The 72,089-nt window shown below is 32.1% G+C and overlaps 4 protein-coding genes and 1 long non-coding RNA gene across 7 annotated transcripts in view; 2 read left to right on the top strand and 3 right to left on the bottom strand.

Moving 5' to 3' along the window:
- Positions 1-288: 288 nt before the first annotated feature.
- LOC127714218 (N(4)-(Beta-N-acetylglucosaminyl)-L-asparaginase-like) lies at positions 289-18,833 on the bottom strand. 2 transcript variants are annotated; one of them, XM_052220241.1, is made up of 8 exons: positions 18,574-18,833; positions 15,417-15,573; positions 14,260-14,372; positions 13,148-13,260; positions 11,116-11,315; positions 3,069-3,176; positions 2,052-2,185; positions 289-421 (listed from the first exon to the last, which is right to left on the bottom strand). In XM_052220241.1, exons 1-8 carry the CDS (start codon positions 18,701-18,703, stop codon positions 324-326), a joined length of 1,053 nt encoding a protein of 350 aa, XP_052076201.1. In that variant the 5' UTR covers positions 18,704-18,833; the 3' UTR covers positions 289-323. The 2 variants fall into 2 exon arrangements, with proteins under 2 accessions (XP_052076201.1, XP_052076200.1); XM_052220240.1 differs by lacking the exon at positions 2,052-2,185 and adding an exon at positions 2,220-2,353 and having other exon boundaries at positions 18,574-18,828.
- A 45-nt stretch (positions 18,834-18,878) lies between these two features.
- On the top strand, positions 18,879-28,778 carry LOC127714219 (N(4)-(Beta-N-acetylglucosaminyl)-L-asparaginase-like). 2 transcript variants are annotated; one of them, XM_052220242.1, is made up of 8 exons: positions 18,881-19,020; positions 21,599-21,755; positions 22,747-22,859; positions 24,650-24,762; positions 25,649-25,842; positions 26,206-26,313; positions 26,921-27,054; positions 27,446-28,778. In XM_052220242.1, exons 1-8 carry the CDS (start codon positions 18,918-18,920, stop codon positions 27,535-27,537), a joined length of 1,014 nt encoding a protein of 337 aa, XP_052076202.1. In that variant the 5' UTR covers positions 18,881-18,917; the 3' UTR covers positions 27,538-28,778. The 2 variants fall into 2 exon arrangements, with proteins under 2 accessions (XP_052076203.1, XP_052076202.1); XM_052220243.1 differs by lacking the exon at positions 27,446-28,778 and having other exon boundaries at positions 18,879-19,020; positions 26,837-27,049.
- A 3,202-nt stretch (positions 28,779-31,980) lies between these two features.
- LOC127716694 (N(4)-(Beta-N-acetylglucosaminyl)-L-asparaginase-like) lies at positions 31,981-41,091 on the top strand. The gene is made up of 8 exons (XM_052222927.1): positions 31,981-33,100; positions 33,985-34,141; positions 34,429-34,541; positions 35,351-35,466; positions 36,398-36,579; positions 37,760-37,867; positions 39,324-39,457; positions 40,543-41,091. Exons 1-8 carry the CDS (start codon positions 33,001-33,003, stop codon positions 40,632-40,634), a joined length of 1,002 nt encoding a protein of 333 aa, XP_052078887.1. The 5' UTR covers positions 31,981-33,000; the 3' UTR covers positions 40,635-41,091.
- On the bottom strand, positions 36,422-38,276 carry LOC127716696 (uncharacterized). Its single transcript, XR_007989082.1, has 3 exons — positions 38,206-38,276; positions 37,332-37,410; positions 36,422-36,512 (listed from the first exon to the last, which is right to left on the bottom strand). It is a non-coding gene; the product is annotated as an uncharacterized LOC127716696 (long non-coding RNA).
- An 11,738-nt stretch (positions 41,092-52,829) lies between the features above and the next one.
- The window catches only part of LOC127716693 (uncharacterized), a 19,893-nt gene continuing 633 nt past the window's right edge, over positions 52,830-72,089 (bottom strand). Inside the window, exon 2 of the mRNA XM_052222926.1 lies at positions 52,830-54,977. Coding sequence (XP_052078886.1) covers positions 52,839-54,806 — 1,968 coding nt within the window. The 5' untranslated portion in view covers positions 54,807-54,977 and the 3' untranslated portion in view covers positions 52,830-52,838. The remainder of the gene's footprint in view (positions 54,978-72,089) is intronic.

Consider the following 72,089-nt stretch of genomic DNA (forward strand, 5'->3'; position numbering starts at 1 on the left):
ATTGTGATTTCAGAAAATGATGCAAGTTTTAATTTTTGCAAAACCTATCCCCTGGCAATTTACCAATATGAAAGAACTGGTTATTTGATGGCTGGAACTGTTCTTGAGATTTGATCTTATCCAAAGTGTTACATGGATACAAGCTAAGGTTCAATTAGATCTTGTCACCAACCACTGAGCCAGTAGAAATAATTCCTTATTTGAATAACCCTTGAGTGGTCCAAATGTTCAACATAGGTTCATTAACTTTATGTTTTAAATATGTTGAAATAAAAAAGTAAACAAGAATTGTATAAAAGTATATAATATTAATCTGAAGATATCTAATTTACAAGACATTCTACACTTTTTAAAGTAACAGTTTTTAAAACTGGATTTATCACAGAATAATGAAATACTGGAAAACCATAACAAGCTGCACCTGAATAAGAAAAAATAATAAATATTTATCACTACCTGCTAGATATTGTTAAATTGGAAGAGAAAATTTCTTTAAAAAAAACAAGGTTCAGAGTTTATGTCAATATTACAGCAACAAAACAACAAAAGACATTTACAGGTCAATATTTCTTATAAAAAATATCTTAACAAATACAGGAAAAATAGTAAATGTATAAAGTAATAAAAGTATATATTGGTTATTTATCAGAAGTAAAGGATGGTAAAGTTTTTGTCAACTATAACTTTTCATATTGTTATTTTTCTCATAGTGCTAAGGAAAAACAATTCATTTTCTCTGCAGGTTTAACATGCACCTACTGAAGAATGCTACAATAAAAATTTCATGATTTAAAATAGTTTTTTGTAATTTAATCTTAATATGTTAGATAACATGAATGAATAAAATTAAACTAATGAATTTTTTAAAGACAATTTTAAAAATTCAATAGAAATGTTCATTTAAGGTGGTGACTGGGTGAAGGGAGATAACTCTCCAAATCAGTAATGCATTTGTAACAGACAGTTTTATCAATGCTTTTAGGCATTCATGTGAAACAGAATCAAAATAATCTGTGTTAGTTAGAAGCTTAGAATATATTTATGAAAATGGTTGACACAAACTTCATAATCACTTGTAAGAGTTATGTCCCTTAACCTAGATCTAGTTCCTGTATACTATATTTATACAATAGGTGTGAAATAAAAATCAATCACCAGAGTCGGATGGTAATTTGTTTTATTACACTGCACTTGTTTCATAACCTTTCATTAATAAAGCAGTTGCCTAAAAGTTTTCACAAGTTGATTGGTTTTAACTCTGGCTTCATTGATTGACTGATTGATTGTTGTTTGCTTATTGTCCAATGGCATATTGTGAAAGAGCCAAGCCTATTGTATAAACACAGTAAAAGTTGTGGTATTTTACTTGAACATTGCAAAAGTTTCAAATTTGCAATATTTCTACTGAAATACTGGTATCCATAAGGCAAACTAAAGAACTAAGAATATTAAGGTGAGTGCTTTTTCATCAAGACATTTGCAGGATGATATATTGTGCATGGTGAAACATTACAGCATCTGATAACTTGAAGTCATGATTATAGTGCAGGGAAACCACAGTTTTTAGATCAGTAATTCTTAAAAACATGAAATAATTTGCTAAAGTAAACCTCATAACAATTGATATAACCATGCGTTGTACACTTCATAAAAAGTTTTAAAGGTTTGCTAACAGTTTACTTGGTATCCACTTTTTGTGTTTAGTTGCAGATGTATTCTTTATGTTACAATTAGAAGAATCCATACTATAAAATTTTAAACCCCTGAAAGGTTGTCTTTATCTTTGACATACAAAACCTTATGCTACTGAAGATTTAAAAAAAAGTTTCATTGATTTCAACTCACTGATTTGCTTTATGAGGTCACTGATGAGTCTTTTGTAGACAAAGCGTGTTTGGCGTTAAAAGTAATAAGCCTGGTGTCTATAATGAGTTTTTTTTTTAGGAAGAATTGCCAATGGAATATGAGATGGAAAACAACATGATAAATAAGCAAAGGATGTAATTTATACATTGTGGCTGTCTAAAGGGGGATCAAAGATATTCACCTACCATACTCTCCATGATGTGTAACAGCCACCACGGCTCCAACAAAATTAAGATAATAATTAGTAATTCGTGCCATCACTGACTGTGTAGCAGTAGTTGGATCATTACCCATACCCATACTGTTCACAGCCATATATCTATAAATAGACATGATGCAATGTATTAACTCACCATATGTTCCTTTACTATCTATAGCTATTAAAGCTCCAGAAAACTTTGGATAATATTTAGCTATCATCTGGATTGTAAGTTTAGTGATTATTCCTGGAGGTACACCAGCTTCCATCTGATTAACTGCTAAGAATCTAAAATAAGAATGCTGTTAAAATAATGGCATAATTAACTTAATACTGAGTATTGCATTGAAAAGATCTATGTAAGGACATTGGCCATTTTAATCAAGCATAATACTATATTTTTATGGGTATTGTGATAATAGTGGTGTATAATGTTTGAAAAGTATGTTTTTAATTTAGATATCAAATTTGGGGTTTATGATAAACCTTTTGTATTTCCCTTCATCAGGTATCATCTGCAAAAAAATATTTGTTATGAACTTTAAGTTATAGTATCTCAAAGCATACGTTAATTGGAACCTAACATTTCATTTTTTCTATGATATTTTTATCATTTTAAACAACATTCTATCTGATGGCCAGCATTATGACTGTACAAATAACTATTTGATTTGATGATAATGGAATTTAAGAAATTAACAGTCCAATCAATATTAACAAGGAATTACTTACAGCAATTTTAGTTATGCTATATTTGGGGCGACTCTTATTTACAAAAAAATAATATTTATAAAATCACAAAAAAATATGTAAACAAAACAAGGCACAAAATTTCAATGAATACAATAGAACACTATGTATACAGTAATCCTAATATAATTTTAATAAAGTTTTAATTTGTAACTGCTGTTGTCAATATTTTTTTTTCTTGCATTGTTTAATGAAAACTTGAGACATTCATTTCTTTTTATCGCTTTTTTTAGAAGTTATTAAGCATACTTACGAAGGTAAAAATCTCATCATAACATCCCCGTCTCCAGTAGCAACAGCTCCACCTACACCATTCATGGCATATGCCCCTGCTCCCATGATAGGGGAATCACCAACTCTTCTATAAATAGAAATGTTAAGTCTTCAAAGTTTTCTGCATTTCTTCATTTTACATTTTATGCCCCACCTCTGATAGTAGTAGGGGCATTATGCTTTCTGGTCTGTGCGTCTGTTCGCTCGTTCGTTTGTCCGTCCCTCTGTCCGTCCGTCCTTCTGTCCCGCTTCAGGTTAAAGTTTTTGGTCAAGTCAGGTTAAAGTTTTTGGTCAAGGTAGGTTTTGCTGAAGTTGAAGTCCAATCAACTTGAAACTTAGTACACATGTTCCCTATGATATGATCTTTCTAATTTTAATGCCAAATTAGAGTTTTTACCCCAATTTCACGGTCCACTGAACATAGAAAATGATAGTGCGAGTGGGGCATCCGTGTACTATGGACACATTCTTGTTTGTATATATTTATGTCCTTGGACCAAAATTTAAGAAGTTTAAAGAGAGGTTTTACTATCATTTAAGCTTAACTGTGTTTTGAAATAGGTATCCATCCTTTTTACCAGTAAGTATCATTTCATTTATTAATCAAGTTCTGAGAATGGTTATAGCATATCAGTGATTTACTGCATTCTGTAGCATACTAGATGACTTCCTGACCAACTCCATTATGGAAAATGGAGAAACTTCACGTCAGACAGTAATATTAGATTAATAAAAGGTAATCAAATCTGACAGAAAGAAATGTCAAAGGAAAATTAGGACATGTAAGGTTATAACATGTCAGAATTTATGTTTCTAACACGAACATGTGCATGATGTAAAATTCAAACAGATCTCATCAATAAAAAAACAGACGAGAATGACATCCCCTCAACCAATCAATGCTCAAAATTGTAAAATTAATACACTTCAGAGACTGGTATTGCCCTTTTGTTTCCCTTTCAAATTCATGTTTTTTTTGTTTAATTACGTTTGTGCTAAACAGGTCAAATTTATCATCATTTACTTCATTTATCCCTAAAAATTGTTGATAATTCATAATTTTGAGTATCAACAACAAACCTTGAAGATTGGCCTACATAAAAATTTATTGTATTGTGGATTCATTTATTTTTGTGGATACTATTAGTTATCTTGGTGTAATCAGGGGTGTACAAAATTTTACACCGTTGTTGAAAATTCATACACCCTGAGGAGCAGCCGAATGGGTGTATGAATTTTCAACAACGGTGTAAAATTCCGTACACCCCTGATTACACCAAGATAACGAATTTATTTCTTATGAACAATTCCTTTACTCATTTTTAAACCGGGATGTAAAAATTGAAAAATGCTAATGAAAAATTTCCAGTGTTACATTTTTTCAACGTCAATGTTCCTGCACATTGTCAAATACTTATTTTCTTTATTTTGGGGATTCAAAAAAAAAAATTTGTTCTTTTGAATTTTCAGGGAAAATTTTTTTTCAATTTTTTTACAAATTTTTGTCCTCAAATTTATTTATTTTTCATTTCATATATAATTTTTTTTTTTTTTACATTTTATTTTTTTTGTTTTATTTATTTTGTTTTTTGACATTTTATCTATTTTTGTTTTATATTTTTTATATTAATTTTTTTTTCTTTATTTTGGCAATTTTTTTTATTTTTTTATTTTTTGGCAAAATTTTATTTATCCCAGCTAGGGTGAACAAGGGTGGGGTGTTATTTACACCGGGGTAATTAACCAATCAGATCGCAGTATTTTTGCTGCATAAGAAATAAAGTTTTTTGTAGATTGAGAACAATTGTATTTTCATGGATATTAGATTTCATGGATTTGGCAATGTCTGCATACAAGCCTATAAAAAATTTGAAATTTGTTGAACATTTGAATTCATGGTTTATCTATACCCATGAAACCCACGAGATTTGATATCCCACTTATATTAAAACACACTTGTGACGTAAATCTATTGTTATAACTCTCCATTATTTTCCAGGAATGGAGAGTTATTTCTTATTGTCCCGTCTTTAATTAGGCGTATGAAATACCCTGAGGAAAAATCTTTCTGACTAATACCTAGACTTTGTAACCGATGACAACAATTTACCTAGAAGACTTGCCACAAGTACATTTGATATTTATATTTGTCCCCTCTAACATTGTTTCCTATCAAAATGCAGTAGTTTTACTTAAAACCCCCTTTTGAATTAATGTTCCATATTACTGCGTATTTTTATAGGAAAAGTGAAAGAGAAGAAAATAAAAATAAAATATGTACTTGTAAGAAGTAATTACAAACATCAAACAAGAAATACATCTGCACTTGTGTTCGTTGTATCGGTGTTAAGGGGACATGACGACTGAAACTAAAAAAAAGAATATAAGAGCACTGCATATTTATTACTATACTCAGACATTTCCATCATCAAAACACAACACTGACTGAAATATTACACTTCACTTCATGGAAATATTCAATGTAATTGACAAATTGCCATTAGATTTGGATATTTTGAACTTTCCGGAATCATCGTTTTCACTATCGGTTCGTCCTTGGATAACGGAATTGATTTTCCTTTTCTGTTTTTCATTTGTTCTTTTGTAATTTCTTACAGCATTCGATCTATGACCCGTGACCTCGCATATTAATTGCTCATCTACGCCAGCGTCGTACATCCTAGTTGCGGCAGAAGCTCGAAGCGAGTGGTTAGTGCGGTAACCACCTATACCTGCTTCCTGACAAATGCTAGCTACAATGTTAGCGAGGCTATGTCTACCAATTGGTTGATCAGCATACCAAATGTTTCCGTTTGGAATTTTCAAAGGTCTCAAGTACAACGCATCGGCTTTCCTTGGAAACGGTGGACAGTGAGAAGCATATAATTCAAACAAATTCCCAATGCACCTAGCTTGGTTTTCTGTATTTTGATATGCCACCACAGATTTTCTTTTAACATTTTTATGCTTGATACCTCCTTGGTCTGCCTTTGATTTTGCTTCAGTATAAATCAAACACTTTAAACCATTTTTTTCATTTATTTGAAACTGTGATGAATTTCCCCCTTTAAAATCTCTGTGTTCCTGGCCACCTCTTAATGACAGGCCTCTACAATAACTTTTTTTTCAACTTGTCCAGTAGGACAAGTACATACCAAAACTTACTTGTCCGAATGAAATTGTAACTTGTCCGAATGAAATTGTAACTTGTCCAAAAAAAATCTTAATAATAACCTTTTTTGCATTTTAAGTTGATTCAAGGAACAAAATGAATTAAAAACAATAGAACAGAATTTGATTTATATCTTTTGAAATACTTTTCAAAAATTTGAGTGGAGAACAACTGAATCTAGTCGTGTCACAGGACTTAGGTTCTAGTTTTCAACAATGCCAAAGTCTCATCAGACTCTGCACATGAGGCACCGTCTGATAGGCCTGTCAATGTCCACTCATTGGATTTGTATCCTGGTTTTTTAAGTTGAAAAAAGTTTATTTAAATGCAATCAATAAAAAAAAAGAAGATGAGATATGATTGCCAATGAGACAACTCTCTGCAAGAGATCAAATGACACAGAAATTAACAACTATAGGTCACCGTATTGCAAGTATTGTTTTTTTCTACATATGATCAAATATGATTTTGTGAATTTTATGGTAAATAATTTCTTCATTTTTATGTAAAAAATATTTTTGTTAAAAATATTACGGTATGAATGGTATTTATTATAAAGCAACAGAATAAGGTCGGAAAACGAGGTACTGATTTGTCTTGGTCCCGAAATATCTCCTGTCTCCTAGTTGCCAAACTGTCTATTAATCATGTCTATTAAATATGTCTCCTACGGTGCCAAACTGTCTATAAACTTGGAGCGGAATCGTTTCCGAGCTGGTGATGAACTGTCTTGTAAAGTTACTTTATCTACAAAGCCCATCGCTGATTCTGATCAGTCAGACTGGTTTCCGAGAATAGTATGCCTTTTACCTGTTAAAAAGTACCTGACAAGGAACCAGTTTTAAATTATCGATTGCAAGTAAACGTGTCAAATTAATACTTGTTTTCATCTTCTTTTCTTGTTTTTGTTACTTTGTTCATCAAAGTTGGATTAAATTTATTTTCTGTATAATAATTCAACTTGTCCTGTCGGACAAGCTTGATATAGCTTTTACTTGTCCGACCTTTTTTTCCTCTGGTACCGGACAATCGGACAAGCGGTATTGTCGAGCCCTGTAATGCAAAGTTTAAACCTATTAAATAAACTAACGTATTCAATAAATGACGAGGGTTATCAGATCCTAATGAACCGCTTGCCCATAACTTTTATTCCTCCTCCAAAGAAATTTCTTCGGCCTGTTTTTTAGGAACACGAACTTCTGCTCGTAATTTCATTACATTATCTAGGGAATTTTTTATCTGAATAAAGCTAGAATCAGATAGAAACTTATGATTATATCCAAGTGTATCCATGTATAACTGTAAACAAATAACTAGAGAATAAAGCGTATCTGGTGGATATTCAGTTCCATCAGTTTTTCGAACTTCACAAATAAAGCGGGAAATGGAATAATTCAATTCATCAAGCGACATTTCAGCCAGATCTACGCAAATTGGACTAAGTCCCACATTTGGATCATTCGCCCTAATATTTCTGGTAGATTTCCATTGTTTGAATAAGGTCGTTGCCCACTTGATTTTGCTCATGGTACTGTCAGCAAACCTACAATATTAAGAAACAATAATAAATATTCAAGCAAACACGCAGCAAAAATACATATCTACTCTATATTTCAATAATATTAATCGAATATTGCAGTTATGAGAGAGAAAGATCAGTAAAGAGAGTTGAATTTATAAAAGAGTATGATTAGGGTAGACGTTAACGAGACAGCAACCTAACGATATAAAAAAAAGGTCTGTGAAGGTCAGCATACACGACTAAAAAACAAATGTCTATAAAACGAATATTTTCAAATAATGTATGAATAAAGGGAGACGTGGAGTATACATCAATGAGACAACAACCCAACGATACAATATAAAGGATATCTAGATAGGGGACAACATATACAGTTTTCAACAATAAACAGCTTCATATCGTCCCGAGTTTAAAAAAGTTATTAACTTAACACAAACTGTCAAAGATCTGACAATACGAAATTCCTAAAAAAAAAATACACAAAAAAACCAAGAATATAGGACATGCAAATATATGATTGTTTTATGTAACTAGTTATATCTAACTATAGAATTATACATTGCTCCCAAATAACTCCTGATATAGAAATATAGTATTTAACCGTATTTTGTATGTCCGGCTGTAATCAAGTATCAAATGGAAATTAAATTCCGAACCTTAATCTTACTATCCATATCTGTAAATTCGTTGGTTAAAAACTTAAATAAACACTGTTTGTGTTTTACCATGACGTATTGTATAATATAAGTTCTTTTTTGTGCACAAGTAAGAAAAAAAACCAGTATAAATAAGAAGGCGATATTGGTCAAACTTTTGTTTAGTACGACTGTGACAAAATACCGAAAAAAACTTGACGGCTGGTCGAATCTTTTGTGAGAAGTTATTTGCTAATTTCTAAATATCAAACTAAAATATTTATTTATATAATATATCAATACAGACAAGGGAAATTATGAAAACTTCCTTATTTTTTTTTGATGTACAGATGAACGAGAAGACTTTATCACGGCATACAACTGATCCTTATCATTTTGTATGAGACCTTTATGATGTAATCATGCACAAAGGAAGACTGCTTTACATTTTGCTTTTATTGCTTCATTTCCAGAGTTAAATGGGTCCTGTTATATATTTCTTAGTTAACTAAGTATAATCGAAAAAATATCAACATGATATTTGACTGACTGTTGATTGCTTAACGTCCAGTGGCAACTATTTCATAACCTAAATGATGACAAAGCACGCACAATGCCTCATGATTTAGAATTACTGTTTATTTTGTGTTTTGAACAAAACGTCAGTTTATATATATATATATATCAAACATAAGTTACTTACTACTTTGATTCAGGGCTCGACAATAACGCTTGTCCGATTGTCCGGTACCAGAGGAAAAAAAGGTCGGACAAGTAAAAGCTATATCAAGCTTGTCCGACGGGACAAGTTGAATTATTATACAGAAAATAAATTTAATCCAACTTTGATGAACAAAGTAATTATAAACAAAAAACAAGAAAAGAAGATGAAAACAAGTATTAATTTGACACGTTTACTTGCAATCGATAATTTAAAACTGGTTCCTTGTCAGGTACTTTTTAACAGGTAAAAGGCATACTATTCTCGGAAACCAGTCTGACTGATCAGAATCAGGATGGGCTTTGTAGATAAAGTAACTTTACAAGACAGTTCGTCACCAGCTCGGAAACGATTCCGCTACAAGTTTATAGACAGTTTGGCACCGTAGGAGACATATTTAATAGATATTAATAGACAGTTTGGCAACTAGGAGACAGGAGATATTTCGGGACCAAGACAAATCAGTACCTCGTTTTCCGACCTTATTCTGTTGCTTTATAATAAATACCATTCATACCGTAATTTTTTTAACAAAAATATTTTTTACATAAAAATGAAGAAATTATTTACCATAAAATTCACAAAATCATATTTGATCATATGTAGAAAAAAACAATACTTGCAATACGGTGACCTATAGTTGTTAATTTCTGTGTCATTTGATCTCTTGCAGAGAGTTGTCTCATTGGCAATCATATCTCATCTTCTTTTTTTTTTATTGATTGCATTTAAATAAACTTTTTTCAACTTAAAAAACCAGGATACAAATCCAATGAGTGGACATTGACAGGCCTATCAGACGGTGCCTCATGTGCAGAGTCTGATGAGACTTTAGCATCGTTGAAAACTAGAACCTAAGTCCTGTGACACGACTAGATTCAGTTGTTCTCCACTCAAATTTTTGAAAAGTATTTCAAAAGATATAAATCAAATTCTGTTCTATTGTTTTTAATTCATTTTGTTCCTTGAATCAACTTAAAATGCAAAAAAGGTTATTATTAAGATTTTTTTTGGACAAGTTACAATTTCATTCGGACAAGTAAGTTTTGGTATGTACTTGTCCTACTGGACAAGTTGAAAAAAAAGTTATTGTAGAGGCCTGTGATTGCATATCTTCGATTTCTTTATCTGTCTTTGGCTCGTGAAATCTTGAAGTTGATGGTTGATGACTTTTACTTTCAATTTTTGAGACATTTATAAGTAATTCATCGTCAGACTGTGTTAATTTCGGATTGGAAAAACCTTCGTCTTCAGAAATATCAGAACATGCAACTGAATATGTTTCACTAGTAGTAGTAATATCATATCCCAAGAAAAAATTACATAAATCCAAGTTATCATCATTGGTTTCTTGTGAAAATGTGTTTTGCGTAAGAAAAATTTCCTCACCGTCCGAACGTGACATAATCCAAACTTGGACACTAGCTACTATGGACTTTCTTGTTAAAATCAACCCAATTTAAAGCAACTGTTGTAAAAAGAACTCACTAGTGAGTTTATAACTACTCACATAGTTAAGTAAATTCTTTTAAATTTTAAAAGGTTCAGTGAAGGGAATGGTCAAGTGATCAATAATTTATATATTTTATTGTAATACAAAAATTACAAATATTGTAGTGTGTTTGTTATTTTTTAAGTGTGTTTTAAGTGATAGAATGTCCAAATAACTGTCCATTCCTTATTACTGTGGAATCATTATGTTATAGAGAAAGTCCAAATAACTGTCCATTCCTGGGAAATAATGGAGCGGAGGCCCGAAGGGCCGACGCCCATTATTTCCCAGGAATGGACAGTTATTTGGACTTTCTCTATAACATAATGATTCCACAGTAATATTGTCATTTTGGTTTCCCATTATGTTTTCAGTCTTGATTATAATACTGCATCTATAACTACCTTAGTTAAATACAAAGGCAGTGAGTTGTGTCCTGTCAATAACTCTTAGATATCTCTGATCTAATTATAGCCCAAACTCACCCAGGTATTTTATGATTGAGTCCATTAGTTGTTGTACCAGCGGTGATGTTACCATGTTCATCAATCACTACCATACCAATTGTATCGTGATTTCTTCTATCAATATTTTTGTTTCCTCTGTATTCAGTTTGCTGTAAACTTTCTAATACTGACTTAGGTTTGTATGGACCACAATTTTTTGTTGGATCTGGTGTTACATTCTACAAAAGGATATCATATATCATAATACATTTTAACTTCTTGTGCATGTATAATGCAATGTTTATTTGTATAACAATATGGACATACAATGTAATAGAAAAGTCAATACTTTTATTAAATGTTTAAGAGTTGAATTTTCTAAATATCTACTGGTTCCAAACAAAAATTGTATTATATCTGTACTGAATAATAAATTCAATAAATCAATAATTTTTTTTATCGCTATTTTGTGCATTTTTCCTTTGATCTTTTTTTGGTAATAATTTTTCATATCATGCTACTCTCTTGAGATGGAAAATTATCGTCAGAAACTAAGGGCGCACGTGGTCAATATAAACATCAACGACGTCATATGCAAAATAGCGATAAACAGATTATCAATGGTATTTCAAACTGGAGGATGTTTCTCAGACACATCTCATCTCAGGGCTGTCGCCCTTCAATGAGATTGTTGCTGAGAAACACCCTCTCGTTTGAAAAACCATCGATAATCTATAATTAACACACTCAGATCTTTTAAGCTATCTCCAAACATAAATGTTAAATCATAACAAGGGAGATAAGTGCATGCAATCATGATGATTTGTGACAGGCGTGAAAAAGGAAGATACGCATAGGCAATCATGATGATTTGTGTGCAGGAGTTAACAAGGGGGGATAAGCATAGGCAAACATGATGATTTGTGACAGGAGTGAGCAAGGGAAATAAGCACAGGCAAGCAGGATGATTTTTGTACAGGAGTTAACAAGGGGAATAAGCATAGGCAAGCAGGATGATTTTTGTACAGGAGTGAACAAGGGGAATAAGCGTAGGCAAGCATGTTGATTTGTGTAAGGAGTGAACAAGGGAGATAAGCATATGCAGCATGATGATTTGTGTACAGGAGTGAGCAAGGAAAATAAGCACATGCAAGCATGATGAATTGTGTACAGGGGTGAACAAGGGAAATAAGCACAGGCAAGCATGATGATTTGTGTACAGGAGTATGCAAGGGAAATAAGCATAGGCAAGCATGATGATTTGTGTACAGGTATGCACAAGTGAGATAAGCACATGCATGCATGATGATATGTGTACAAGAGTGAACAAGGAAAATAGGGATAGGCAAGCAGGAAGATTTGTGTGCAGGGATGCACAAGGGGGATAAGCACATGCAAGCATGACAATAAGTGTACATGGGGTGAACAAGGAAAATAAGGATAGGCAAGCAGGATGGTTTGTGTACAATTATTTCAAAGTAATTCAAAGCTGTATTTGAGTGTGAGTTTACGATAAAATCATCTTCTTATGTTCAAATAATGTGAAATGACAACATCTATAAGGGAGATAATTCATTTATTTAATTTAATTGCCAACCATTCATGAAATATAAAAGACTTGAAATGAATCTTTTCAGTTTCTATTATTTTTCCTTTAAATATTCAATTAAATTATTAAAATGATTGAAAAGTCATGAATATTATTATTTTTTCTTTTGATGGTTCATTATTCCACTTGTTATCTGTTTATTGTTTGTAAAATCATTTTCTGTTGAACGGTATTACATTTCAATTAAAGAAATTAAGGAATCACTCAGATATCATGTTTTCAACAGTTTTGCAGTGGACCAAAAATTTTTTTTCACTTATTTTTATTTACCATTGTCAATTGAGGAAAACAATGATCAATAAAAGTATTAAGTATGCTAATGTATATACTAAGATGAAAAGAACGACAAGGGAAATTAAAAAAAAAGCAACAAAATAAGACCATACTGGAGAAAAAAGCCTGTATGGAAATAAACAAGATGTGAAGTATCAGTTGTATATAAATAGTATATAAATACTGTACAGTCCTGTAGTTGGGTTGACAATTCTTTGCCTTCCAATCTTTCCACATGGTAACAGAACTATCTGATGACAGGTTTGTTTCTTTAAATCCCATCTCTACTGCAAACTGTGTTGCTGTAATTAAAAGTATTGTGTCCATTTGAACAAATATTCAAACCTCTCATAATATACATAGTTAAATACTGAAAGTATGAGTTCTCAAACTGGTGTCTGTAAAGTTGCATTGCTCAAATGATTGTCCTAATCACTTTAAAGTTGAAAAATAACTATATATTCCAATGCCCATATTTTAAGTCTATGTGTATATGTTTGTTGTGGTCAGTTAAGTCTTTTACTTCTACATCTCTCAGTTATTTCATATTACTAATTTATAAAATTGAGAATGGAAATGGGGAATATGTCAAAGAGACAACAACCCGACCAAAGAGCAGACAACAGCCATAGGCCACCAATGGGTCTTCAACGCAGCGAGAAAATCCCGCACCTGGAGGTGGTCCTCAGCTGGCCCCTATATAAAATTGTGTACTAGTTCAGTAAAAATGGATGTCGCACTAAACTCTTTATGTATATTTTATTATTTTTGTCATTGATAATCAATCTATCTTTAGGATCTGGATGTGTGTTGCTATAAATACTTTTTTTGTCATTACAGGTACAAACTTGATGCTGATGTAAAATAATTTGTTTTAATGATAATTAATTTTGATTTTAAATATCCAGTTTATAAAATTTAATTGTATTAAAACTAATTTGCATCTCCCTTCAGCATAATAAAAATAAAGGAGATGTGGTATGATTGACAATGAGACAACTATCCCTAGATCAAAAGACAAGAGTAAAGTGTAGAGAGAATGTATAACATAACAAATACAAGTAGGTAATTCCAAAACACACATAAATAACAGCACATGTTGATGATTCATAGCCTTATTATAATGATTTTCTCTTTCACAGCTGTTCTCCTGAGGCATTTTAACCTGACATTTTTTGGTAAAAATACTAATGTTAGAAATACAGAACTATAGAGCACTGCTTTCTATGTGATTTTGTGAAAAGCATCAGTTTGCTATCTCTAAATCAAGAAATATAGTTTACACAACAATCTACACAGACCTAATTCTCCCACCAATAATGTCTGTTCTGTATAGTCCATCACAGCTCTGGCTACTGCTATTGCTGTTGGTATACGTCTTAAACAACCTACAGCTCCTACATCAAATGTCTGTCTGAAATACAATGCATTATAATCGTTAACTGTCAATGCATCCACCTAATACACGTTACAGATCTTGATTCACATTGTGAGAAAATGAAATATATTAAGCATATAGCACATGCACAACAAACCAGTATCATTGGACACATCACCCATGCGATCTACACCCACTGATATACATTTACTAACATAGCAATTATCCCACTAAAACACTTGTCAATGATTCAAATTGTAATTTTATATGATGTTTTCTATATAAATTAATAGGCAGATATTTTTCATTTAAATTTTATAAACCACCTTAAACTTGCAGAGAGGTGCAAACTTTAGCTTCCCTGAAGGTCTCAAGAACACAAAAGGCAATGTTATTATGCATTAGGTTGTGTCTAGTGCACGTAGAGATTTAGTTTCATGATTTTTGTCATGAAAAGAAATTCCCTTTTTTCTCGATTTCATTTTAAAAGTAATTGCAAACATGCATATCAAACATACATTCAGTTTATATGTCATGTTTTTCGTAAATAATTTGATTACACTATTGTGTGTGTCATGTTTTTGGTGATTATTAGGATTTCACTACTGTGACTACTTGTGTGTGTCATATTTTTGGTAAAAATAGAATACACCACTGAGTGTGTCATGTTTTTGGTAAATAAATGTAATAGGATAACCCTACTGAGTGTGTCATGGTTTTGGTAAACAATAGAATACACTTCTGAGTGAGTCATGTTTTTGGTAAATAATAGAATTACACTACTGGGTGTGTCAGGGTTTTGGTAAACAATAGGGTTACACCTGTACTGTGTGTGCCATGTTTTGACTCTGGACAATGACACATTTTTGTCTATAATCTTAAGCTGTCAAATATACCTTAAACAATAGACAGTTTTTATTTCAAACATCATCATGTTTAATTGTCAGTTATTACACAATTACATTTTACTTTAAAGTAGAAGCATTAACACTAAAAGCTTTATCAAAGTTTATGGTAAGAATAAAATAAAAGAAGAAATTCACAGTCACTGAGGTCATCAATTAGAAGAAAGTATTTTACCCATTCATGACCATAGCATCAAGAGTAGTTTCCCCATTCTCATCAGGACTACCTCCAGGACCAACTGATCCATCACAACGTTCAATCTCACACACTGAACATCCGTCTACCAACGCATCATAAATAGACCCCTTCTTATTCACAAGTGTGTTCCAAGCTGTAAATAGATAATTTTCCTACAAAATGATTTGCCCAAGGGTATTTAAAGTATAATGTTAATTTTACCAATGAACAATATAATGTTTAGATATGCTAGAGTGCTGTAATGTTTTTTTTATCACATATAAAGCATTTATATATGACTATTTTTACCAATATGAAATGACTAGCGGCTAACATGCCAAACCAACAAAACATTCTGATACACCAATATCAAACCCATCTGAATAATAATTACATTGACAGTTTGTTCATGTATTACCTCTAACTGACATGACAAATATTAAAAAACTCCAAACATTTAAAAAAAAATCAAGATTGAAAATCGGAAGCAGGACAAATCGTCCCACTGGCAAATCACCCCACACCAAATCGCCCAATTTTTTCACCAACTCGCCCCAAACTGGTTTACCAACTCGCCCCACTTTTTTAAAAATCGCCCCACTTGTGAAAAGGGTAAAATTCCGTTAATTTTTCTCTTGCCAACTTGCCCCACTTAATGAAAAAAGGTAAAATCTAGATGAATAATTTTTTTATTCATAAGTGGGGCTAGTTGGTAGTCTTTAATTCTGTACATACTTTTATTTATCAGTGGGGTGAGTTGGCAGACATATATTCAACGGCATTACTTCCTTTTTCATAAGTGGAGCGAGTTGGCATGACTCAATTCATCAGGATTTTTCTATTTTTCACAAGTGGGGCTAGTTGGCATTCAATTCGCAGAAATACTGATACTCACTTCTTTCTGCTTTATTTCAACAAAAAGAAAAGAACTACAAAAACATGTTTATCTAAGGTTTTTATAGGTATTGATTTTATTTATAAGTGGGGCAGGAACATAGATATACAACGGGATTGCATCTTTTTTGGGCGAATTGGCATTACTGAATTCATCGTGGTTTATCTATTTGTCATGAGTGGGGCGAGTTGGCAGACCTTATTTCAGCGGGATTTTAACCCTTTTCATAAGTGGGGCAAGTTATCTAACCTATTTGTGATAGCCTGTTATTTTATATATTTTGTATATTTTTATATTCTTAGTACTTGATATTGATATATATTTGAATAAAGTTATATTGTTAGCTTATTAATTACATTTTGTATTTAAGGATTATCATTGTGTATTATTCTATTTTAACTTATTGACATGGACTATTGACGGACGAACTCTCATCTCATGTTTTGGTTAAGACTGATTTCACTGTAGTTAGTACTTTATTTTCACGGTTGATTTGAGCGCTATCGTGCATTTCTTCTATTGGACAGTACTTTTGGTGGTTTAATTCCTTTGTTCTAGATCTTATGGGAACACATCTTGTGGTCAACACCTGTATATATTTACCTGTCTGCAATTTAACAACTTAAAGAAATTAATATCTTAAATAACAATTCTGTGATTGGAAAGTTTCTTATATAAGGTCAGTATTATTCTCTCTTTATTAATTTTGCAATAACTGTCCAATAGTTCATATTTTACACGTATGAATGTTTAGATTGAATGTTGAGAACGAGTGTTAAATTTTATAACAAAAGAGATCATAAATGTATTTAAAACATAAGAAGAGTAGAATTTTACGATCAGATATAATACTTCATTAACCTATTTAAATCTGGTATAATAATTTGGAGATAAAACTTTACGTAAAAAAATTGAATGAATGCACTAATCGAGCGGACCGGTATGAATGTTGTAATTTTTAAAGGTTAATCGAATTAAAGTAAATATATCTTAGAGCTAAAAATAGATATCTAGGTTTAATATTGATTTTTATAGTAAACATGAGTTTGTACTATAAACAATAAATAATGCTTAACAAAGATTTATAATAATCATTTTTTTTATACAGATATATATAAACCTTGCCAAAGATGTAGTATTTGATATCTAATGGTTAATATGGAAATGTGCCACTTGCACGATATGTGAGGTAAGCTAAGTGTATTTGTATTCTTGTTTCGCTTAGCTTTAGTTTTTAATATTTGCTTTGCTATATTGTTACTTTTTGTGCTTATTTGCTTTTTGATTTAACCAAGCACGCAGCTTACATTTTTGTGTAGTTTATGTTACCAACACAAGTAATATTTATAATAGACATTGGTATGAGACAGCATATGAGAACATGTACTATAATATCTAAGTCTAATTGGTATAACTGTAACTGAGACAAGTAATGGCTATTGTATCCACAGTATATATTTTTGTGACTAGATACATAAGTATGCAGCTAAATAAGTTTGCATGATAATGAATTACGAACATTAGTTTTAATTATTACTTAGTAAACAGATTTATCTATCTGTCACTTATAAGTACATTTATATTTTACAGGGCTGTATTTACATATTCATATAGTTACTTCGTTTTCGTCTGAGAAATAAAAGTTACAGAACCCTAGATTGCAGTTATTTCTTTTATTACTAAAAGCCTGAGGAAAACCGGCTTTTACATATTTTCAATGGGAAATTTACCCTTTTTCATAAGTGGGGCGAGTTGGTAAACAAGAGTGGGGCGATTTTTAGAAAGTGGGGCGAGTTGGTGAAAAAGTGGGGCAATTAGGTGTGGGGCGATTTGCCAGTGGGGCGATTTGTCATGGATTCTGAAAATCCATCTGACATGTTTTTGCACTTAAAGTACTGTATACTCCTAAAGATTAATATAGTGAAAGTATAAAATAAAATCCTTGATACATTGTAGAACCCAACATGGTGACAAAGGGGAAATAACTCTTGCTCAAATTGAGGCAACCAAAAATTATTTAATACTCCGAATTTCTTTTATCATTCATATCATATACAAACGTAAATAAATAAGGTAGCATAAAGTATCATTGAATGCATCATTGTTCAAAGCATATAGGTTCAAAAGAAAATATTACATTACAAACATAATACATGTAGTTTATTAGAAAGTTGCAATTTCTAAATCGATAAATTATAATTATTCTGTCCCATTGTAAATGTTTAAAGAGTCAATATCTCTGTAATAAATTTTACAAACCAGCTGATGTAGCATTTGTAAAAGGCCATGTATTTATCACTACAGGTAATAATCCAGTCTGCGAAGAACAACTTAACGGATAAAAAACAAAAATTGCAAAAAGTAATACTGAAATGCAGGGCGCAGACATCTTTTCGTCATGTGACAATAATCTTGACAGTCTAAGTACAAAAGTTGTATTTGTAACATGAAAATCTAAAAGCAGTACATTCCATTGAAATTGTTTACATAGAATTCAATGTTTTAGAATCAAACAAGTTTTTAACGATGTTTATATATATGCATATAATCTGTCGATCATGGTATCATGTGACAGCCATGTGACCATTTTGTAAATAAACAAAATGATTAGTGTTATCGTCACCCTTTCTTTGATTATCAACGTCAGTTCACAATATTTACCTATTGTTATCAACACCTGGTTTGTTTCCAACGCTACCAATGCAGGTTTGTAAACTTTAACTGTTAAATATCGCTTTTTTTAAGTGTGGACACATAAACATGTCTATAAAGAATCATTTGATGGCCGCGAATTGTATGTTGCTTGCTTAATGTCCAGTGGCAATTAATTAAAAGTAAAATACCAAAAATACCGAATCCCAAGGGAAATTCAAAAGGAAAGTCCTTTATAAAATGGCAAAATCAAAAGCTCAAACACATCCAACGATATTAATGGTGTTTGCTGTAACCGATGATCTATTGTTCCTAGCACAAACCTATTGTTGAAGGAAGCAAAGTCTTTTATTTGATTAATAGAGTCTCGAAGGGAACATGCGGGAAGCAGAGGCAGTGGTTATTCATTGCTGTTGGTAAGATGATAGAGACAACAGTCTATGGAAGATGCATAGTAGCATTATGATCTGATTTTCAGTCGTTTTCATGGCATGTTGCAAGATAAACTACTGGAAATTCAATTTTACACTACATTGTGAAGAAAAGAATTTATTTCTTATTGGCGCCCATGCAATAAAAGTCCGTTTATATCATAAGACATTGAGTTTTACATGTCAATGTGCTTTGCGTAGATACAAGATACGTAAAACACACGAAATTCTTTGGGTTCGTAATATTTGATTAAACGTAACGTTGTGTCTTATATCAAGAAATTATATAAGTTGTAGTTGATAAGAAAATATGCCGAAATTTCGTAAATTTTTATGAATTTTAAAGATATAAGTTTTCGGCAAAAATGAAGTAGTATATTATATATATCAAAGGATCTGAAAACATTTCACACGGTATTGCATAACCAGTTGAAGCGTTGTGTCATATACCAAGGAAATCCTACTCTACTCTGCAGAGTCTAGCAGTAGCGGAATAGGCCGAGTTTTGTCGATGATGCTAAGGTATGCCAAGCAGTTGCTGATGATGATAGATGCTTGTTTAACGTCCCATGGCAAATTAAATGCATATTCAGTACGAGATAATGGTAATGTGATATGAATATAAACTCATGCTTTGTACTAGACCAACACCTGGGCAGGATTTTTTAAACGTACTGGTTCACAAGATAACAGTCCACACTCCGCAGGAAGACATGCCATCCTACCCGGACACATTATTTTGACTTCGAGCCGACCCGTCTTTGCTCTTAGTCCTAAATGCCGCATGCTTAGCGGACCGAGAAGCAGCAAATACCAATTTTCAAGCCTTTGGTTTGACCCGGCCGGGTTTTGAACACTTGACCTCACGCACTCAGGTCGAGCGCGCTACCTCGAGACCACTGAGGTGGTTTTGCTGATAAAATGCAACAGAAATGTGTTACGGATGGACAGATTCTTAGGCTAACTACTATACTACCGCCTTCATAGAGTTGTGGGGTATATATATATCAACGAGACATCAACCAAACAACACAAAAACCCAGAGGCTTCTAGTTTTCCTTTAAGTTAAGGACCAGTTCATTTAGTATCATGCATGGGATTTTTATACTGTATAAAAGTAAGAACACAAGTGAGAACCAAACACAGGCTTAACGAACCCAACCAAACACCAAAATCCGGGGAATCAACATACTCTGGAAGGGTCAACAGTTCCTATTTATCACTAGTGGCACCCGTCGTGTTGCTTATGACAAGTACTGAAGCTACGTAAAAGAGGTAATTGATGTTATTATAATCCACATTAAAATGCCAGATTTTGAATGGTAAATATTATAGTGACATTTTACTCTTTCCCATGGCTCAGTGGGTGACAATGTTTTTTGATATCACCCTCTCGTGCAGACCAATCAAAAATCGATAATTAGAGACATTGCTAAAGTTCTACGTTATTTCTTAGACTGTCAACATAGAAAAATATATCTTGCTTCCCTTTTGTCACTTTTCTAATGACTGTAACGTTGTTATGTACACGAAGTCATAGTTTATTACATTCTATTCTATGGTGGCCGGATGCGGCCATTTCAGCTTTTCGCGTTTTCTCCTTTCACTTTCACGCAAAATCGAGAAATCGAGAAATCGGGAAATCGGGAAATCGAGAAATAGAGAAATAGAGAAATCGGGAAACGAAATCAAGAAACCGAAAACGAGAAAACGCGAAGGCGAAAACGCGAAAACGGGAAATAGATTTCTTGATTTCATGTTTTCGCTTTCTCGATTTCTCGATTTCCCGATTTCCCGATTTTCCCGATTTCTCGATTTCGCGTTTGCAAAGTGAAAGGAGAAAACGCGAAAACGCGAAAAGGCGAAATGGCCGCATCCGGCCACCATACTATTCAGATTCAAAAGACAATATTGACAGAACATTCAATATAATAAGTTGAATAACACATATAGCTGAGAGGGTGATACATTGTTACCCCGAGAAAAACATTGTCAACCGAGGTGAAGCCTATCAATATATGTTATTTATATTATGTCCACACATTTAAAATACACAGAAGTTCTATAACGGCCAACCCAGTAGTTATGATGACCGTGAGCATTTCTTCATTTGCAGTTAAACATTATTATATAGTTCAGTAGCTATGAGCAGTGTCCTTGTAAGCAGAACTCCTTTGAACATTTAAATTTCTACTTTTAAGCATGGGAGGAATTAACTGTACATGGTGGTTCTGCAGTGGATGCTGTCGTGGCTGGATGCAGCCAGTGTGAAGCCTCCCAATGCAGAGGGACTGTTGGATTCGGAGGTGACCCTGATGAAAATGGTGAAACCACCCTTGACGCCATGATAATGGACGGGTATTTTGATTCTTTACCTCGTATTTATTTTTGTTTTATTCTCTATTTTATTAATTTATATAATTAAGTATACCCCACAATATCTGTAGAAAAGCAGACATACATTTAAGTTTTGTTAAGAAACTTCAGTCACTAACATTTTTACCTCTCCTATCAAGTATTTGTATTTGACCTTTTCGTGATAGTATTCAGACATTATTAGAAATTACAAAGGATAAAAAATTGCTGTATTGTCCTCGGAAGATTTAAAGGAACACTACAATCTATTTTTACAGGAAAACGTTCCATTCTGCCACCGATGTACGTTTATGGCGAACTTGTATGTTATCACGAAAACAAAGTGTTAATATGCAGACATGCTGAGAAGTCACAATGGATGACAAAGTGCGGCATTTTCCTGAATTTTTTAAAAAGAACTCTATTGGGTCTTTTACGGGAAACGTTGCATTGTACCATCTGTAGGAGTTTATGAACAAGCATTCATATTATCACAAAATGTTAAGAATGAAAAGGTTAAGGATGAAGACAAAAGAAACCTCTACTAATTGAAAAAGATATGAAACTCTAATCTCACATCGTAGTTTTTTTTTGTATAACAAGGAGTCTGTTGATGACATTCCTTTAAGGTTACGGTGCGAATTTGTCCGCAAAGTGAAATTTTGTGGAGAGAATTTTCTCTACCATTTTTTAACGTTTTTTTTTTATTGAAGTAGGTCTCTTTTAAAATGATATCGAATAAGTCTCTTGCAGAATGTGCAATGTAACTACAATCGAAGAAATTAACTATATATATATATATAGCTGAGAGGGTGATAGAACAGATTGTTACCCCGAGAAAAAACATTGTCAACCGAGGCAAAGCCTATGTTATTTATATAATGTCATAGATATTTCAGTATGGAAGAATATGAATTGCAAATGTTTTTCTTATAATAAAACAGTCGAACTGATGAAATTGTACAGAAATTATCGATATATTTTCACCCCTAAGTAAAACAATGGATGTAGGAGCCGTAGCTGCTTTGAGAATGGTGAAACCAGCAATTGCTGTTGCTCGAGCTGTTATGGATTATACCGAACACACCTTGTTAGTGGGAGACCAAGGTAAATAAAAACGTTAATTAATACAGAGATTACCTAAACCATATAATATACAGACTCTGTTAAACACTTTGAAATGCTCTTCTAATAATTCGACAAGAAACACACACAGAAAGATCTAACATAGGCCAACTGCGAGTTCTGTTAGCTTTTCAAAATTGAGGCAGCTGGGAGCATGCAATTTTGTCGATCTTATCCATCTATACAGTTTGTATGCTGATCTGTAGATGTTTTCTATATCCCCGTTTGATGATCTATGTGTTCGTCCATGCGTTCATTTGTCTGTCCATTAACCCTTCAATACTTGTATCCGCAAGTTCTCATAATTAAGTCACTGCAGGCAGTGAGTCTATCATAGAATCTTAATTACTTGTATCAATTGTGGGCTGCTTATTTTATTCTTGAACAAACAGTTTCTGAGGTTTCGGGCATAAACGACATGGGCTTTGTTATAGCTACAAATGGGAGTTGGTATATAAGTACTGTCAGCAACCTCTCCTAGGATTCTTATTTTTTAATGAGAAATTCACGGAATCTATTTCCATTAAGTTATAGTACAACTTCTATTTTTTTATTCGAATGATTTCGTGGTTTGGTTCGTGGAATTCATAAATTAAATGTTCCCAATATTAGAGCACAAAAAAGTCTATGAAATAGGATACATATCCTGTATTGGTATCTCACCAACACAACTGACTGGATATCTGTAAATAAAAATCGCAGAGTTTTCAGTGCCTAATGGCAGTGCGCACCGTATATATGTAACAAAACGATTACTACGATTGGTATTTCCTTCTGCAAAACAGTTGGATATCTGTAAATAAAAATCGCACAGTTTTCAGTGCCTAATGGCAGTGCGCACCATATATATGTATAAAAAAGATTACTACCATTGGTATTTCCCTCGACAAAACAGTTAAAGGAGTATGCATGTATGATGTCTAATCAGTTGTTTTGGTTACCTGTACCATTTGCTGGAGTAACGTTAGAAATAGTCATAGCTAGTTAAGTGATGACATTTGTATTTGTTGGATTTCGATTTTAGATCAATGTAAGAGATGCTAATGATGTTGGATGGCTGCTATATGTCTAGTGGCAAATTAAATTCACATTCAGAACGAGAACATGTTAATGTGATATGAACATGATGTTGATGTTCAGTAGTTGTCGTTTGTTGATGTGGTTTATAAGTGTTTCTCGTTTCTCGTTTTTTATATAGATTAGACCGTTGGTTTTCCTGTTTGAATGGTTTTTTACTAGTCATTTTTGGGGCCCTTTATAGCTTGCTGCTCGATGTGAGCCAAGGCTCCGTGTTGAAGGCCGTACTTTGACCTATAATGGTTTACTTTTACAAATCGTGACTTGGATAGAGTTGTCTCGTTGGCACTCATACCACATCTTCTTATGTCTATGAACCCTGATTTGTACAAGACCGAACCACCGGATTTTTAACGTGCTAGTTGGGTAACAGACCACAGGAACACATGTTTTCCTACTTGGTCACATTATGCTGACTCCGGATCGACTAGTCTTTGCTCTTAATCCTTAATGTGTTGAGCTTAGCGGAGAAGCTGCAGATATCAATTTTCAAGTATTTCGTCCTCCCGAACTCGAGGCGAGCACGCTACCACGAGACCATCGAGTTTGTTCAATTTTAAAGAATATATACAGTAGTATGTAAACTATCTTTTTCATAACGTTTTTTTTATTTATGAACATTTTCTTTAACTGCAGATGTGTGGGGTATCTGATAATCCTAGGATTTATATATCGTTTTGTTTTATTTGTTTTAGCCTCATTGTTTGCCAAGGACATGGGATTTACTGTAGAAACGCTGACAACAAACAAATCGTACATCGACTGGAAGAACTGGATTGATAATAAATGTCAGCCAAATTTTAGACAAGTTGGTATAATCCCACTTCGGATTGTTGCACTTATGTATAAAATTAGCAATACGCTGATCTATACAGTATTAGTACACATTATAGGCTTTCACATTTTTGTATAAACCAAGAATTGTCTCTCAATTTGTTTTACACTGGATCTTATTCCAAAGTACTTTTTCGTTGATTTTAAATATATTCGAAACTTCCACCTTTTAAAACATCCTAAACAATAAGTATTGTTGAGAAAATATTAACTGTTTGAAGTGCTTAGAGTAATTATACATAAAAGACTAAGCAATGCGCAATGATTGTTTGCCGTTTTGATAGGCTATAAATTGTAGCATTCAAATAATTTTGTCACCTTTTAAATCCTTTGCAGTCCTGCAATGAAATATGCTGGGAAATTGCAACTCCTTGAACATGCATTCAGTTCATTTTTAAACTTCAAACACGACTATGAATGGAAATGTTCCGCTAGTTGAATGAAGACTGCGTTCAAAAATGGATTAAAAAAAATCTTAATAACTCAGTAACTTCAACGATTTCTAAAACTTCAAAAACAATTTATTATATATTTTGTACATAAAGTTTTTTCATTACTGTAGCAATACAATTTCGTTATATCTTATCAGTAAATATCTAGGCAATAAAGTTATGTTTATGCCCTTTATGCGTTCAAAATTTTGTAATTTAACTGCTTTGATTTTACTTAAATACAGGAATCAACGAAGTGGAGTCAGTTGACATAATTCTATACATTCATAGAATCGTTCCTAAATTTAAATTGAACGTATCTCTGGAAGGACATGTATAAATTTCATCCATATGCAGTTGCAGCTAATTAACGATTTTTAATTCCGAATTATTTGGAGTCTTTATCTAATTGACGATGTTTTGTTTTAGAATGTTATTCCAAACCCCAAAACTAGTTGTGGTCCATATAAACCAAAGAAAAGAATAGAACAGCACCTTAGCAGCCGAATGAATTTTGGCATTTCACCTAACAACCACGACACTATTGGAATGATCGCTATTGATAAGAATGGTAATATAAGTGCTGGTACATCCACTAATGGATTGTCCCATAAAGTTCCCGGGTAAGATTTGTGACGCCAATTTTCTTAAACGCCCTCTGAATAATGACAGATGTTTTATTTATCAATTTTAGAAAGAAAAAAACACAAAATGCCTATAAGGGAAGATGGTTTACAAATAATATAAGTATATTGCATTACTTACACGTGGAAGCTTATCAAGGAGTTAATTTTGAATTACAGTTTTATAAGAAAAAGGTCCATGGTCATAAACTGGCTATATTAATGATATAGATGTAATAACCAGTACAAAAGACACACAAAAATATAAATGTTGTCTGCCATAAAACAAAACATTGGCCTTGCTGTTTTAAATTGACAAAAATGCTTGCAAAATCATATATTGAATCATTATTTATTGGTTAGGCGTGTTGGTGATTCTCCTTTGATGGGAGCAGGGTCATATGCTATGAATGGAGCAGGTGGAGCAGCTTGTACAGGGGATGGGGATATCATGATGAGATTTCTACCATCGTAAGTAGTCCTCTACATATATATATATATATATATATATATACCAAACTAAATTCATCTTGAAACATTCATGTTCCCCAATTCTCAATTTTATGATGCATGGTCAATAGAAAAAAAAAACAGTTAAAAAATTTCGTGCGTCCGAACCGCTTTTTTTTAATTTTCTGTCATCAGGAATGCTCAGATATATTTAAAGCAAGGGATCTATAAAAACGTAGTAATGGGACAAACAACAATATTCATCTATACGATTATCTTGCTTGAGAGAGTTCGTGTTGCTTAGTCTTTAGTTTTCTATGTTGTGTCATCTGTACTATTATTTGTCTGTTTGTCTTTTAATTTTTTGCCATGGCGTTGTCAGTTTGTTTTCGATCTATGAGTTTGACTGTCCCTCTGGTATCTTTCGTCCCTCTTTTGGAACGTTATTATCTTACAAAATTCGTAAAAAGAGTTATAAAGTATATTTAATTGATATAAATATAAACAATTTAATATTGTACAATTTTTATTGTTTTCATTGAAGATTGGAAAATTACCTACTGCTGGTTAAATGACAAAACGGGAAAAGTTGTTATGGTTCACAGTGGGCAGTTTTCTTATATTACAGATTCCAAGCTGTAATGATGATGAAATCAGGAATGGAACCATCTCTGGCACTAAAAGCAGCCATGGCACCCATAATTCAATATTATCCATCTTTCTTTGGTGCCATGATCGCAGTCAGTAGCAACGGAACGTTTGGTATGAAATTTACTATAAAAAGATACAAAATATAATTGCTAGTCACAATAAAATATATTTTTTTAAATTTATTTTGAATGAAGCATAAAAAATATTAACAAAATACCGAACTCAAAAAAGGGAAGTCCATAAAAACTGACAAAATCAAACGTTAGATACTGTCATTCAACCATTACATCTCCAAAGTATTTAAAACCCAAATAAATTGTATTTAGTTCACCAAGGACTAGTAGAAAAGCATTTGAGATAATATGGTATTAGACTGAGAAGTATGTTTTCTAACAGTAGATTTGCCATAATCATGGGGCTTTTGGAAAGAGAAATTAATGTACATTTTAAGGTACATTAATCATATGTAGGTAAAAGAATTAACTTTTGTATTAAATTTCAGCTGCTGTCTGTCACGGGTATAAGACGTTTCCATTTTGTGTTGCAAGTCCATCATTCCACGAGGTGAAAGTACTAAAAGTACAGTGCACATGACAATTACACATGTATTACGTTTTACTATTTTCTATTATATTTCAATTGAATGTCAGATCAGAGAATGCCATTATTCTACTTATATAGCATATACGTTTACTAATGCTTCCATAGCTTGTAGAGGTAAATATGTGCATACTCATTCAAATGGCTATATATGTAAACATTTCAGCATTCAATGTTGCTTGTATATCGTAGATTATCATCCGTGTTGATGGTTATAAACAAATGGTCTACAAGACCCAATTCAACTGTTGGTATAAATTCCCCCGTATATTTCTCAAATGTCTTTATGCTAAAAGGAATGAATGTTATGTAAATGATGTTATTATAGTTTTAAATTGTGTAGATATGTGAATATTGCAGAATTTTTAGTTGTGTAGATATGTGAATGTCTGCTGAGTTTTGAGTTGTGTAGACATGTGAATGTCTGCTGAGAATTAAATTGTGTAGATATATGAATGTCTCCTGAGTTTTGAGTTGTGTAGATATGTGAATGTCTGCTGAGTTTTGAGTTGTGTAGATATGTGAATGTCTGCTGAGTTTTGAGTTGTGTAGATATGTGAATGTCTGCTGAGTTTTGAGTTGTGTAGATATGTGAATGTCTGCTGAGTTTTGAGTTGTGTAGATATGTAAATGTCTGCTGAGTTTTGAGTTGTGTAGATATGTGAATGTCTGCTGAGTTTTTGAGTTGTGTAGATATGTGAATGTCTGCTGAGATTTTGAGTTGTGAAGATTGTAAATGTTTGCAGAATTTTGAGTTGGGAAGATTTATGAATGTTTGCAGAATTCGAGCTGTGAAGATATGTGAATAGATTACAGAATTTTGATTTGTGCAGATATGTGCACATGAATCTTGCAGAATTTTGAGATCTATAGACATGTGAATGTTTGAAGAATATTGAGGTCTGTTGATATGTGAATGAACTGCAAAACTGGAGTTTTGTAGACATGTGAATGTTTGAAGAATATTGAGGTCTGTTGATATGTGAATGTTTGTAGATTTTTAAAGGGTTTAGATATGGGAATATTTGGATAACATGAATATGTCAATGTTCGTAGAATTTTGAAATGCATATTGAGGTAAATGTTTGTGGAACTTTATTTGACCGTTTATGATGAACATGTATTACTAGATACGTACTACAGTGAAGACGTATGATGACTGTCAGTGTAAATCATCAGTGAATTAATTCTTGTATTTTGTTAGTACTAAATTGAATAAAATTTCTTCAAGTTTTTTAGTATTTTAATATATACAGATATGAAAAGTACTACAAAAAGATATGATACGACCAACATTTTGGTCATTTAGAACCCTCATTTTCGGTAGTAATAACTATTTGACAGACAAACTGCAAAGACAAATGTCATACGAGATTGTTTGCTACAGCCCTTTTTTTGAAATATGTTGATATGATTCGAATATACTTTTTTTGTGAAGTTGAACGAAAATTGATTTTCACCAATTGTCATCTTTTTACATATCTGTTTCTAAAATTCACTATAGAAATTTGAACTCTGTCCTAGATCCCTCTAGACTACTATCTTCCATGTCACATTACCATAGGTTTTATCAGTTTCATGGTTTTAACCTGTACCACTGGATTTGACTTTGGAATCATATATTAGAGGCAACAGTAGTTTACATATGTTTAAATCCTATGAATCCATTTAAAACTGACAAAATCAGAAAATTAAATCTGAGGGAATCGCATGAACCCCAAACGAAGCAAAAACTAGTTCATCGACAGTGTAAACATGTATCTCCTACTATGTATGCATTATTATGACGAGTGATGCATGCATAAGAGGAAATACTTATCATGTCGACATACATGGTCTCACGTCGTCCTCAGAATTTACAATAAGCTTATGTGATTTGTTAAATACAAGGGTATTATACTGACATTTGTTAATACGTATGTATAGGTATAAACAGACAAACATGGGAGTAAACAAATCAATCGAAATCACACAAACTTCAACGGACCCTAATTACAGGAAATCTTACTTTTGAGACTTTTAATTATTTTTATAGAGCTGTTGTATTTGGTATGTTTAGTGGTAATATGCGTTTTCAGTTCGGGTTTGCCTGTTTATCATTACATATATGAATTCACGTTAAAAGAACGTGTTTTAAGAATAAAGCCAGTTAGGGAATAATTGCTGGGCTATTATCAAAAACTTACACCTGTAACTGTACAAAATAAATAAATTATACAAACGCCTAAAACGTGTACAAAAACAACACCAATATTAAAGAAAAAGGCAACATTAAATGTAAGTATCTATAAATATTTCGGATAACAGATATACTTCATCAGTATGATTATGATGTAAAATGAATCATAGACCGTAAATTGATTTGGCTATTGTTTTTATGTACTTTTTGGTCATATAGCTCTTCAACTGTTACGGTCCTTATACATCCTCGGCTTTCAAACATTTGGCTTTGAGCGTTCCTGATAAAGATTTATCCAGAGAAGCGCTTCGGACGCATGAAATTAATAACGTGTTCTCATTTATAACAATCTATTCTGATTTGACTATAACAGTCTTTAAATTTATACAATTAAAACCGAACAACGCTTGTACAAATTTTAGAAATGTACCAGTTCATATCGCACGTAACTGTTTTTGTTAGAAGCATATCTATGCAGCCTATGTTGTAAATATTTGATACTTGTGCTTCAAACTACTTAAGTTTACGTCCAACCTGCATTTTATAGACTGAATTTTTACACAAGTTCTACTTAAATTTGGATAGATAAAATCAGTATTAACAGGCCTACATTGCATAAATTGTCTTAACAAAACACTTACTGGCTTGAACATATAACACTTACTTATGAATAACACGTAATTAAGCAGGACCATATTTATTTAATCCATAGCGACAAATAATCCAATTCATAATAGCATTCCAGGAATACAATAGTATGACCAACAACATAATATTATATGCAATTAATCACTTCTACCCAAATAATTCTACTTTGGCGCATTGATCAATATTTATCCAAATGTCCGGCTCGCATACCTCACTTAAGACTGAGAAATATACATGTGATGTTGCTTGACCTTTCCACTTTTGTATCAATATTGCCAACTTTCTTACAAAATACAACCTATCTGATGCATTTTTGTCGAGCCTGCAACTTTTGTCGCAAAAGCGAAACATAGCGATCCTACATTTCGTCGTCGTCATCGTCGGCGGTGGCGGCGGCGGCGTCCACAAATATTCACTCTATGGTTAAAGTTTTTGAAATTTTAATAACTTTCTTAAACTATCCTGGATTTCTACCAAACTTGGACATAAGCTTGTTTATGATCCTAAGATAGTATCCAGAAGTAAATTTTGTAAATAAAAAATCCTGTTTTTCCGTATTTTACTTATAAATGGACTTAGTTTTTCTGCCAGTTAACATTACATTCACTCTGTGGTTAAAGTTTTTAAAATTTTAATAACTTTCTTAAAATATCCTGGATTTGTACCAAACTTGGACAGAAGCTTGTTTATGATCATAAGATAGTATCCAGAAGTAAATTTTGTAAAAATAAAATCCTATTTATCTCTATTTTACTTATAAATGGACTTAGTTTTTCTGCCAGTTAACATTACATTCACTCTATGGTTAAAGTTTTTAAAATTTTAATAACTTTCTTAAACTATCCAGGATTTGTACCAAACTTGGACAGAAGCTTGTTTATGATCAAAAGCTAGTATCTAGAAGGAAATTTTGTAAAAATGTATTTCCTGTTTTTCCGTATATAACTTATAAATGCACTTAGTTTTTCTTCCAGTTAACATTACATTCACTCTGTGGTTAAAGTTTTTAAAATTTTAATAACTTTCTTAAACTATCCTGGATTTGTACCAAACTTGGACAGAAGCTTGTTTATGATCAAAAGCTAGTATCTAGAAGGAAATTTTGTAAAAATTTATTTCCTGTTTTTCCGTATATAACTTATAAATGGACTTAGTTTTTCTTCCAGTTAACATTACATACAGTCTGTAGTTAAAAGTTCTTAAAACATTTATTAGATTCATAAACCATTCTGGATTTTTACAAAACCTGGACAGAAGCTTCTTACAATCAAAATATAGTATCTATAGGCAAATTTTTAATATTTTTTCCCCGTTTTTGTTGAGCCTGTGACTAGCAGCAAAAGTAGGCGAGACACTGGGTTCCGCGGAACCCTTACGAATTTTGTTTACAATACCTTTAAGTATGCAAAGATTAATAGGTACATGACTATAAATATCACTTAGTATATCCAGAAAAAAGTTTCGGACGAACCTTCTGTATAAAGTGTTATTTTCATTTGAATATTTGCACTCATCTTATCTTGACATATAAGAATTGTAAAACATAGAATTACAAAATATCACAACAATACTAATTTTATCAAACTTGAAACAGAAGAAGTAATGTTCAACGTTTACAAGACGTATACATATCTAAAAGCCTCTTTTCCCAAATCATTACATTTTGGGTTCAACTTCTATTACAAGCTGATTAGTTTGCTTAAAATGACGACTTTGCATTATATAAGAATCATACTAGGCCAAGTACAATTTCTCATGGACGATTAGAATATAATTACCCATAATAAATACTGGGTTATCTTTTACTAATAGACTACACATTGTGTCGTTCAATCGACAAAAAACACTGTAATTCAAAAGCCCTATCTAGTATCAATTCAATATAAAAAGAAGTAATTCTATCATGAGTATTTTTACCGTATAATAAAGATTGGGAAAGACACAACGAAACGTTAATTCAAATTTTTTATTGTTTTATTCAAGGTAACAGTTATGCTGAATATAAGGGCGAACTTATAAAAGATATCTTTTATCTTCAAAATAATGTGTTCTGTATTCAATACTATTTATTCTCAAAAATATATAATTCACACTGGAAAATTATTGTAAAACTAAATTGTAGCCGGACATTTGTGCTTCAATACTTATCAAGACATATCAATTCAAAATACAAGAAAAATTATCCCAGTTGTACGGGGTTTGTCTTGTTTTGTCAGTTGTATAATAGTGTTTAACTATACAACCATATTAAAGTTGAACAATTGTAGTTGGCACGGTAGAAGCAAATTTTGGAGAAAGAACACAGCAAGTTATTTTTTTTCTTTTTAATCTAATCGATCGGTGTTATTGCATTCAGCGTTTTTTGTATAAACCTTATCAACTGATCTTGAGGCGTAAAGTGTTGTTTTGTTTTCATGGATTGGGAATACAAATTCCATCTAACTATAGCAAATGCATAGTGGTAAAATTACCTAAAAAAACGATCAATTTTGGCCGTTTATTTGAATGATGTAAACGAAATATCTTATCATATAAGGTAATCGAAGGACTTTCGATTTTGACCGTTTATCTGAATGTTGTAAACGAAATATCTTATCGTATAAGGTAATCGAAGGCACGTTATCAAGATAATGGTACCTATTCTATTGCTGTCAATTCTGGTGTATGTTTGTGGAGATAAAACACCTATCGTGGTCACAACATGGTCGTACCCGAATGCCACTAGAGCAGGTTAGTTTTTACTACACGTACAATGGCTTAGGATTGTAAGTTTCAAACATGCGAAACAAACAAATGACGATGCCAGCTAACTTTACACGACTTAATCCCCACTACCACTACAGTAAATATAAATTAATGGTAATTAATGTTCCTGTCTTTGGAGACTTTTTATAATATATTTCTAGGCAAAACATATGGAAAATTTACATTGCTTTACATCTATTTTCATTTTATTGGAGCATATCGCATATTAAGTTCAATACCATAAGAGTATAAGACTTAAAACAATTACTATTGCTGGTATGTAACATAATGTATGACTTATCAGTAACCGACTTATTTGTACTGGCTCGGTATTTATACATCCCTCCATTGTGTAATTGTGCTATGGTCATCTTTTTTATTCTTGTCTTTCATTTTTGCTTATGTGCTTTGTCTGTAGTGTCTATATGCCATTTTGTTTTTCTTTGTTGACATAGTTGTTTGTTTTTATAGTGATTAAGATAATAACACAATGTTTACTTCTGTACTCCAATTTTTGACATTTTTACCTATAATGTCTGTTTGTTTTGCTCACACATTGTTGTCAATATAATGGAATTCTATGCGACTGTCATACAAGTGAGAGGTTTAGCTAGCTATAAAACCAGGTTTTATCCACCATTTTCTACATAAGAAAATGCCTGTACCAAGTCAGGAATATGACAGTTGTTTTCCATTCGTTTGATGTGTTTGAGCTTTTGATTTTGCCATTGGATAAAGGACTTTCCGTTTTGAGTTTTCCTTGGGGTTCGGTATTTTTGTTATTTTACTTTTTACATACTATCCAACATTTATCTATATCCAATATAAAATCATACATTTGCAGTGTTGTCTGCATTTTTACATTTTAGCATGGATAGAACTAATGCAAAATCACGGCACTGCTGTAGATGCAGTTGTAACCGGATGCAGCGCATGTGAGACTTCACAGTGTCGTGGAGCGGTTGGCTTTGGTTCAAAACCAGATGAAGCTGGAAATACTACGTTGGACGCCATGATTATGGATGGGTAGGTAAAATCCATTTCTGTATGTTGTCGTTTTATATCGTTTTTATAATGAAATATACATAATCAGGCCGTTAGTTTTCTCGATTTCTGGTTTGCATTGTTTGAATTTGTTATAGCTTACTATGCAGTGTGGTTTTACTCATTGTTGAAGGCCGTGCGATGACCTATAGTTGTTAACTTCTACGTCATTTGGTCTGTGGTGGAGAGTTGTCTCATTGGCAATCATACCACATCTTCCTATTTTTATATAAGGTTACTTTAAAATATTGTTTTCTACTTTTATGAAGGAAAACAATGGATGTTGGTGCTGTAGGATGTTTGACTAATACCAAGTCTGCCATTGCTGTTGCAAAAGCTGTTATGAAATATACCAAACATACATTATTAGTAGGAGAAAGAGGTAAGTATTTTGAGTTTGAACAAGTTCAAGTTTTACAAATGTACTATCATACTATCAGGAACGACTTAAGTACGTTTCTTGACAAAAATCATATAGAAATATTGAATAATAGTAAGATTCAAGATCAATCTTGACCATTACTACTGACAAATATAAATTCACAATCTAACAAGTTTAATGGTGTAAACAAACATTGTGAATTTTCAGATCATTACTATGATATATTAGATATGCCTGGTGCACACGAAATGTGAACGTTCATAAACTGTAATAGAACTCAACATAATTGTCAAATAGTCTGTTTCTATGTATGTTGGCGTTTGTTTTTGTAGCAGTTCAGTGTTTCTGTTGTTCCGTTGTTTTCCTCTTATAGTTTATATGTTTCCCTCGGTTTTGGTTTGTGACCCGGATTTGTTTTCGCTTAATCGATTTATGACTATTGAACAGCGGTATACTACTGTTACCTTTATTTGATATAAAATTTAGCACAAAAATAAAGTGTCACAATACTCTCCTCATAAAATAAAAAAATCTTCGATGACGAAGGGATGTATTTGTAAAATACTCGTAGTTGAAATTTAGATAAGAGATAGCATTGTTTTTATTTTACCTGTCTTTTCCACTTCTTTCCTACATTGTATTCTATCTTTGTTGTCTTTGACTAACTTCGTTCTAGTATTGTTTTCTATGGTTCTATGTTATGAATTCCTTACAGTTTGATTGGTATGCACTATTCTGTTTATTACATTATATGATTTATAAGCATACTGTAGTGAATGAATATATTATTCGATATTGAATTATTCCAGCTTCCTTGTTTGCTGCTGAAATGGGATTAGGTTGGGATAACAGTTTGTCGTCAACAAAGTCAGAATCTCAGTATAGTGAATGGAAACAAAAGAACTGTCAACCCAATTTTTGGGAGGTATGAATGTATAGGATAATAGTAAACAAATTTAAAAAAAAATAATACATATAAGAAATGTACTGTTACGATTTATTACTATTGATAAATACTAGAGAATTAATCATTCCGATATATATGTCCGTTTATGTCAACCCTTAATGTAAAGAAATCACCTTGGTATCTTTTGAAAATCGGTTCATAACAAATATTTACATTGAAAGTTATTCAAGTTTTAAAATGTATTTTTCAGATTTATTATGACATCATAAAATCAACCTCTGTACATAGATGACATATTTTCAAGATAGATGTTCATGTATACGAGTCAATATAATTAACCAAGTGCTAGTAACCAATCACTCATTGGATAACATTTCACAATAAGCAATTTGATTGTTTAAAAAAAATCGTCTTCCTTTTTTTCTTTGATTTTATGACTTTTTAAATTGCGTTGAACATCGTTGTTTTTTTTAAATTTGTAAGAGTGTTTGTGTAATGGAATTTTTAATTCTTGAGTATTCCGAAATGCAGTTTTAAATTTTTAAATTGAAAGGAACAAAGTTTTCTTTTACTAGTCTTTAAAACAAATCGTTATACAATACAATGTTCCCGTATTTCCATTGCGTTATAACATTGATAGATGGCTTAGTCTCAGTGGTAGTTATTTTTCTTAATCTAATGTAATTTTGTTTTATTATTGTTATGTTTCCAGATTATTATCGGTCATTATGTGTACGTTCTTCTTGTTATGCTCCTTTCTGTCTTATGTGATGGACAATGATTGTTTTTGGGATATGTAAGCTCACTGTTGTTATAATACAATTTCTTGCTGATTATCAGATAAGTTTCAATTGTTTGAAATCTCAGTCTTCTTTTACAAAATCGATTTATATTTTTGGTAATGTCTTTAATAAGACCGTTAAACTTAACTTGTTGTAAACCTTTTCAGAATGTCTCTCCAGACCCTTCCTCTGGCTGTGGTCCCTATATCCCAGCCAATATTACTACTTCATCACTAATGGATAGCATTGATAGTGATAACCACGATACCATTGCAATGCTAGCTATTGATAAAAAAGGCGATATCAGTTCTGGAACATCTACAAATGGACTTAACCACAAAATTCCTGGGTATGGTATCTTAAATCTTATTCCCTTATAATACATATAAAAGCATAGGTAAATTTTGCTGCAAAAGATTTTTATCCTAGTATCTATGATAAGTTTATATACATAAACAAAAATTAAAAATTAGCGCACGTGCATAATCAAAATAAAGTAAATGTGGAAAAATAGAGAGGATATTATAGGTGATACCAAACACTGTCGGTTTAAGAAAAACAGACAACACCATGACAAAAACATAAATATACACAAAAAGACAAAACAACAGTCTGTAAAGCACTGCACGGAACACTTAAGATTTAACAACCTGAACCAAAACAAATAAACGGAGTGGCCTCGAGGACTATGGAAGTATCAGCAGTTTCTACTCCACTCGTGACACTTGTCGTTTTTACGTGAAAAACACTTGGCGAATTATTTAACGGAAAACTACACAGCAGTTGGTCTAAGTGGTACTTGTGAAGCAGGTTCTTTCCCGTCCAGAACACAAAAGATAACCCCCGTGTTTGGTGGTTCCAAGATGCTGAATATTTACCTTTCAGTAGTTTATGGCATGGTGTTTGCATTTGCTTTCTGATGACCATATTGTTGTGTGATCTTCCTGGACTTATCATTTGGATTGTCCACACCGATTTATCTCCGTTTTTATTTTAAAACTACTTAATAGAGAAAAGTACAACAGACAACAGTTTTTGATATAGTCTGTCAGCTGTTTCTGTTGAAATTTTATGTTTGGCAATTTAGGAAATAATTCCTACCTGATACTAAATCGACGTATTAATTTGTACATCTTCTGCGCGATATCCGTATATCATCTATATGAGACGCTCAGTTGCACTGGAATAAAAGTTCAATGCAAAATCAATAACGAAGTTGAAGAGCATTAAAGTCAGTGAAATTACTGACATGCATGCCAAACCTGGCTTTGGCCTTCTAAACATTCAGGTAGAAAAAACCTTCGCCTTTCAAAAGATTTGATTAACAATTGATTAAAGCAGGACATAACGGGACATAAAGTGTTTCAACCGTTCGCCCAAAGGTTACTTCCGGGTCACAAATAGTTTGTTATGCAAGATATGAACTGTCCAAAATACAGATGCAGTGTAACTTGAGGCCTCTTTAATTTTCATGTTTGGTTTTGAGAAACCTTTTTAAAACGTTTCAAATCAAAAGTATTTTTATATAGACGAGTAGGTGATTCTCCTATAGTTGGAGCAGGTTCATATGCTATGAATGGTGTTGGTGCTGCTGCTTCTACTGGTAATGGAGATATCATGATGCGATTTTTACCAGCGTAAGTATCTTAAGTAAACACTATTTTTATATGTGATGCAGTGAAATTGAACTCTTTATCTTGCTTTGTTAACTCAGTTCCCTATTGCTCATATAATAAACGAAACTGTTCTTCTTAAATATTTTTGGAATAAATATTTACCATATTGAATTCATACATGCTTTGACATAATGCATTTTTTTCATTAATCACACGTTCCTTAAATTTGGAATAAAACCACTACACTAATTCATAGCCCCATTGCTTTCTATGTTAAATTCTGCAATTTCAAGCATTGATGGCTACTTTTTCTTAAGTTAGAAAAAAAAGGTGGCAGTCATTTCATGTAAAAACTATACCTTATCATGATTTGTGCTGAAAAATTCATCATACCGTTAGTTGCATATTATACGGCACTGGTTCCCGGAAGTTTGGTAGAACAAAAACAGGTACTTCTGATCTGAAGAACAGTGAAAATGTGCCCTTCTTATATAATTTCATAATTTGATTTTATTATTTAAAAAAAAACTTTCAATAAAGGTTTTACGGTGATTCCAAGTCCTTAAGCTTTCATTTGAAACTAACATTAACCAAATATTTTACTTATTGACAAAATTACACTCTCACTAAATAATATAAAATTTGGTGACTATGTTGAACGAATCTATGCAATCGAACTAGAGATAAAGGATACTACAGATACAGTTAAGTCTGCCTCATATTTTGACTTACATCTAGAAATTGACAATGAGGGTCGGTTGAAAACAAAATTTTACGACAAAAGAGATGATTTCAGCTTCCCAATTGTGAACTTTCCATTTCTATGTAGCAACATTCCAGCAGCGCCTGCATACGGAGTATATATCTCCAAATTGATACGATATTCCCGGGCTTGTATTTCCTATCATGATTTCCTTGATAGAGAATTGCTGCTCACAAGGAAGCTATTAAACCAAGAGTTCCGAATGTTGAAGTTGAAATCTTCCCTTCGTAAATTTTACGGACGCCATCACGATTTGGTTGACCGTTATGGAATAACTGTTTCACAGATGAAATCGGATATGTTCCTTATGTCGTAACTACAATACCCTTCACTTTTCACGAATGTGACCTACCGAATTAGACTATTTACCGGATTTGTAATACCATAAGCAACACGACGGGTGCCACATGTGGAGCAGGATCTGCTTACCCTTCCAGAGCACCTGAGATCACCCCCAGTTTTTGGTGGGGTTCGTGTTGCTTAGTCTTTAGTTTTCTATGTTGTGTCATCTGTACTATTATTTGTCTGTTTGTCTTTTTATATTTGGCCATGGCGTTGTCAGTTTGTTTTCGATCTATGAGTTTGACTGTCCCTCTGGTATCTTTCGTCCCTCTTTTACAGCTATGCGTAGGAACTATTTTGTTTAAAATATGTACTACTTTCTTGGATGTTCTTTTTGACCCCGCATGAATTAGTGGTTCTATACCCTTACAGGTTTCATGCCGTTATGATGATGCAAGTAGGCATGGATCCATTAAATGCACTTACAACAGCAATGAGACCAATAACTCAATTTTATCCAATGTTTCGTGGTGCAATGATTGCTGTTAACCAGAATGGAGATTATGGTTCGTAAAGCTACGTTTCATTCTAATTTTTCCACAGCAGTTTTTTTTTTGTTAAAGATTTAACAACAATGATAAAAAAAAACCGAATAATTCTGTTAAATCAGCATAACGAAGAAAAGAAGTAATAATTATTGATATGAATAACTTACTACCTGAAGTTTACATAGTTTTTCAAGGTTTCCCAGCCAAATGAAGGTGTATTTAAACATAAATGGTACCATTGATATGAAGAAAAGGCGAAGTAGGATAAATGCCAATGGGAGAGCAATCACAACAACACAAACTAAAACTACCAAAAGATATTTATTCTATACGTATTTCTTCAAAATTGCACTAAACGTCCATGAGGAGTCTTGCTTCCATAACATTAGATGCCTTTCGTATCTTCAAATATTGTCTTTTATTTTAAAATTTCTCATTTGGAGAATAGTTCAAAAGGATACGTTCTTCCTGTAGCCAGTGCTTCGATACTTGTACGATTTATTGAAAACACAGTACTGTGAAAAAATATACAAAATATATAATAACACTAAAACTAAGGTTGGAATTTCCATGGAAAAATAGACCTAAATATGAAAATAAGGAGATGTGCTATGATTACCATTGAGACAAATATCCACCCAAGTTCAAATGAAGTGGAAGTAAGCAATTATAGGAAACCGTGCGGCCTTCAAAAATTCAGAAAACTAACGGCCTGATTTATAACAAAATTATTTACGAAAAACAAATATGACAGAAAAGAACCAACCACAATCACTGAACTACAGGCTCCTGACTTGGGACAGGCACATAAAAAATGTGGCGTGAGCGCTCAACCCTCCTCCTAACCTGGGACAGGGGTGTAACAGCATAACATAAAAACAAACCATAAAATTCAGTTGAAAAAGGGTCAACTCATCAAATCGATACAATGCAGAAAAAACGATTTTTTATGTCCTGTTGCACATTTTTACTTTGGTGCGCTTAAATGTCTTGATTTTAACCTTCTCAAAATTTCTTGAGTATCAGCTAAACAGTGGTTTATATCTTATTTATTTTCTGTCATAGAATTTCTTTAATCTAACTACCATTTGATATTATTTCAGCGGCAGTCTGTCATGGTATGGAATCCTTTGACTTTTGTGTGGCCAATCCTGCCAACCTGAATGTACAAGTGTTGACCGCAAAATGTGTATGACTGCCATGACTAAAAAGACTAACTGATATTTTATTTTTAAACGAAAATGTGGTTAAAACTGTTTCGACCGCTAGAAAGTTCATTCGATATAGTAATCACAATCAATTTTTCACATATGTGCATTTGGATTTTAAGTAAAAATGAAGATTAACAAAATATGAGCAGAAAAAAATGTCTGATAAGTTGACAATAAGCACCCTTTCTTCCGTAGCCAACCTCATAGATAATAATGTTTGTACAAAAAAAACTTATATCTCTATCCCCATCGCCCATCTTCATACTGGATACATAAACCTTAACAAAAAAATCCTTATACAGAACGATAAATACACGGGTCGTCATGATGTTCGATAAAACATCTTTCTAAAATTCTTACAACCATTATTTCCCCATTAAAACATTGTAATGAGGTATATTCAACCAGCGGTGTCAATCAGATGTTGAAACTTAAAAATTATAAAATTATAAAATCTACTTCAAAATCGTCAATAACAATCTTTACAATTTTGCAGTTATATCAACATTTATTCAACTATTCCAGATGGAACACACTAGCGGCATGTTTTGCGATCTTAGATCTTCAGATACCAGTGAAGTCGTCTGATTTGTAATTTTAACGATTATGTCCTATTCCCATTTATTGCATTTTGATTGAGTGTGAATTCGCATGTCGGGTGATGCATGCATACTAACAATGTCATCGCACCAGGTCTCCTTCTTTTTGGAGTTCATGTGATTCACTCAGCTCTTGTTTGTAATCATGATTTACGATGTTTGAACATTGGTAAACTACTGGTGCCTTTATTTTATCCAAATATTTGATTGTGTTGCTGGTTTTGCTATTGGAAATCTCAATAACGATTTTATTTGTTTCAGTCATACCATGTAGTGTATGTTGTGTGAGTAGATTTGTATCTAGATTTATGATTTTTTTCTATTAGTATTTTATTCTATTTTGATAGTTTCTTTCAGTTGAAATGTCAAATCAGTTACGAAGCATTTCAATAGTTGCGCTAAATTAAACTATGGCCAACTATTCCTGGGGTACAAAGACCTTACTCTTCCGAATGAATTAAAAGTTAAAAAACAGTAAATTCTCATGAAATTGACTGTTTCAGTAACATTTATATGTCAGCAATAGAGTGTTGACTACTGGGGTGGTAATACCCCCGGGATGAAACGTCAGTCTGCAGTGCAATCGACTCAGTGATTCACAAAAGTCAAAAAAGATACCAGGCTTAAGATAACTTCGGATTTGTGTGCATCTATCTATTATGGCGATTGCTGAACTATGAAAAACATGCAAGATTTATTTGTTTGATTTCAGAAACTGTTGCTTACAAATAATGCTTTCAAAAAATGCAGTCGTAATTTTTGCAAAACTATCGCGTCGTGAATTGACAATAATAGAAATATTGCAAAAAATCAAAAATCTACTGAAATAAAGTTTTTACTAATGATCAATGAAAATATTGCAAATAATCAAAAATCTACTGAAATAAAGTTTTTAATAATGATCAATGAAAATAGTTTTATTTTAAGCAATTACAATATTGTTACTTAACAACAATAAAGGATATCATCAATATTACAAATAAGTTTCTGGTGTCTGTATTGATTGTCATCTAATTAATAGAAAAAATAGAAAGGTTCAGGGTAAAAAAACACAAATTTCAAAAGACACTCAGTCAATTTTATGTCTTTTTGTTTTACAACATAACATGATTATTTGTTTATTGCACGTTTGCCAATGTCACACCAGTTATTATACATATTAGGAGCTCATGTAGGGAATCCATATTTTGTCTTAAAGTCACGTTCAAAACATTGGCTCAGGTAACCAGGTCACTTTTAAGCAAATTTGAAAGCTACTGCAATCCACATAACTCATTTAAAAACATCTCAGGTCGCAAGGTTGCCCGCCAAAACACAATCACATGGGTCGGATTTGACCATATTGGAGCGACAAATAAAACATGGTTAAATAAGGAACAACTGCACGTAGTAAACGAACTAATCCATACCAACACGCCAGTTAACAATCATATAACGTACATGATGTTATACGGATTTTCATATCAAATTTCAAATCAATCTTCGATCAAACTCAATCTGCTTTTGGAAGTGATATTATATTCTGTAATCCTCAGTTTATATGTTTAAATATGCAGTTTTAAATATCGTGTTAGTCTCATTTAATCCATTTAAAAAGACGAGAATTAAGAGAGACCTTATATATATGTCATTTGGTTTAGATAAGTCTTTTTCCTAAATATTTTCAGTAGTGTCAAAATTTGTACACAAAACCAAGTTATCCAAAATGTTATTGTCATTTTCTCTTGCGTTTGCAAACTTATCTCTTGTTTGTTTTGATCAAGCTGTGCAGAACGACATTCGCAATCGGAATTTACATATTTCATATTATTCACTGTAAAGCTAGTTTGAAACAAAACTTAGTACAAAGTTATTTATATTAAAGCTAGTAGCATCTTAATAATGAAGGGTTTCGATATTGAGTTTTTATTTTATTTTCGTAATACAACATTAGTTGGGATAATTGCTTTTCAGTTTAGTCAATGTTACAATTTACATTTTAAATAATAGACATGCCTATATATATATCTCCAATATAAATTTCAACATCAATGAGGAAAGTAGTTTCCTACAATATTGCATACATATCGTGGTAAGTAGGTCATGCTTATTTCGTAATTTTGATATTGTCTTTGAGCTACTGTATTAGAATTTCAGTGGCGTAGCACCAGTGTAGTATTTAAGCATGTGCTTAAAAACAATTTAATAAAAAAATACTTTTGAACATGAATTTTAATATAATCGTTCAGCAACTGGGGGCTGCCACCCGCTAGACCCCCTGCTTACAATTTATTTTCAAAATGGCTACGCCACTGAATTTGATCCATTTTTATTTCTAGTTTGAAAAAAAAAGTTTGAAATAGGATTGTTTTATCATTGTCCTACTGAAAGGTTTTAAGTATGTTTGAAATTTCTGAAACTTTAATAAAAAAAGGTCTGTTTCTTATCTCAGAATTAAACACAAATCATTAATTTTTAATTTTTAATATGAAACAATTATCAATTGTCTATTATCCTGAATGTCATACTAGATCAGATTACTTTAAATGAGTTCAAATCAAATATTGACATAGTATTAACGAAGAAAACGATAATAATATATAAACATATGTCACATGCTGTGTTTGTTTAACACATTTTTCTAGATCTTTTGTCTGATTCTCTTCCCACACGAATTTAGCATTTGGGTTTAAATATTCCGAGTGTAGAATTTGAACGTATTTAAACAATATGTGAATGTAATGTATTTTTCTATGATTAAAACATTGATCAGATTAATTAATATTGCTGGATACACACATTAAACATTCTTCAAAAGATCTCAAGGTCAAGTATTTTATACGGGTAGTATGCAATGTGAAATACATGAACATTTTTCAAAATCGTTCATAAAATGGTACAATGAAATGTATAAAAGTTTGATATTAACTAGAAAACTGAAATGTCAGGAAGGGCTGCGCTTGTACATGTGTGTGAGGTACAGCAACACATTTTGAAAACGACTAGTTTGAAAATGGGAGCCGACAGTTTACAATCCAGGATTATAAACGAACGATAACAATCTAATTTGAATTAGGTATATCACGTGCTCCTCATTTTCGCTCGGTTGTTTATATGTCGCAAGAGAAACTAAATTTGTATGTATATAATAAGAAAATGTGGTATATTGCCAATGAGGCAACTCTCCATTAGAGACCGCAACTATAGGTCACCGTACGACCTTCAACAATGAGCATGCCCCATTCCACATAGTAAGCTATTAAATCCCCGAAATGAAAAATGTAAAACAATCCAAACGAGAAAACTGACACCCTGATTTATAATACAAAACAAGTAAACGATAACACAAATATGCGATATGATATACAGCAACAAACGGCAACCACTGAATTACAGGCTCCTGACTTGGGACAGGCACATACAGAATATGGAGGGATTGAACATGTTTGCGGGTGTCAAACCCTTATTTAACATGGGACAGTGATGTAACAGCACACCAAAAGAACAAACTATAATAAACAGCTGAAAAGGGCTTTACTTATCAGATCTATGCAAAGCACAAACACATTTAAGAAAAACACTGAGACACAAAGAAATTATCTGAGAGAACTCGCAATTACTGAAAGCTAGTTCAAAGCCAATAACAACTAATAAAAAAACCCACATGTATCTAAGACTATAAATTATAATATCAATCAGTACACACACAACATCCGAAGGTTTAAGTGTAAAGACGAAATTAACAGGTCAAAGATAAACATGATCTTGTGCAATGCCAAAATCAATGTATCGACCGTGAATGTTCATAGGTATATAGCAATAATATTAAGTTTCAAAAGAGAGGCAAAAGATACCAAAGGGACATTCAAACTCATTAGTCGAAAATAAACTGACAACGCCATGATTGAAACATTGGTTAAATGAGATATTGCTAGATACGCACATTGAACAGTTGTAAAAAATATTTTTGTCTAGCATTGTAAGTACAGGAAGTAGCCAAAAGGAAATACAGTCATGTGTCCTAAAATAACGTATTTCCGTTTATATTACAGATACGCACATTGATCAACTGTAAATAAATTCATCATAGATACCAGGATTAAATTTTTGTACACCAGACGCGTTTCTTCAATGCCCTTCAACTTCGTACTTTATTTGGCCTTTTTAACTGTTTTTATTTTAGCGTCACAAATGAGTCTTCCGTTGACGAAACACGCGTCTGAAGGATAAAATTTTAATCTTACGATTCATCTATGATGAGTTTATTTAATACATACAATCAAAAGGTGACGACAAGAAATAGTAATGTATGTATTTTTCAGCGTGCGTTTCCTACTTACAACAGAGGTGTGATTAAGAAATAGTCTCGGTATGGTTTGTTTTAATCAGCGTGAGTTTTCATAAGCAACAACCATTTTATCAATAGTACACCAAATCTATTTGTTTTAACAATTTTTAAACATTATTACAATGAATAGATGATGATCCTTTACACATTCATAGAATGGCACTTCTGACGCTTAAAATTTATGAAGTGTTATTTTCATATTTTTGTTGAATGTCAGAGGTCATCTTATTTAATTTTATCAGGAATTAGAAAATATATCACATAAACGTAATGTATAGGATTTGAAGCTTCGTTTATTAACATCATTACAGATTCCAATTTAATTTTTATTGAGGAGAAGACCAGTATACATCTAAGACTTAAATTTAGTTTATATACTTATGTACTTGTCAATTGATTCTTTAATGTAGATTATAATATCAAATGTCAAACTTGGTGCAATTCTTTTATCAGAAAATCTTTGTTGATGTTTATTCAAAAGACCACTGACGTTTTACGCAGTGTGTAATATTCTAGTCACGTAAAGTTCCTTTAGTACTAATTGATAACCTTAGATAACCTTCTATGTTTTTAAAAACAAACTTGTTTATACATGTATGTATAATAATACACCGTGTACGTGGAGTACATGTTTATTTGGACAAACGTTTTTAAATGTACAATCGATCAGAACTTCAAATAGTCTGATTAAAAAACTGAATGCTCACTTACTTAGTTACACTCATAATTCAGTTTAATCAAATTATTGTAATCTTTGTATAAACAAATGAAAGCAAATGATTCTCTTTAACGTTCTTGCAAAATTGTTGAACATATCAGCATCTTTTAACAATACATACACTACTTTCTTAATATGTGTTAAACATATACTTTTTTTTCAAATTCTTTCATCGGCTATTACCGGAATTTTTCTTGGTATGAGCATGTGACAAAAAATGCTTTCGATGTGAATAGATTGGTCTGGTTTTTATTTTAATTTGACAAAATATTATTTCGAAAAACATTTTATATGCATGTGTCTCTATGTTTGTTTGTTTATTTTTCGTTTTGTAAAATCGTTATGTTTGTTTGTTTTTTTTTAACAATAGAATTGAGAATGGAAACGGGGAATGTGTCAAAGAGACAACCCGATCAAAAAGCAGAAAACAACCAAAGGCCACCAATTGGTCTTCAACGCAGAGAGAAAATCCCACACCAGGAGGTGGGCTTCTTCTGGATCCTCAACAAAAATGTATACTAAATGAAATAAATGACGCCACACTAAATTCCGAAACATATACATGAATCAAAGTTAAAAAAAAACCCACATAACTTGCAAAGGCTAGAGGTTCCTGAATTGGGACGAGCGCAAATATGCGGCGGAGTTAAACGTGTTTTGTGCAATATCAACCCTCCCATATACCTCTAGACAATTTGGAATAAACAAACACAGCATTACGCACAGTAAAATTCAGTTCAAAAGAAGTTTGATGTAGGATAGTATATTAACAAGGTAGTCTAGGCTCATTTTCATCCATAATTACCCATGGATAAGATATGGTAAGACTATGTTTTGGCATTTTGAATTTGAAAAATCAAAAAGTGTCATAAATCTATCAAATAATATCCTTCAAATGTTCACGAGACACGAGTCAGTCAGATATCAAAACATATGTTTTTGAGTTTTTTTCTTGCATATTTATTTGAGGGCTTCAAACGTCTTTCTTTTAACGCTAGACTGCAAAACTGTCATAGCCCCATTTTGAGATCATAGCATTAGCATTTATATAATTATGAGTCCCATATCGATTGCTCCAAAAAAATAAGCGAGAGGCCACCAAATACTACATGGGAACGTAACGACTGAGCAACACGAACTCCATCAAAAACTGCGGGGATTTAATGCGCTCTGCAAGGGTAAGTATATCTTGTAAGATGTCTTTTACAAACGTGTTAATGCAGGTAAAATATCTTAATGGATTCGATTGTGGCTCGTTATTAATATGCCAAAAGATATGTGTAATAACATAAACGCTACCAATTTTGATGCACCAGTCGGCATTTTGACAAATAATGTCTTTTCAGTGAAGCTCGAGGCCAAAATATATTGGAATATCCAAAATCAGAAGAGCGGATGTAAAATAGTTGTTTCGATTTCGACATATTTATGACATCACAGTGAAAATGCTACTGTTTGTTTATGTATAGAATAAAAAATGAAAACAACACGTTATTAATTTCATGCGTCCGAAGCGCTTATTTTGATTTAACTTCATCAGAAACGCTCAAAATCGAATTTTTGAAAGTCAAGGATGTATAAGAACCGAAAAAGTTGTAGAGTTATATAACAAAACGTATCTAAAAAATAGCCAAAAAAGTCGAAAATATTCCTCTTGTAGAACCTTAATTGTGGTCAACCTGGAAATAAATTGTATTGTCGTAATATTTCTGCACTTTTTAGGTTAAATCACAATACCAATGCTTTGTCAAATAATTCATCATTGTTTTGAAAGGATTGAAGAATTTTACTGTTTTTGATAATTTCTTGAACCAGATGGTAGCTCTTATTAGGCCTCCTCCTTTAGTGTAAATATAATTGACATTTACATCAGTTGAAAAGGTAATCAGGTAGATGGGAAATATTCAAATCATGAACAGGACAATTATTGGTGTTAATTTTAGAAATTTTAAAAGCCAGTTCCCTTAGGCTAATTTTCAAGGTAAAATTATAGATATTTCTGAATTCTTAAAGTAAAAAATCCTCAAGGTAATGGTTATACTATCTACTTTTTTAACAAGGAAGTTAGATGGATTTTAACTGAGTTTTGTCATAAGTTGATATTCACAACAAAACAAGAACAAATATAATACAAAAGGGGCATAATTATTGCGCATATGAATACCTACATGATGTTGATAAACGTTATCTCCTTATCTCCGAAATGTACCTAGACTTTGTCAAGGCAACTACTATATCTTATTTTCAAAATACAAGTTTTATTGTGTTTTAGGGTGATTTTTTTTTTTTTTATTGTTTTAAAAATAAGGAAATGTCTTATTCTAGGTTTTTTTTACAAATAAACTTTTTCTAAACCATGAGCCCTATCTACATAGTTGATATTGACCTTTTCTCCATTATTATGGTATTTTGTGAAAGACGAATTATTTGTTTACATTAAAAGTAATACTCTTGAACACAGTAAACATCTGTCAATGTTTCTTGTCCAATGTCAACAAAACTTTCTGCTTATCACAAACTATAGACCAACCATTCTGTGAAGTGCATATTTTAGGGGAGGATTCAGAAAAATCTAGGGGACACTTCATCAAGTTAACTACAGGTGCATCTATTTATGAAAAAGTCACTCTAGTATTACTATTATTACCGTTCTGAATATTCCTGAGAAAAATGTTTAAAAGTTTTCAAATGCGAGACACGGCTCCCACTAGACCCCTTATAAACCTGGTGTGTAAATGACTTTTAGATCAGAGCGAAAATTGCAAATTACAATTATGAGTAACCAGACCATTCCTACACATATACCTTATATTTAGATCATGTCAACCAAGTGATCTTGGTGATGGACACGTTAATCTTAACACGAAAAGACGGACGACGAACGCCAGATAAAATCGATACCCAAAATTGGTACTTTAGGTCATGTGAACCAAAATGTTATACGGTAGTAAGGATTAAAAAACAGCTTTGCCTAAGACATGACGAAGAATATGTATAAGCAAGTAATGCATTGAAGCACAAATTTACAACATTAATCATAATATCTAGAGACAATGTTTCTGATATAATACATCTGATCATCTATATTCTGAATAATCCAGTTTTATTGAAGTTTTAAAATAATTTTAATAATTTTATCTAAAGGTTAAACAAAATGTAAAAGTAAAAGTGTTAACAAGCCCAGTTTAACCTCGCCCATGCTAATGTTCTTTACTCAGGAATTAGCGAACTTATTAGTGAGTGTTGACTTTATTCACGCTTTTATCGATTTTAAATTGCCTCCAAGTTGATCGCTGATCTTCGTTCGATGATTTTGACCTTGAAATATGGTATGGACACTTGACAACAAAATATTTTTTTCTAAAAAAGTTGATCAAATCACATATAGAGAAACTGTAACAACGTCTGATTTGTTTTGGTTGTCAACGTTTTAAGACTGATGACAATAACTAAATAATTACAGTTGCATATTTTATGACGAAAGTGAACCAACGCCCAGGCATCGAAACATGCATATGTCGATCTCATTAAAATACTGCACTAATCCCTAAAGTGTTGTTGATATAAGAATCGTGACATAAAATCCATATGCTGTATATGCATGTAAATTGAATTAATAAGTTGTTTCATCACAGACGTTTCTCGGATAAATAAGAGTAGAACTAAACTCATTACATGTATTAGTATTCAGAAACGTGCAACAGTTAAGGGTTTAAATATTAGTAGGCGAAATGCGGGTGTTAAGCACGATAACAAAGGTGTGTTACAAGGACATGTACACTCTGATAATGCTATGTACAATCATATCAAATCTTATTTTCCACCAAAATTTTTTCAAATATATTTTCGTTGTTTATAATCTAAGAAAAAGGCGGAAGATACTAAGACATCTAAGCTAGTCCTTTGTCGTCTTATCAATGAAAATAATTAATAAATTCGTTGACCGATATCACTGACGTTTGTAAGCTTCTATTATAATTTTCTTCTACCATAACTTACAGTGTCGCAATATAGTTTCCTTGCAATGTTACAATCATCTGTATGTTTAACATAAAAACGAGAGGTTTGGATGGCAAATAAAGACCCTGGTCCCACTGTTGCGTTACAAGAGGCCCAAGTAGACTTAGTATAATGATTACTTTTTTGTATGGCTGCTTGTCTTTTAACCTATTGTATCGAACACAATAACACAATGTTGACTGCTGTACCCCTATTTTTGACATTTTTACCTATCATGTCTGTTTGTTTTGTTCACACATTGTTGTCAATATAATGGAATTTTATGCGACTGTCATAAAAGTGAGAGGTTTAGCTACCTATAAAACCAGGTTTAATCTACCATTTTCTACATAAGAAAATGCCTGTACTAAGTCAGGAATATGACAGCTGTTATCCATTCGTTTGATGTGTTTGAGCTTTTGATTTTGCCATTTCTTAGGGACTTTCCGTTTTTGAATTTTCCTCGGAGTTCGGTATTTTTGTTATTTTACTTTTTGTTTTGTATCGATTTACTCCTTATTCAAATCCCTGAATAAAATAAAAGAATAGCGGGGGATGATACAAAAGTAATATTCAAACTCATACGATGATTTTTTCTTAAAATGTCCTGTACCAAGTCAGGAAAATGGCCATTGTTATATTATAGTTCGTTTCTGTGTGTGTTGCATTTTAGTGTTGAGTTTCTGTTGTGTCGTTGTTCTCCTCTTATATTTGATGTGTTTTCCTCAGTTTTAGTTTGTAACCCGGATTTTGTTTTCTCAATCGATTTATGAATTTCGAATAGCGGTATACTACTGTTGCCTTTATTTACAACGTCATAGCAAAAAACCGAAAAACGACCAAAAGACAATGAATAGGTACCTATTGTTTAATATTTGTGCGAGGGTTGTGTTGTGATCTATATTCTTTCTATACATATTAGTAACAGTTCACTAAACGTTATGAGTATCAATAGCGTAGGCAATACAGTGACCTATTTTTGTTAATCCTCTTCTTGTAGTCATTTGTGGACAATTGTCTCATTGGCAAGCATCCCAGATCTCCTTAGTTTGTACAAGTCAAATTGTCATAAATTTGCGTAATTTAAACATTTTTTTTAATCAACTGTCATTATATGCAAAGCATTAATTTTCAATAAAATAAAAATAAAGGATTGTTTTTGGTCCAGTGCATTGACCGACATCTAAATAGTGTAAACAAGATTTCAGATTATTTTCTTAACAACAGTATACACCTGTCAGTAATAATGAACATTCGCCAAGTCATATCAATGAGTATGCTTATCATAATATAAAGACCATTAGTCTATTTCAATTTTTAAAGAAGCGTTACATATATATATACAACTTTCTGTTTTCCTGAAAATTGTTACGTCTCATGAAATACTTTAAGTGATGCATTTAGACAAATGTATCTAAAAGTGTTGTTCTAAAAGGATATTCAAAGTCGAAAACAAACTGACAATGCCATAGCAAGCAATGAAAAACGACAAAAAGACAAACAACAGTACACAAAACACAACATAGAAAACTAAAGACTGAGTAACTTGAACCCTACAAAAAAACGGAGGTGATTGCAGGTGTTCCGGAAGGGTAAGCAGATTCTGACATTTTCCTCATAAAATAATATATTTGTCTTAACAATGTTACGAGATCCATTGCCAAAGTTAAATGCGTTAAAAATTAATGAAGGGAAAACAAGAACTTAGACTGGTATTCCTATGGAACGTATTTTAAGATGAAGATTATGTTTTTATTTACGTATACTAGTAATACACAGCTGCTTTTAAACACATAAAATATAGACACTTTGACACACAGTTAGGTGTGCAAGACTTGTTTAGCATAAAACATTAAAGTCTTTAACAGAAAGGACAAATTCATCAGAGGTCAACTTTTCCTTAGAGAGATAAACCGTAAACGGTGTTTCTCTTCTTAATAATTCATATAATTTGAACATTGGTAATCAACTGTTACTATATTTTGGTACATTTTTACATAATGTTTGTTTCACTTTATGGTATGACTGAGGGCGGTGGTGATCTTTTGAAATAAAACGACTGATTTATGGGTGTATTTTACAGTAGCAATTTTTTTTAAACTACCTAAGGGAAAGCCAAACCTTGTAACCCAGTCTCTTAATGAATATTATGTTTTTATATGTGCATACTAGTAAGACACAGCTGCTTTCAAACAAACGAAATATAGACCATATGATACGGAGTTAAGTGTGCAAAACTCATGCTTCTTCAGATCAAGTTGGAGACCAGACGTTTGGAGGGTCCAATAAACAAAACTCTTTGCAGTATAAAACATAAAAGCCCTACAAAAACGACTAAAAGCATCAGTCATTTTTTTCCGAAAACATTGTTAATGGGTGTGTCTTCATAATGGATTCGTGAGATTTGAACAACGGTAAAATACTGGGTTCCTTAATTTGTTACATTTTCTTTCATGATTTTTGTTTACTTTTTAGCTGCATTTAACTTAATTGTGCTGTTGCGAGATTTGCTAATCTAATTATACAAAACGACTGATTTGACATTCTATAGCTGTATTTTACAGTAACAAAGTTTTTTAAGATGATGTTGTTCAATACAGTGTGACTGATCACCGTACTTATTTATTCGACTGACATCACCTACTAAGTTATATGTTTTTCCTTTCTCGTCGTACCGTAATGTCCCCTCAAAGACAGCATCTCCCGGCTTTGTTTGTACGGTTATCTGATAATCAATATAAGACTCAACTCGATCGCCGTATATAACTTTCCTATCTATGACGTCATTCTTGCTCTGTTCGAATCGAAGCACTTTGTCGGACGGTATAACACGCAGAGCATATTTTATAGACTTCAAGTATAATTTTTCACAAACGTCAAAGGAATCTTTTAAATCTTGATTAATCTTAAATACCAAAGTATGACCAATTTTGATAACTGTCTTATTTTGAATATCTAAAGGTTCATGCTTAGAACACGTGCACCAATGAGGTAGGATATCAGCTTCGTCACAGGTTCTGTCTTCTGGAATTTCATCAAGCAAGCTCATTGATCTTTGCTTGTTCACTTCATTTTTTTGAACTCCATTGAAATCTAGAATATGTTCTAATGTGGCAAAGATATCAAAAGGAGTTGTAAGTCTTCTAGTATTTATCTGTAAATTTCTTTGAATATCTGGATACTTTTTTAGGAACCATGGAGGGAATACAACCAACATAAAAGGAAGACGTTCTTCCAATTTTCCGACAAAAGTTTCTCTAACATCACCAAAACGCATCCCATGATCACTAAAAAAGAATACAACTGTGTTTTTTAAGTTATCGCTTTCAAACATGTCTTTGAAAAATTTAAGGTAGATTTCATCTGCTTTGTATGCTTCTTCAAGATATGCATGTGTTAGCCTTGTGATGAATGAGAAGGAAAAATGTGGTTTAGACTGAAACATCTTCGCAAAATTCTTCAAATAGTCTAGAACTATATCAGTTTCTATTCTCCCGTGTACACAATAATGATCAGAATTCCAAACCTCTTTAGTTTTTTCCATAGCAATACTTAAAGGCCTATTGAAGTAATCTCCAGGAGGTTTTTTAAAACCAGATTTCCCAAAATCAAAAATTGCTATATCAGGATGATCTTCAGCATAAAAAGTTCGATACCCCTTTGCAGAATAATTATTCCATATAAAATTGTAGTTGTCCATTGGCGTCCACCTTATTGATTCGTTCCATGGTAACTGATCGACATATTGTCCTGCTGTCATCGGAACTATATTTACAAAAGTGTTATCAGCAACTTTATTATAGCCAAGTAAATCTATGGCGTTGACTTTGTTTACCAAATACGACCAAGTTTTCTTCATATAACGTAACATATTATTTCGAGCTATCGAATCTACACCCAACATCAAAATATTTAACTGTTCATTTTGTGTGTTTGCAAATTTTATGGAATTTTTTTCACATCTATCTTCGACGTCTTCTTTTAAATGAACAAAAGCGAAGAAATTTGTATACAAGTCTAGACCAGCTCCAGTGTAGCATTTTACACGAACGAATTCATCTGATATATCAATACGATCTACAAATTCATTACTTTCGTTTATGAATTTTAAATAGTTGTGGTCTTGCATTTCATTATATGGTCTCCAAATGACTTCATATTTGCAGTATTTCATTTTATTTTTAAATTTCGAGTTATTAACAGCTTTCCAATTAATAAATATAGTACTTCCATTTGAATATACTAGATCATCCATTACGGCACACTTTAATGCTGTTCCATTCTTTAGCATGCGCTTCACTGACTTATCAAACGGACCTATATGCGGGATTTTGCAAGCAGAGGTATCTACTAAAAAGGCGGCACTGGTATTTCTTAAGTCAGGTTTTTCAAATAGCCTTTCGTCTGACACTTCGTACTTATTTAAACGAATATGCTGATAGTTTGCATAATAAACAAACATAAAGAGAAAAAACCCAAAAATAAAACACATGAAATTGCGTTGTTTCCTCATGTTTTCATTGATATTGACGGCCGCCTTTGCACTTTTGGTTAACGCTGTATTATTTACAAGGTGTATTGGTCTCTTCTATGCATCTTAGTAATCATTCTTTGAAGGTTGTTGCGTTGATATAATAAAGGGATATATTAAGTACAAGTTGTGTACTCAAAATACCCATTTTTGCTGTAAAATAAAAATGAAATGAAACTTTTTAGGTCGTTAAAGTGTATTTGGTGACAAAGTATTTGATATCTTCATACTCAAGGTTTCTATGTACAAATTAATATTTATAGGTTTCATAAATAGTGAGAATTGGATATCGCGTGATATCGACTCGAACTATTTTGTTCAATATAATAATAAACGAGCCTGTGGCGAGAGTTTATTACATCTATTTATTAATAAATTAGATAAGAGAGTTGATCCAATTCTCACGAGTTGTTAATTCTATTTCTCTTATGGTCAATACCCTCATTGTATTATATTAGAAATTCCGCGAATCGTTGATCTAGTCTTTTGCACATACCAGTATGACGTCATGTCCTTTTCCTCTGTCAAACTTTAACATCAGACATTTTAAAACTTTTCGTACGCTTCATAATGTAATAAAATTTGACAAAAAGAAGATTTCCAGGTGAAAAATGTGACAGTATTGTATATTTTTGAGGAAATCACAGGTCCGTTGCCATGGACGGGCCCTTGAATGTTATCAATGACCTAACGAATAGTCAATGGAAATGTCGTAATATCGTCTCATAATGCTGGATAAGTCAATCAAAGTAACGCATATTTCGTATCACACTCTGTGCAGTGTGATACAAGAAATGTCTATTAATGCAAGAAATAGATAACAGTACACAACCATAAGAGAAATCTTCTTTACCTACATCAATCATTTCATTTCCTGTAAATCTATTTCATTTCTATACAGCTGATATATTTTATCTGGTCCAAAGGGACAGTTTGAACTGTTGCAATTACCTTTCTTAGCTCCCATTGGTTGGTAATTTTTCATATTCTTATCTTTCCCTCTTAAATTACTTGTCATAGTTTCCAAACACTCATGATTCATGAATAGCGTCCGTTTTCTTATTTGGTGCTGATTTTAGTAATAAATCATATTTTCATTTTCTCAGAAACGATTGAACCAAATTGACGGGAAAATGTTTAAAATCAATTGAACACTTCGATTGGATGAAAGCCTTGCCGTGCGTGAACCTCTTTTTATATATGTCGTTTCAGTGTTAATGCCAAAGCGACATACATGTCGTTTGGGGGTTTAATGCCAAGGCGACATATATGTCGTTTCATAAATTGCAATTGGTGAACATTATAAATCATAACATTGCAACTTAATGCACTAGATATTTGATGCTATATAACTATAATCATAACCAGCAATCATCTAAGTTTATATTGAGGCAATGACGTAATATCCATGACGTCAGTGTGACGTTATATTACGGCAAAAGTATATTGAATGTTCTCTCTCTGAAAATGTCGTCTACGGCAAGCGTCAACAGTGGTTTCGTTCACGAAAATGACACTTGTGCTGAAGATTAAAACATTGACCTTAAACCCTCTTGCTACCGCTAATTTAATATGGTTACATTTCATGTCCCAGAAAATACAGCAATTAGACGTCTGTAACGTCACATGGCCCAACTTTGACACTATTCGATAAATGACGTTACGTCCTAATAACGTTACATTGGAGGCCCATTTAAGAAAAAACATTACACTGTATAATATTCAATGTTTTATTTGAAAGAAATACAGTAATGAACAGATGCTTGCATGTATACATTAAACGTATGAACATATGTTTCCCTCTGGCATAGCTGGTGTGGGCACATGTGTGCCTCCGGTAGCTAGATGGTTAAAGAGCTTATAACACCAGATGAATTTACAAAGAAAGAACAAACAAGAACGGGTCACCGCTTTTAACATTGCAACGTGCCCGACGTACTGTCCGACACTTTATTGACTGCATTTCCGAGATATACGTCAGACTGTGCTGAAAAATGTTTCAAAAGCTTCTGCACATTACTTATGTTCGAATATTAATTTTGTATGTTTTTGCCCTCTTAGTACAAAACGGATATTTCTGTCCAAATCGGGAAATCACAATCTCGGGAGAGAACACAAATATCAATTTTTGAATAAAATTAACAATGTCATAAATTCAATTAAGTAGAAGTGGTAATTACTAAAAGAATGTATAAAATACATACTCATTTTAAACATGGTACTCAACAGAAGTTTCATAACATTGTTAATTAAACCCACTCTGACAATGCTTCAAACAAGCCATCATATTCCAATCTGAGTGTAGTTCTTAATATGCAAATATTGTTTGAATTGATAAGTGACCAAATAGATGATTTTTATTTTATCAAAAACTCATATCAATAGTATTCACAGGACGCATTTGACATTGTTTTATACTACTTTTTATGTTTGGTCTGTTCTTTTGTATTGCTAGCTGAGGATCTGCCATAAAGAAGCCAAGTCGAAATTGTATAATTTACAAATACATTCCTTGTTAACTAGGACTTTTCTAATTTGTAAACCATGTTAGAAAATTTATATTTTTTTTAGGATAAGCAAAGGGTTCCCATAGTTGATAGACGAAATATTTATTTTGCATTAAATGCTTTTACCCCTAAAGTCTTAACTGAATTAACGATAATTAATTTAATGTCAATTTAGTTCAGCGGCAAATATTTCATACTCAGTTTAATCGTACTCGTTCACAAGTATGACAATAAACTTTCAAGAATTTTTCTTAATGAAAAAACATGAAATAACATAATGTTAACCTTTAAAGATATGTGACGGGTTCTATATTGATTTGCGATTTCCCAGTCTGATATCAAGTTTTTTTTACCTGAAAAGGCCATAAGTATCAACTTTTAGCCTGCGTTTATAAGATTTTTTATACACCCTTTACTTGTTTTTGTATACTTACTTGCAAGCTATTCAATATTTTCTAATTTGTGCATGGTATCCATACAAGCAGCACCTGTGTCCAACTTGAATTTTTATCAATGGTATCAATGTCTTTATTTCCGGGGAAACAGATTAAGTTATTCTATTGATGTGATTTTTACTGAACTTTTAGCTCAGTATGGATAACTAAATGATAGAATTCTAGTTAAAACAGATATTTTAGTGGTTATATAAAATAAAAACGTTTTAGTAAGTTTGAATCTTACGCAACTTTTGGGTTTATATGCATATCTGAAAACTGGCTGCTGGCGGAATGGCTGCTAGCGAGGTGCTGCTAGCTTGAGTCTAGCAATCATCACACGATTCATATTTCAAAATTTAAAAGAACTCCCAATTTCTTTGCATTCATGTTAACAAAAGAAGAAACACGCTCTACTGATACAAATCTAATTCGAAATTTTCAGCAGGAGTTAAGGTAATATGGCCCCTAAAATCTTGAACTATTGTGTCTTCGATTGATGATGTAACATAATTATATCGTTTAAAATAATACACGGTTTGTTTCAGATAAGGAATAAAAGGAGTACTTTATTTATTCCCCGTCATAACTACGGGCCTTCATCGATGAGACAGCAGTCAACAGACACAATAACATTTAAAAACTAAATCACATATAGAGTTTAACATACACATGGCAAGCATCTATATATAATTTCATATCGTAAGTAGTTCAGAGTCTAGACAAGTTGTAATTGATTTTTATTAACAATTAATAAATTTGCAGAAACAATACTTACATATTAACAAAGACAACTAGTCACCTGGTTCCTGTCTTGAGACGGGCGCAATAAAATGTTGCGGCGTAAAAAAATTATGTCAATACTCAGTCTTACTCCTTGTCATTGTAATATCAAAATGTTACTTTATTTGAAAGAGATACAGTAATGAGCAGGTGATTACATATATTAAACGCATGAACAGATGTGTCACTTTTTGATTAGACTAAACTTAACACGAACATTTCGTTTTATGGATCCGGTTGCTTCTTGGTTGAATACAAGAAACAGCCTTAACCCTTTTGATAACTTTGAGACATATTTGAATATTTCAGTGCGTAATAACCAAAAGGTATCAACAGAGCAAAACAAACCAGCCAAAGCCTGTAAAAATTGTAAACCTGCTGGTGGAATTTTTGCCCACCGAGGGTATCTCCAGCCCAGTAGTCAGCATTTCTGTGTGGTTAAGAAATATCATTGATCGGTCATTTTATATAAATTTACTATTTACAAAACTTTGGATTGTTCGAAATACTAAGGATTTCTAACGTAGGCATAGATTACCATAGTCGTATTTTGGAAAACATTTTAGAATTCTGTTGACTCAATGCTCTTCAACTTCATAATGCTTTGGCCTGAAAACTATCATGATTCGAGCATCAATGATGAGACTTGTGTAGACGAAAAGCGCTTTTGTCGAACAAAAATGTAAGCTTGGTATCTTTAATGAGTTTTTTTTTCTTTCAAAAACAATAAGGTAATTCATCAATTACGCATCTAATATCAAAATATATCCCTTAGAGTATGTATGTCATTAGCGAAACCTTTACTATTAGGCGAATACCATGAAGGTAGGTGCTGAAAGCTCTTCGGATGAAACATATTCATTAAATGTTATTTTCAGTAATAGTTACTTGCAAAAATATTTATAATACAATATTTTGAATAAAACTAATATGCTTATATGGACGTTAAAATCCTAATCTTAGTTTATTTTGTTTAAGAACAGATATATTTTGGATTTCAAAAATACATTAAACAAATATCATCAAAGGCAATGTTTCGGATATTGTATTCCTTTGGGTTTTATGTAATATTAAGATGTCTAACTTTAATCAACTTTTGATTGCTTAATGTCATATGGTTAATAGTTCGTTCATATTCAGTACAATACCGATATTTAAGCAAACACACATTCAATGACATTATTTATTCTAATTATCTGCCTTTTTAGTGTGAATACTAAAAAAGTAACGTCAAAGGGATAGCAACCCTGCGACACAAAAAGGGAAACGACGAGTGTAAAAAAAGTTGTGAATAAATCCAACAGATACCATCGAAGACTCGTCATTCACATAAGCTTTTAGTAAAGAAATAAATTAGCAAGCGTCGGAGCTCAATTAATACACATTGAATTTCAATCACTTGTGTGCAATCTGTCAAAAACTGTCATTAAAAATGTTGTTCCTTGAATACTTTTATTATTAGTTAGGGTCTTTACAAAGTAATTTTGACACATGTTGTTTTCAATAATATAAGAAAATCTCAACAAACTGTGAACATTTTAATTTTCATAGAAATAGAGAACCTTTGCGCAAAAACCTTTTATCCGACTTCAATCTTAATAAATAGAATAGTTTATTTGGAAAACATATATGTATGTCATGTTTATTTTGCTGACCACAAAACAACATTGATAACACTGGCAGGTGAATGTTCACTCTTAATCAATAACTAGATAAGAATGACTTACTTCGAACAAAAGAGGTGAGAAGGACTATTCCAATTAAAAGAAGACTATGTTAAAAATTCTTCGTCAACAATTGATGTGACGCGCAGAAATAACATAACACAAACATATGAAAAGTTTTCAACATTTGAAAAAAGTACCAAAGTTCCTAAATGATTCTCGATCTTTAACCGATTTTCCCATAAATGCATTAGCTTTGAGCAATAATTAGTTTGACCAATGCTTCTTTCGAATATATGATAAAATTTCACTAATCGATTAAGAAGACAAATCAAGGTAAAAAAACCAAAAACTCAGGGGATCGCATGAACTCTTAAATGAATAACATCAGTGCGTCGACAGGGTACGCGTCTCCTGCATACATCACCCGCCATGCGAATCCACACCAATCAAAATGTCACAATCAGAAATAAGACTTAATTGGTAGAACTAATGATTAGATGACTTTTCTGATATCTGAGGATCTAAGACTGCGAAAGCATGTCGCTAATGAGTTGAGACACAGACATAACGTATCAGTCAACCAGTACTAGTTCATGATGGGGATAAAAACAATTTATGTATTGTCGATTTCAGTCGTTCTTCTCCATAACTCTATTTGAACAGTTTTTATGTAAAAAACATGCCCCTTCTATTTTAGTATAATAGGTATGTTAAAAATATTCCGAAACAACAAAATTCATCTTAATGGATTGATATTTTTCGCAAATCAATAGGGTCCTCCGGTCGTCCATCAGCTGCGGCATTCAAGCTCCTCAAATTTTTAGCTTGAAATGTTAACTGATTTTCTTTTCAAGTTTGTTAGTGCACATTTCTATTTGGTTTTTTTTCATTTGTGTATTGTCTTATCGATTTTCAAATCTGCCTTCTTCTTAGTTGATTCGGTATTGTTTGCTAGTTACTTCTTTATATAATCCGTTAAACCATATATTAAGATTTTGTATATAATGATATGAGGTTATGGATGAGGTTAATGGAATAGAAAAGATTAAGAATTAGCCAACAAATAAAAATAAGAGAAAAATGGAGGGTTAAGAATAGAGAAAATTGGGCCAGAAATAAAGAATTGCTGATTGTTAAAATTTAGAGAATAGAGAATATTGAGCAAATATTAAAAAAAGAACAGAAAGAAATATTACCTACAAAATAAAAGAATATACAGACATACCCCATACAGATCCCAATATATTTTGCTATAATTCCCCCTTTACAACTATGCCCAAGAATTTGCATCAAATGATGTTGGATGGAAAATCAGCTTATCACCAACACCGCTTAGAAAACACAAAATTTTCAAATAAATTTGTCACTCCAATTATAAGTTTGTTAGTTGATGAATACCACATGTTTAGTTTTCTTGATAATTGGTGATAATTGTTGCATGAATGAATTAAATAGCAAAATCAAATGTGAATATTTAGTTAATTACAAATGTAAACATGTAATACAATGAAGACAAATAAAAATTTCATTTTTTTTTAATGTGTAGGTAAATGTAACATCACAAACTTTCCTTCATCCTTTTTAATATTCAATTTCCATGATTAGTTATAAAAATGTTAAAATAATCAAAATTTCAATCAATTTCATTGTTCCTGACCTGGATTGGTAATACCAGAAACTGGACACATTGTGTATTATCATCTCTACTGTTATAACAAACTCAGTTTTTTGTTTTGAACATCTGTTTGTTAAGTAATATTATCTGTCCCTTTATCAGCATCAGATGGCAGATTTACAGCTTTAGTAAACCATTTTATAATTGAGAGAAGATATGAAATTTTCACTCTGAAGGTTTGGATGTAAGATTGTTTAATACAGTATATTCGGTATTTCCTTTATTTATTAGAATTTTACCCATTGTTTTTCTTAATTTCACAGTTGATCCTTCTATCTGTTATTGTTTCACGGAATAAATATCATATGCGTCTCACATGTTTTGACTATATTATTTACTACGCACTTTTTGTATTTACCTTGGAGTTCAGTATTTTTGTTTGTTATACTTATTTATAAGGAACATTTTAGTTTGATTCACAAAAAATGTTCATGTATGGCTTAGAAAACTTTTGACTTTGATCGTGACTTACAGCTGAATTCAGATGTTTATAGAGATCGGTAACATTTTATTAAATCCCTCCTATGTTTCCCCTTTCCCAAAAGTGTATTTAAAGAAAAATCAAATATTTAAAAAACATCTGACGTTTGACACTATTAAAAAGGGAGACCTTGAATTTAACGATGCAATAAAATTTAGAATGGAAATGGGGAATGTGTCAAAGAGACAACAACCCGACCATAGAGCAGACAACAGCCGAAGGCCACCAATGGGTCTTCAATGCAGCGAGAAACTCCCGCACCCGGAGGCGTCCTTCAGCTGGCCCCTAAACAAATATGTATACTAGTTCAGTGATAATGGACGTCATAATAAACTCCAAATTATACACAAGAAACTAAAATTAAAAATGATACAAGACTAACAAAGGCCAGAGGCTCCTGACTTGGGACAGGCGCAAAAATGCGGCGGGGTTAAACATGTTTTTTGAGATCTCAACCCTCCCCCTATACCTCTAGCCAATGTAGAAAAACAAACGTACAACAGTACGTACAGTAAAACTCAGTTAAAGAGAAGTCCGAGTCCGATGTCAGAATAGGAAAAAAAGAAAAAAAAGAAAATGACAATAATACATAAACAACAACAGACTACTAGCAGTTACTGACATGCCAGCTCCAGACCTCAATTAAACTGATTGAAAGATTATGTCTTCATCGTATGAATATCAGGCACAATCCCTCCTGTTAGGGGTTTAGTATTATACCATCATAAAATATATGAGAAGAACATAACCCGTGTCATGCCAACAACTGGTTTTAGAATAAATATGTTTAATTCCGATGCAAAGACCCTATAAGTGAATCAATATTAAATCCAAAATATGCAATCTTTAATGACCTGTCAACAGTATTGTAACTATATCCCTTCTTAAGAAGTCTGTTTGAAGGTTTTGTTAGCTTTTGAGGTGAATAATGACATTTTTGTGCTTTGTAAAGAATATTACCATAAAAGATTGGATGTGAAATACCCGAACGTATAAGATGTCTGCATGTTGAGTTATATTTACGAATGATGTCCTTATACCGATGATAAATTTTAGTAAATGTTTTGACTAGTTTATGATATCGAAAACCCTGGTGTAATAATTTTTCAATAATACATAAATTTCTCTCGCTAAAATCTAATACGTTGTTACATACACGAGCGAATCGTACAAGTACTTAAGAAATAAATCTGCATTCGGGCCGATGCTTGTTCAGCTTGTTATTCTAAATCACATGTTTGAATTCATAATAAGAGAGTCATAAGTTTTTAAAATTTTTACTTTCTAGTTTCTTTTTGTGCAAGTCAAAAAGGATTTACTGAAAATAAAAAAAAAATTATCCTTAAACTTAGTAGTCTTAAATGTATATATACTTACTACTTCCTTTTTGAATTCGGATGCTGATTTCTTAAAACAAAACACGAATTGCAAAAGTGCAACAGCTTACTAAATAAATCGTTAAATTAAGAGTATAAAATAGTATGGTAGTATAGAAATCTTTCTAGCCAGGTATTCATAAACAAAAAAATGATTTATAAAACTGTTATCATTGACGTGAAATAAACATAAAACCGTAAAACCTGAACCAGTTTTGAGTTTACAGAGACGATAATGTACAAAATGTACAATTCAAACTGTTCGATGCACTTAGTATTGGAAATATTTTTTAACTCTACATTGATTTCCGACAATAACGTGTTAACTTATCTGAATTTAGAAAATTTTTATACGAAGCATGCAATTTAAAATTTTAAATATCTCATATCTATAAAGTATGAGATGTAAAGGGTTTAATATTCCAGACAATGTTTATCAACAAATTTTACACTCTATTTCATTTTCGTTTTGCTATTACAGTCAAACCTGAGTAAACCGGACCCTGAATAAACCGGTTTCCTGTCCATTCCGGCCGAAAATTGAAGTCTCATTTTTTCCCTTCAAAGTCTTTGTGAAAATACCCTTTGTAAACCGGACCCTGTGTATTCCGAATTACGGTCTTATTATGCAGTCCCAATATTCTTAATTACATCAATTATTACCTGTCAAAACCGGTATGTTTAATTAATTTAGAATGATAACAGTATTGATCGATATGCAATCAAAACATAATTGTTTATACAAGTTGGTTTTCTCAGGATAATCAATGAGCAAGGTGTTAAATTGTGAACTTAAGTTGTGAGCTGTATTATTGAAACACTATAAAAGTTTTGATTAAAATAAACTAAAAGAAACGCCGAATATATCTCGGATAGAACTTATGTTGTAATTTTTATATTTTTTCAAATCGCGGAGTAAGAAATTTACATCGTGTTTTCGAAATGTTGGGTTCCCTGTTGGGAACACTGAAACCAATGATCCTGATAATGAAGAAGATACGGGTGACGACAATCCATGGGTATCGTACACTGTACAATGTTTCGATCGTGATGAAATTTCGTTTGATAAAATTCTAGCTTTTTAATCTGCTATACCAACGATGGAAGTAAAACGAAACTCTCGTGTAACAATTCAAACAACGCGAGGATTCTTATGCAAATGAAAACAGTGAACTCAAAGTGAAAGTGAAACTGACAAGTCGGAGACTGATGCTACCGATGTCGATTTGACATAGGAGGATATGTAAAGGTTAAAATATTAGTTTTTTGGAATTCGGGGAACAACCAATTTCTTAAATTTCTTAAGCCAATGAATACGATGACTCAAAACAACGAACTTGCGTAGTTATTACGGTATTGTATTTATTAGTTTACAATTTACAATCAGACAGAACTTTGACATGCAAAGTATCTGACGTCACAAGTCATTGCTCCGGTCAAAACGGAAATCTGAATAAACCGGCACACTGTCCAAACCGGCCCTTTTTCAAAGTCCAATAGCTGACCGGTTTATACAGGTTTTACTGGTAATTGATGCGTAAGCTTTATATAATCCCCTGAATAAAACAAAACTAAAAAAAAAAGGTGATTGGAAAATATTTGAAAAAGTGCACTGCCCTTTTACAGAATGAACTAAGGCAGAATGCAGATAGACGAAGAAAAACCTATGTAAAAGATATAAATCTTGTATACCGAATCTAACGTTTTTTTTCCTTGGATCAACATTTTTCAAAAGTTGTATCTAAGAGCTATATATGTTGAAAACATCTATAAGTTAAAAAAAGCAACACATCAATATATCCTGATTATAAAATGGTATAAAAAAAGTATTAACAAAAATATCAAACTTCAAGGTAAATGAAAAAAGGTAAGTCCATAAACTTAAAAACAAAATCATACGTTAGTCTTTATCAACTAACTGAATGAATGTCATCCTGGTTTGCCCACTTTTAATAACATGCATATATAAACATAGGGGGAATTGTTGTTTTAACAATTAAAGTATGTTTCTTAAATTTGGGCATATTATTTACCTGTAAAATCTTATAAACAATACATATTTTTGATTGAAAATTGATTCAATATTGAGATTTAAAAAGGAAAAATATTATAACAAAAACTATAAATATAATTAAAAAAGAGATAAATGTTATAAGAATATTAATATTGAGATTTAGAAAAGACAACATTTTATAATAAAAACTATAAATATAATTAAAAAAGAGATAAATGTCATAAGAATTTTAAATGAGATTATAAAATAATAAAAATATATTTATAGACTATTAAAAAAAAATAATTGTAATCAGATTTCTATCTATTCATCTTTATCTTGATTTAGGATAACACATTTTTAGGTTATAGTGAAATAAATATTTAAAATTTTAGAAAAAAAGATATCTATAACTTTTTGATGCTTAAAATAAAAAAAAACTTGTAATCAGATTTCTATCTATTCATCTAAGATATTAAAATTTAATTAAGTATTCAATCCAAATATTTAATAACTTTGTGAACAGTATTCTGCATCCAAGTTAGAATGTCAACTTCTCAAGTTATGCTTCTTATCTTAGCCAAGCTTATTATCATCTGTTTGAACAGTTCTTACAATGCATTAGTATTATAAATAGACAGATCTGTCAAATTCAAGTCATTCAAATAAAGTATGGCAAATGCACCACAACCACTTCAGTATATGCAGAACAAGTTTGTCAGAGATACTTAAGTATTAGGAGGTCACCGTTATAGTATAAAGAATAGACGCAACAATAACAGAATCTACTGGAGATGCACTGTTTCAACATGTCCAGCAACAGTCAACACACATGAGGGTCACCCGATTAAATTCGGTCGGAGGGGCCCGTCAACCAAAAAGACGCAAATACAGAGAAATCGATGCAAGACTTCAGTGACTGAAAGCTTAATATGAACAAGTACTTGTGGATGTGTTAGAATACGCTGATGCAGCATCACACCTTCTCCACTTGAATTAAAGGCATTCTTGTACATGAAATTTGTAATTTTTTACCATGTTATGTTTGCATATTATGTTTGATGCTTTAATTGCATTGTGAATGATAAATTTCAGTGCTAATGATATTTATGTAATATTGACAATGTTAATTGTTTTAGTGCTATTAAAAATATATATATCAAAATCAATTTATCATTTATTTTCATTTATCTCCTTCAAAGAATCAATTCAATGAACATTTCACAACCAAATATATAAAGAAAAAAAATACATTTTAATATGCAACAATTGCATACAAACTTATCCTATAGAATTTTACAGAAATATATGTACATATAAAATAGCAACATAACTGGAACAGACTATACAATAATCCAATCAGTAAACCTTTTGTCTGTATAACCATTTAATAATTGGGGTAATTATAAGTGGGCAAACCAGGATGTAACCGAATGGAAAATAACTGTCATATTCCTGACTTGGTACAGTCAAAAATGGTGAGTTAAGCCAGGTTTTATATCTAGCTTAACCTCTCACTTGTATGACAGCTGTGTAAATTACAAGTTCAGTAAAACAATCAAAATTTGTTCTAAAATGTGTCGGCAATTCTTATATAAAAATGCATATTTTGATATCACAAAGATATTGCAAAGTTTCCACTAGACAAATTTTATACGTTCTTTTAACCAGACTTGCAGAATTTCGTTATTGGTGTATGTAGCTAGAAGAACTTGAATTCGGAGCTTTGTAAGCAAAAATATATTTTTTGATAATCCCTTAATATCTCTATTTTTTAATTAAATAAATACCTTAGAAGGATTTAATCCATTATATCATATACAAACTACATCATATAGTGGTATTGATAAAGTAAATTTTAACCTTTCCACTAAGATAACGTTATCAAAGAAATGGCTGATGGACAAAGAAAGGTGACCCTTTATCTTTACATTTGTCAATATCAACCATTACATAATGTTATCGCGGAAATTTTTCTATCACTAGTAAAATTTAATATAGAAGCATGAACGTAGGACAAATATAATGACTTTATCTACTTAGCTTTCAATCATTACCATTATATTTCAATGGATAACTCTTCATAAGAGGACAAATATACCTAATTTACGGGTTTTGTTTCACAGCGCTAGGTTTATCGTTCTTACATGGTGACGGTTACTTTTTTGATGTAACAGTTGTGATGAACAGTCATAGGTCATTTTCTCTATTTGGATACAGAAGATAATAACCAACCGGTTAATATTTTTATTTGATCAAACAAATTTTGTCTAAATGGCATAGTATATATAGTAACTTAATTTCACGGGTAAAAATGCAAACATAACAGACATGTACACTAGAAACATACAATACATGAAAAAGATCTAAACAAGTCAAGTTAATATTAATAATATATATATAAGTACATAGATAATTGACCAATGTGGACCTTATTTTCGCAACTCCGTGGATTGCTTTATATAACCCACAACACTAGACAAAATATCTTTATTGGGATCTAAAATAGTTTTAAGTTAAGAGTTTGAGTCAAGCTGGTTAAAATTAGGATAATGGTTTTTTTTTTTTTTTTTAATTGCATATACAAGGGGATTTCTAATATTACTGCTGATTTGGCAATGAAGGAAAAAAGTGTTTCTCATCATCTAAAATTTTCCAAACTTTACACACTCTATGTTTTCTTATATCGACCTATTTCAATTTCCAAGTTATCGTCACTTATACGGAATTTTGTTAAAAGTTGACAACTATCAATTTTTTTAGATTGTGGAAGTAGTCTTCCAGTTTAATTTCATTTTTCAGTTTACTATAAAGGTAAAATTTTGGAATGTTATCTTTATTTGAAAGCTTTTCAAATATATATAATTCGACCTATCATATTTTCGTACAAATACCTGTTCAAGCCAAAAATACTAGGAAGTCTTTCATCGTCTCTCTTCGATGCTTTGTTTTATGAATGATATTCTTCAAAGGTGGTATATAGATCTACACTCTGTGGTATAACAGTCAATAATAGAGTAATTTTCATGTGATTAAAGTTTTCATTTGTTTTATTTGGACTCATTTCCTGATAAAAAAAACATATTTTGAGACATCAACTGTTAAATTGTTTGATGCTTTAAACTATCGTTGAAAATATTTATTGTCTTAGTAAATTGACGATTTAATGATATATCTACTAGGGTTGAAATATTTTTTTTTTAAATGTATAAAACATCCATTAAATGGTATATCACTCATTAGGTAAATGTTTTTGTACACCTGGCGCGTGTTTTGTCCTGAACTAAAACTCAGTGGCGCTCAACTCAAAATATTCGAGGGCCAAATCAATGACGAAGTTGAAGAGAACAGAAAAAAAAAGATCCAAAAAGTTGTGGCAAACTATGCTTAAGATTATATTTAATGGGAGGTACAAAACCTTGGTGTTTCGCATGATTTCACATGACCGCATCAAAGATATGTCATGCAAACACATAAGTGCCGACTACTGGACTGGTGATACTTTTGAGGACAAAACGTACACCATCAATGGTATAGTTCACTTGTTTTAAAACACATCAAAGATACAAGACTTATATTTTAGTAGCCAGAGGGGCGCTCCGTCTACATATGACCCCTCAGTGGCGCCCAACATATCATTGTGTGGCAAAATTAATTGTTGTAAAGCATTGAAACTAAAAAAGATAGAGATATTTCTTAGTTTAGGGAGATTCGATTAGTATATAATCTATGCTATCATGTTTTGAAAGGAGTAGTTCCGGTAAGGGCCGATTTTGGCCTCAAAATTCAGGTTCATCTGATGAAAGATTTTGGACACTTTTTAAACACTTAAGTGTCTACTTCAGTCGATTCAATTAGTTTAAGTGAAAGATTTGAACTGATTTAGTCATTAAAGACGCTCAAATTCAAGCTTAAATATGAAAAATCTATCAAATATGCCATAATATGTCACTTTTCAGATGGTTTTTGTCAAAAATGAAAGTGGCCGCATCTGTGTTCATTCTCAACCTTTATATATGTTATGTATTATCATCAAATACAACTTACATTTAAATATTAAGAATGAACACAAATGCGGCCACTTCCATTTCAGACGGAAACCGTCTAAAAATTAACCAAAGTGCTAAAATTTCGAAGATTTCAGTAATTTAGCATGACTTAATGATGCTAGTACCCGATACATGTGCAATGTATTGTCAAAAACAGCCCATATTTATGTAACAGAAGTATTCTTCTTTCCAATAAATAGCTAAAAATTTACATTTTAACAATTTTGTAAAACTGCTATATTTTGGGGCCAAAAAAGAGGTCTTACTGGGCCTACTCCTTTGGATACGGTTATCAGTTTGACCAACGTTCCTTGGAATTTACATTAGTTACTCATTCCAAAAGTATTAATATCTGCAGCATATCAGGTTATATTCTGTATTATTAATAACCTGCTTGAGCTTCTCTTATATAGCTGTATAAAAATATCAGGTACTGATGAGTTTTGTTATATAATACTTGGAGACAACAGTGGTTTACCCTTGTTTAAATCTCATAAATCGATTAGGAAGACAAATCAAATTAACAAACACAAAATGAGGAAAACGCATGAACTTCAATATACATCAATCACCCGCCATGTGAATCCACACTCAGTTAAAATGTCACGGTCTGGAATCGGACACAATCGGACACAATCGTGTATTACTGATTAGACGACTGTTCTAGTTTCTAAAGATCTAAGACTGCTAGTAAGTTGAGACACAGATATATCGTATCGAGCAACCAATGCATGATGGTGGCCGTAAAGCCAATGAATTGTCGATTTTAGTAGTTCTTTATCATAATTCTATTGGAGCAGTTATGTAGAAGACAGTTAAAATGTGAATATTCAACAAACATTACGCTGATGGATAGTTGTCTTATTGGCAATCATACTACAGTTCCTTATTTTTATGATGTTTAAATACCATCATTGTGATATTTTGGGCAAAAATTGTTTGTTTACCCTTTTAAAACGATCAAAGTTTTCCCCTTTAAATTCGTTATCAAAGTTTTCTTAGACAGCGTTGCTTAATCTGTAAACCTACATCAAAACTTTATACCAAAAGCTTTGACGAAATAGACTTCCATCTTATTTTGTTTAAAACAAACTGAATTTCGGAAATGAAGATAAACAAAAGCACGTTGCTATACGAAAGAAAAGTAAGCCTACAAGTTCGAATAGAATGGTTAGAAATAAAACAAGATAAGGATATCATATCTATGCAAAAACTCATAATAATGACAGGATTATAATTTATTGAGCCAGACGCACGTGTCGTCTAAATAAGACTCAGCAGTGGCACTCAAATAAAAACAATTCAAATACAAAGCTGAGATGCATTGCAAGCCAAAAAAATCCGAAAATTGTGCCTAATACGACTAAGGCAATCAATGTCTAAAGGTAGCCTCTGTAATAAGGATGAAAATAATATTATGAATTTTAGATAATAGAAGTTACCTGAAGGTTGGTCAGTGAATATCCTCATGATAATCCTTGTCTATAATTACAGGAAACCTTGACATTGTAAAAGGTGAAAAACCATTTACTAAAATTGAAAAGAAAGGATGTCAGAAAGTCATGAGCGACTCTCTTTACTTTTATTGTAAATATTGATAAAGAAGAGAGAAGTCTGTAAATATCGTTGAGCTCATGCTCCAGAAAATGCATGATAGCCAGATAAAACACTGACAAATTCAAACAACCAATAATTGTTTGACGTAAGGGTTAAGTTGAAATCCTCAAAACCGAGAGATGTCAAATTCGAATCCTTTCATACTTTCTACTGAAGATAAGATTGTCGATTAACATGTTTCAACAACGACTGCATATATTGAAAGCGGCTGCTGTGTCAACGTATATTTATTTCGCCTAGTAGAAGTTCCCCTGGAAACTTTATAAACAATGCCACAATATCTGTTTCTGTTGGAACCAATATTCTAGATCCTTTATTCTGTTGGGAACAAATACTGTAATATTTGTTCCAACGGAAATAGTATTACAGAATATTTCTTCCACTTGGAACTTATATTATGAAGGAACTTCTATTTCATGACAGCTGAACACCACAAGGTTTCCACTATGTTTTGGCTGTCTTTATTCCACAAGAAACCTTATAAATTTCGTTTTATATCTGCATTCAGTAAATGTTCAACTACTCCTGTATCGATTGTCCTAGATTATGCTCTTTCCACCGTTATATACAGTTCTGTGACATAAAATATGTCAAAAGCGGTATTAACTATTTCTGGAGTGTGATAAAAACTCTAAAGTTTTCAATAAGATACGATTCTTTGATGAAAAGTTTGTTGCCGTTGA

This window comes from Mytilus californianus, unplaced genomic scaffold (genome assembly GCF_021869535.1).
Source record: "Mytilus californianus isolate M0D057914Y unplaced genomic scaffold, xbMytCali1.0.p SCAF_9, whole genome shotgun sequence".
Taxonomy (NCBI): Eukaryota; Metazoa; Mollusca; class Bivalvia; order Mytilida; family Mytilidae; genus Mytilus; species Mytilus californianus.

Bases quoted from the DNA above. Each gene is read 5' to 3' on its own strand.
- LOC127714218 (XM_052220241.1), bottom strand. From the start codon at position 18,703: ATGTCTGCGCCCTGCATTTCAGTATTACTTTTTGCAATTTTTGTTTTT. The intron at 14,373-15,416 runs GTAAAATACTTT...ATTGTATTTCAG, and splicing joins GATGCTATGGTCATGAATGG to ACAGACATTTGATGTAGGAG. The intron at 3,177-11,115 runs GTGAGTTTGGGC...TTCTATTTATAG, and splicing joins CTCAATCATAAAATACCTGG to AAGAGTTGGTGATTCCCCTA.
- LOC127714219 (XM_052220242.1), top strand. From the start codon at position 18,918: ATGATTAGTGTTATCGTCACCCTTTCTTTGATTATCAACGTCAGTTCA. The intron at 21,756-22,746 runs GTATTTTGATTC...TTCACCCCTAAG, and splicing joins GACGCCATGATAATGGACGG to TAAAACAATGGATGTAGGAG. The intron at 25,843-26,205 runs GTAAGATTTGTG...TTTATTGGTTAG, and splicing joins TTGTCCCATAAAGTTCCCGG to GCGTGTTGGTGATTCTCCTT.
- LOC127716694 (XM_052222927.1), top strand. From the start codon at position 33,001: ATGGTACCTATTCTATTGCTGTCAATTCTGGTGTATGTTTGTGGAGAT. The intron at 33,101-33,984 runs GTTAGTTTTTAC...TTTACATTTTAG, and splicing joins CCCGAATGCCACTAGAGCAG to CATGGATAGAACTAATGCAA. The intron at 37,868-39,323 runs GTAAGTATCTTA...ATACCCTTACAG, and splicing joins ATGATGCGATTTTTACCAGC to GTTTCATGCCGTTATGATGA.